General features: G+C 36.4%; 4 protein-coding genes and 2 long non-coding RNA genes across 8 annotated transcripts; 4 read left to right on the top strand and 2 right to left on the bottom strand.

Moving 5' to 3' along the window:
* Positions 1-14,252: 14,252 nt before the first annotated feature.
* Positions 14,253-16,914, top strand: LOC116196861 (putative pectinesterase/pectinesterase inhibitor 45). Its single transcript, XM_031526774.1, has 3 exons — positions 14,253-15,282; positions 15,416-15,576; positions 15,946-16,914. Exons 1-3 carry the CDS (start codon positions 14,390-14,392, stop codon positions 16,635-16,637), a joined length of 1,746 nt encoding a protein of 581 aa, XP_031382634.1. The 5' UTR covers positions 14,253-14,389; the 3' UTR covers positions 16,638-16,914.
* A 5,011-nt stretch (positions 16,915-21,925) lies between these two features.
* On the top strand, positions 21,926-23,232 carry LOC116196864. Its single transcript, XR_004154907.1, has 2 exons — positions 21,926-22,595; positions 22,832-23,232. It is a non-coding gene; the product is annotated as an uncharacterized LOC116196864 (long non-coding RNA).
* A 10,005-nt stretch (positions 23,233-33,237) lies between these two features.
* On the top strand, positions 33,238-40,715 carry LOC116196862 (pectinesterase). Its single transcript, XM_031526776.1, has 4 exons — positions 33,238-33,615; positions 37,661-37,975; positions 38,083-38,376; positions 39,781-40,715. The coding sequence occupies exons 1-4, from the start codon at positions 33,297-33,299 to the stop codon at positions 40,461-40,463; spliced, it is 1,611 nt and encodes a 536-aa protein (XP_031382636.1). The 5' UTR covers positions 33,238-33,296; the 3' UTR covers positions 40,464-40,715.
* LOC116196865 lies at positions 34,827-37,688 on the bottom strand. The gene is made up of 2 exons (XR_004154908.1): positions 37,568-37,688; positions 34,827-37,287 (listed from the first exon to the last, which is right to left on the bottom strand). It is a non-coding gene; the product is annotated as an uncharacterized LOC116196865 (long non-coding RNA).
* Positions 40,716-43,486: 2,771 nt separating the features above from the next.
* LOC116196863 (DNA repair protein RAD51 homolog) lies at positions 43,487-46,799 on the top strand. The gene is made up of 9 exons (XM_031526777.1): positions 43,487-43,734; positions 44,182-44,326; positions 44,417-44,527; positions 44,685-44,776; positions 45,065-45,159; positions 45,251-45,364; positions 45,842-45,971; positions 46,090-46,211; positions 46,431-46,799. Exons 1-9 carry the CDS (start codon positions 43,642-43,644, stop codon positions 46,552-46,554), a joined length of 1,026 nt encoding a protein of 341 aa, XP_031382637.1. The 5' UTR covers positions 43,487-43,641; the 3' UTR covers positions 46,555-46,799.
* A 1,442-nt stretch (positions 46,800-48,241) lies between these two features.
* LOC116196048 (conserved oligomeric Golgi complex subunit 3) lies at positions 48,242-60,242 on the bottom strand. 3 transcript variants are annotated; one of them, XR_004154749.1, is made up of 26 exons: positions 60,041-60,242; positions 59,489-59,572; positions 59,242-59,349; positions 59,003-59,047; positions 58,792-58,866; positions 58,579-58,674; positions 58,206-58,283; positions 57,796-57,881; positions 57,569-57,635; positions 57,361-57,423; positions 57,152-57,253; positions 56,894-56,998; positions 56,722-56,814; positions 55,487-55,575; positions 54,040-54,259; positions 53,373-53,462; positions 52,976-53,092; positions 52,854-52,886; positions 52,581-52,667; positions 52,430-52,492; positions 51,595-51,711; positions 51,004-51,096; positions 50,750-50,875; positions 49,791-49,864; positions 49,345-49,445; positions 48,242-48,815 (listed from the first exon to the last, which is right to left on the bottom strand). XR_004154749.1 is itself a non-coding variant. In XM_031525565.1 (25 exons), exons 1-25 carry the CDS (start codon positions 60,125-60,127, stop codon positions 48,683-48,685), a joined length of 2,358 nt encoding a protein of 785 aa, XP_031381425.1. In that variant the 5' UTR covers positions 60,128-60,240; the 3' UTR covers positions 48,242-48,682. The 3 variants fall into 3 exon arrangements, 2 of the variants coding, with proteins under 2 accessions (XP_031381425.1, XP_031381426.1); XM_031525565.1 differs by lacking the exon at positions 49,791-49,864 and having other exon boundaries at positions 60,041-60,240; XM_031525566.1 differs by lacking the exon at positions 48,242-48,815 and having other exon boundaries at positions 49,344-49,445.
* Positions 60,243-71,767: the final 11,525 nt, after the last annotated feature.

The following is a 71,767-nucleotide window of genomic DNA, read 5'->3' as shown; positions in this document are numbered from 1 at the left end:
TGCAGTAAACAACGTGCTATTATTCAGCTGCATTACCTTGCATTACCTCAAAAGTGTTTTCAGTTATAGAAATCGAAAATTCTTTTATATATATATATATATATATATATTTAACAAGAAGAAAAGCACACCTTTTGTGGCTATGAAAAGATAAAAGTCCCCTCACACCACTTTATATGTTAACTAATTATACTGTCCACGTGTTGCACGGTTATTATACAATAGATATTATTATTTAGAACAATTATTTTCAAGCATAGATGAAAAGAATGTGGGATGTAGTAAAGAGCAATGAACTTGTAAAGAAATAATAACAATAACAATGTATTACTAAAAATTGGTAAGCCTTCCATTATTTATTTTATCACGTTATTCATAAATTATATTTACTATGCACTTGTGTGATAATATTTTTCTTATTCTATAAGATATAACATGTGAATTCTTTTAAATCCTATGATGATTACATGAACATAAACATCATAGGATTTAAAAGAATTTATAAAAAGAAAATGTAAGTAACTCTAAAAGTGAACTTATTTTTCAAATTTACATATTTTCTACTTATAATTTATAATTATAGTAAATGTGTAGAATAATATAAACTGCAAATTTTCCATTATATTTTGGTAATATGAAAAATTCAAATAAATTAACAACCTATAATTTTTTTAGATTTAAACAAATGTACGATCACTTGTCAACTAATAATTATTAAAATAATTACTAAAATAGATTTTCATGTATATATATGTATATATATTTCCATAAAATATTTTTTTTATTTTGTTGATGTGAATTAAAATACATATCTATTTACTTATTTGATAAATATTTTTAATGCGAATTAAATGTATAAATATTTACAATTACACCACTATTTAATGCACATGCTATTCAATTATATATACATAGATATATATATATATATATATATCACTATGCTATTGAACCCGTGCGTTGCACGGATTTTATAAAGAAAATTTATTACAATATACTATATTAATTTGATATCCACACTAGATAATATTAATTAAAGAACTCATAAGCAAATAATTCATATAAAATGTTTCATAGATATTATCTTAATTATCAAATCAATTTTTTTAAAAAATAATTATACCATCCAAAAGAAGTTCCTAGCTAGTTTATTATTAAAGAAAGATTAATAATCATAGAGTTCATAAAATTTAACATTAAGTATTCGCAATTCCTTTTTCTCACTCATATTTCATATATTAGTTTTGTAAATTTGATTAATTTTAGATAAAATGACTAATCACTTCGATCAGAGATTTATTTAGTTTAACTTTTATACTGCTAATATTGATTATTAAAATTAATTAAGTAAATTTTTACAATTCTTAATGTCTTTAAAATTATGTATATTTACTTACTAATAAAATAGCAATTGCTTATAAATAACAATAAATAATTAGAATTTACTAATAAAATAGCAATTACTTATAAAATAACAATAAGTGATTAGAATTCCTCGTTATTGTTTCTTTTGGAAATATTTTCTTTAATTACAATAATAATTAATATTTTTTTAATTTCTGTATAACATACTAATCTAGTAAACATTTACGATTCTACCCCTATTTAATAGGATGGGATACAAGTTTATATATATATATATATATATATTATATCTAAACGAAAGACTTACTTATTACTAAGAAACATCTTATAGAAAGGGAAGGTACGTGTATATATGATACCACACTCTTCAGTTTATATAGTATAAATTTTATACTAGTGCTACGCACGGCATACATAATTAAAAAAAATGGGTTTTTACTTAAAATGGCTCATGATTTGTCCGTTTTGTCAAATATATCATATGTTTTTTTTGTCAAATATATTCCATCGTTTACTTTTTGCATCAAATCTATCTTGGCGTTATCTTTTCCGTCGACATCTAACGGTTGTGCTGACATGGCACGTAAAGAGATAGTGGGTCACACTTGCCACGTGGGCGCCACGTCAGCATGGCCATTAGATGTCGACGGAAAAGATAACGCCGAAATATATTTGATGCAAAAAGTAAACCATGGGATATATTTGACCAAAAAAAAGCATAGGATGGATTTGACAAAACGGACAAATCATGGGTTATTTTAGGTAAATACCCAAAAGAAAAAGAACTTCGCCTTTGAATTTTTATCATTATATTTCATCTTTAATTATACATATTGGGCTATTAAAAAATTAAAGAAATTATGATGAAAACTGAGAAAGAAAAGAAAATAACATGCTTTTTGGTGAAAGAAACGAAACTTAAGAGAAGGGGGCGATTAACGGGGAATAGGGCAAGAGATGGCCACGTGTATTTTGTAAAGAAGAGAGAGGAGAGGTGTGTTGGTAGTTTGACAGTTTTATCGCTACATTTATAATCATGTTTGACTTTTGGGTTAATTATACCAATGATCCAAAAAGTTTTATAAAGGATACACGTTAGTTCAAAATATTTTTTTTAGTAACTTGTTGATACATTAAGTTTCAAAACCGTTTCAATGCATTGCATTTCATCATCTCTTGCTTGACGCCGTTAGTTCGACGCTAACGTGATTTATTATGTATTAGTGTTTATCTAATGTGACTCAGATTTTAAAATAAAAAATTTGTTTTTAATTTAAAAATAATAATAATAATAAAATAAATCTACATCTTTTTTAAAAATAAAAATCAAAAAAAATAATTTTCCCTCTCTTCTCTCTCTTCTCTCTCTTTCTTCTCTATCTTCTCTGTCTCTTCTATATCTCTCATCTCTCCCTTCTCTCTGTCTTGCCACCCCTGTCCACTCAGATTTTAAAATAAAAAAATTTTGTTTTTAATTTAAAAATAAATAATAATAAATTTACATCATTTTTAAAAATAAAAAATCAGAAAAAGTAATTTTCCCTCTCTCTCTCTTCTCTCTCTTTCGTCTCTATCTTCTATGTGTCTTCTATCTCTCTCATCTCGCCCTTCTCTCTCTGTTCTCTTTCCTATATGTCTCTTCTCTCTGTCCTGCCACCCCTGACCACCTGACCTCGACTTAGCCAATGCCTAGGGAGTTCACCCACAAGGGGGGTGCTCAGCCCGAGAAAGGGCCTCAACTGCGTGGTGGCAATTCAGCTCGATTGGCAAGGTCAAGTTTGATCTCAGAAAGTCGACTGATGGGATGAGTTTCGACCACGTTTCTCAATCCTCTTCCTCTGCTCGACTTTCAACTTCTAGCTCGATTCGACCAAAGGGAAAGAAAATGGGAGGAAGAATCAGGGGAGACAAAAGACCCACCGGAATCTTGGGTTCTTCAAAGTAATGGGGCGACGACAAAGGGGGGGGGGGAATTAGGGGTTACGGGAAAAGTTGAAACAAGATGGATAGAGAGAGAAAAGAGAGGGTGAGAAGAGAGTGGATAGAGAGATCTGGGTGGGGAGAGGAGAGTGAGAGACGTGAGAGAGAGAGTGAGAGAAAAAGAGAGAGAGAATAAAGAGAGAAGGGAGAGATGGGAGAGATAGAAGAGAGAAGAGATAGAGAAAGTAGAGACGAAAGAGAGAGAGGAGAGAGAAGAGAGGGGAAATTACTTTTTTTGATTTTTTATTTTTAAAAAAGATGTAGATTTGTTTTTATTCTTTATTATTTTAAAATTAAAAACAATTTTTTTATTTTAAAATTTGAGCCACATTAGATAAACATTGACACGTAATAAGCCACGTCAGCTTCAAACTAACGACGTCAAGCAAGAGATGACAGAATGCATTGCATTGAAACGGTTTGAAATTTAATATACCAACAAGTTACCAAAAGAACTTTTTGGATCAACGTGTAACTTTTATGAAACTTTTTGGACCATTTGTGCAATTAACCCTTTACTTTTTTATAATAGAGTAAATGACAATGGGGACAACTTTTTAAGATTATACCAGAACTAACTGCAATAGGGCACCAAAGGTTTCCTTTATATGTAGTGTGTGTGTGTGTGTATATATATATATTTTTAATACTTATTGAATTTTTGTGGTAAATAAAAATTATCTCTTTTGTTTGTAATTTTTTAATATGAATTAACCTAAATATTATTTTGTTATTTACTATTCTAACTCCATTTAATAGGGTGAGATACAATTTTATATACATATATATTTATAAGAATTTATATATATATTTATATAAGAATTGATCTAAACATTATTTAGGTATTTATTATTCTAATCCTATTTAATAAGATGGGATATAACTTTATGTGCATACTAGCTTATTAAACTCGTGCGTTTGCACAGATTTTATAAAGAAAATTTTATTATAGAAGTTTAAATATGAAAACAATATTGTTATGAATTTATAGTTTATATTAACATGAAATAAGTATTATATTGTATAAACTTTAAGCGGCAAATTCACACTTATAAATAATATATATATATATATAATATATCAAAATTTCTTGAGTATGGAATTCATGCAATATATAAATTATTGCACTTATCTATTTAATTTCTAAGAAAATTAATTTAAAATTTGAATACTTTAATTTGTAGTTTATATTAATTTGAAAAAAATTATTTTTACATTGTACAAATTTTAACGTGGTAAATTCAGCCTTGTAATAGAAGAATATATATATATATATATATATATAATGTATATCAAAAGTTCTTGAGTAAGGAAATCTAATATATACATCATTGCAATTATCAATTTAATTTGTAAGAAATTTAATTTAGAAATTGAATATTTTTAGATAAAATCGTTAGTTTTAATTTATGAAAGAATAATACTCTTAGAGCCTATCACAACATTTAAATTTCATTACTTGCTTGTGGTTACATTAAGTTTTTTTTTATAAAAAAAATTGTACACTTTAGCTCTAATTAAAATGACCCAATCACTTGGATGATAGATATACTTCATTAAGCTCTTATAAAATTAGCTATAATTCTTAGACATTATTTTATAAACTTGTCATGTTTATATATTATAAGAATTAATCTAAAAATTATTTTGGTATTTACTATTCTAACCCTATTTAATAGGATGCGATGCAACTTTATATATACTAGTCTTGTTTAACCGTGCGCTGCATGGGTAATTTTTCTACAGAGATATTTTGGACATTTTGCTTTAAGATGTAAGATTATAGTTCTTTCTTTTTTTCCTGTGGAGAATTTTTATGTTTTTCAAAATTCATTATAGTTTCATTTTGAATAAAATGGTTTTCATAAACTAAGCAGGATCCAAAGTAAAATAATTATGTCGTCATTTTATGCACTTAAATGATTAATTTGTTATACATAATATAAATTTTATTTGCTATAATAAATTTTTCAAAATAAATTTAAAATAATTATGTGGTCATCTTATGCACTTAAATGTATTGCAATAGTATAAATTTTAATCTTAGGAGATTTGTATTGCAATAGTCTAATAATATGTTGAAACTTTGTACTTATAAGTGTTAGTTATTTCATAGATCGTTCAATTAATTTATCACTTGAAAATTCTTAATTTACGAGCAAAATTTTTCAGATTGATAGCAAAAATACCTATAAAAATTATTTCAAATAAAATTTATTTCCTTTTTTTATTTTATACGATTAATTTTTTTCCAAATTGAGTGCAAAAATACTTAGATAAATTAATTCAAGTAATTTTCTTTTCGAATTTTATTATTTTTAAATTAAATTTAATCCAAATTAGATCTAAAAGTAAATATTGTTTAGATATTGACCTCTCTAGCCCTATATAAGTAAATATTTACCTTTATAACCTATTTATTGCATAGATATTGACCTTTCTAACACTGTATCAATAAATATTTACGTTCCTAATCCATGGGATACAACTTTATATATAGGGGTTTTAACGCCATATATCTCATGATTTAACTATTTTCTCAAATCTATCTCATTGTTTAAGATTTATTCAGAAATGCCCATGGTTTACATGTTGTTCTAGTTCTATCCCGACATTAATTTTCCGTCAATTTTTAACAGTGTTGCTGATATGAAACGTAAGTGAAACCATCCTTGCTACTATGACCCTTTACCCGTGATAGATTTGAGAAAAAAATTAAAATCATGGGATAGATTTGAGAAAAAATTAAAATTAAAAGATAAGTTTGGGGACAACTTACGTTTCATTGATGGATAAATTGATGCCATGATAGATTTGGAACAAAATGAAAATCATGAGTTTTTTTGGGTAATTTTTAAAGTATAATATAGATTTGAGAAAATGATAAAATCATGGGATATATGGGGTAGAAATTCTTTATATATATATATATATATATATATATATATATATAGATGTTTCCATTGATGACTACTATTGACTGTAATTAAAGAGGAAAAACGGCCAAAAAAAAAGGAGCCAAAAAACTTTTGCATTGGCCAATGGTCTCCATTATTGCTCCAACGAAAATGGGGAAAAGAAATACATACAAAAGCTGAGAAAGGGAATAGTGCAGGTACATGCTCTTTTCGAGTATTTCTTTTTCTATCCTCTTTAGTAATTTAGAGATTCCATATCTTGTTCTTGTAATTAGGAAAGAGCCCTTGCATAGGGATCTCTAACATGCATGTACGTCTTAACGGATCTTATAACACCCTGGATTTTCTCTTGTGAGCAATAAATACATTTGGAGCAATCACTATATTTATTAGGAATTTTAAATTTTTACATTTATTAATTTTGATTTCCCTAAATCTCTCCTTTGTGATTTGATTTGCAACTAAACAGTTAATTTATTGGAAAATAAATATCTAAAATCTGATTTTAACTTCCCTAATACCTCAATTTTGATTTCCTTTTTTTCCGTTGAGATTTTTTTATAAATAATTGGAAATGCTAAGGACATGATGAAGAAAGAAAAAGATAGAATTGGGACGAAATGGAAAAGCAACTAATGGAAAGATAAAGGACGATAACGGGCCAAAAAGATATATGTTAGCTCGTGGATCAGATATACAATTTTTTTTTCTTTCTATACTGGATAACTTTGTAATTTCAAAAATACAAAATTGGACAACTCCTCTCTTGATGGTATAGATAGAATTGTGGTATTTGTTTTTCTCCCCTTTAGTTAACAACTAGCGGCCGAAACTCACGCTACGCTGCAAAATTTGTCAAATTTATTATTACCTTAAGAGGTCTGTTATTCCTTTTACAATTTTCATTACTTAGAATTTACATACATTATAGATGTACCATGCAATAATATGTCACTTATATATTTGTATCACTATGTGTGTGTGTATATATATGAATATCTGTTTTCTAACACAATATATATAAGTATACCATTTAGGTTCATTTTTATTTGTTATTATACTTGAAATTGGGCTAGTTTAATGATTTCAAGAGTTTCGTGACAAATTATATACATTTTAAGATAAATGGGTTTATTGATTTCTCGGAAGTATATTAAAAAAAACTATCGGGGAATAGTATATGTAAAACATATACACAGTATATTAAAACAATTATACTTGACTTTGTGACAACATAGCACACTTTGTTTCTAAATTAATTTTAAGGAAGACAGGCTTGAAAGGAGATTAATAAAAAAATATGAAAATTGTAATCAAATATATTAGAAAGAATTAGATGGGTATAAGTGAAAAATTATATAAGTTTATGAAAATTTTCGAAAATACAAAAAAAAACTGAGAAAATTTTTGTAAAAAAAAATTGTGAGGACGCGTGACCCTATGAGGTTCATACTCTGTTTCTAAATTTATTTTATGGAATATGGGCTTGAAAGGAGATGAGAAAAAAATATGAGAGTGGTAATCAAATATATTAAAAACGAAAAATTATATAAGTTTTTAAAAGTTTTTAATTTACAAAAAAAAAATCTGAGAATTAAAAATAATTGTAAGGACGCGTGTCCCCACGAGGTTGACTCTGACTTATTTTAGTTTCTTTAGCTTAAGCTTATAGTTTATGCTATATATATATATATATATATATATATATATATATTGTTTGAAGGCAAATTCTACAATGGAACATGATATTATGTTCTATGGTAGAACTTTAGTTTTTTTGTAGTCCTTTTAATATTAAAGATAATATTTTGGCCCATAAATCTTTTAATGGCATCACAAACCCATCGAGCCACATGTATAGTATAACAAAATTGGAATGTCGTTTACGTGTCGATGGCATGTCCGACTTATATTAGACCGATTTCTTTGAAAATCGATTTTTAAGGTCCGGTTCGGTGACGTGGCGATGATGGGTAACGTGGCGGAATGTGATTGGTACATGTGGTAGTAAAATTCGGGAACATTGGTGATGTGCTTCAGATTGCAGCCCAACATGTATTCGAATTTTTGAGTCCAGGTGCGTATTCTAGAAGATTCCGAAACAAGAATTTAACTTAATTAGATATTAAGTTTCCTATATTGCCATGATATAGTTTCCCTTAATTAGATATTATTTCCTATATTAGCTTGAATCAGTAATCTTAAGTTTTCTATTTCAGATTATTACCTTACTCTATTTTAGGAAAGTAATCTAGAGGAGATTAGATATCAGTTTCTTATTTTAGAGTTAAGGGAGGTGTATTCCCTCTATATAAATATGCACCTTATTGTAAGAAAAGAGTTTAGACTTTGATGAATATTTGAATGAAATTGCCTAGAGCGTTTCCTCTATTTTTTCTTATCTAAACAAGTCCCTTGTTTAGTGGCGAAAATCCCGATTCTTATCGTTCATCCTTGAGCGTGGCGAATCAACCCAACTTTTCTTGCCCGTGGCGAGTTATCTTATCGAGTGAGTTTTGTTGGTTCTCCCCTCCACCATTCTTTCTTATCAAGTTCTGGTTCGTGAGCTTATCATTTGGTATTAAAGCGAAGGTTCTGTTCTTGTTGGCCAATTGAAACACATGAGGGAGTGTTAACACGAGTGTTTAGTGAGGAATCATTCTGGGAAACGCAACGGATGAGGTAAACGTCCATGAGGTTTTGAGGGGACTCACACTCAACCAAGCCCAGCTCCTTGCATTCCAACAGGGGCAAGACGAACTTTTTGCACGGCTTGATAAACTGACCCAAGTTGTTGAGCGAATGGCCTTGGCGCGTTCTGCTCTATCACGTGCACATCGAGTTCCTAGACGGAATGCTCAAGTGGAAGATAAAGTTGACCGGGAGGATGAACTTCCTGAAGAAGAAGAGCAGCCGGTTCCAAGACGGGAGCAAAGGGGCGTCTGTAACAACTTCAAGTTGAAGATTCAGCAATTCAAAGGCACGAGTTCCCCTAAAGAGTACCTCGAGTGGGTCTTGCGTGTCGATAAGGTGTTCGAATACTATGAGTACTCCGAAGCCCAGAAGTGTCAGCTTGCTGCCCTCGAGTTCACCGATTATGCGAATCCTTGGTGGGAAAACATAAAAGCACAATGAAGGAGAGATGGCGAGAATGAGATTCGTAGTTGGTGGGAGATGAAGTGATAAGCTCACAAACCATAACTTGATAAGAAAGAAAGGTGGATGGTAAAACCGACTAAACTCACTCGATAAGATAATTCGCCACGAGTAAGAAAAGTCGTTTTGATTCGCCACGCTTAAGGATGAACGATAAGAATCGGGGTTTTCGTCACTAAACAATAAACTTGTTTAGATAATAAAAGAGAAGAAACGCTCTAAGCAATTTCATTCAAAAATGTTCATTCATAGTCTGTCTCTAATGTTCTCTTATAATAAGGTGCATATTTATATAGAGGGAAGACACCCTCCTTGACTCTAAAATAGGAAACTGATATCCAATCTTCTCTAGATTACTTTCCTAAAATAAAGTATGGTAATAATCTGAAATATGAAACTTAAGACTACTGAATCAAGCTAATATAGAAAATAATATCTAATAAGAGAAACTATATTAGAGCAATATAGGAAACTTAATATCTAATTAAGCTAAATTCTTGTTCCAGAATCATCTAGAATACGTGTTTGGACCTGCAAATTCGAATACGAGTTGGGCTGCAATCTGAAGCACATCATCCCCTCTCGGTTGGAAAAAGACGCATCCTCAAGTCTTCGTCAATCTTCTGCTGGTCTTCATGTGTGCGCTTCGGTGCTTTTTAGCTTGCCATTTAATGACCAACTTTTCTATTCGAACTCTCTCCAATAATTCTTCAAAGATCGACTTCTTTTTGTTTCCTCGCCAACCAACTCGTTGCATGAACTGCTGCTGCTTTCCTGGTGGAGTCGTATATGCTTTGCCAAATTTTGCCTCGATTGGATGAAACACCATCGACAAATCTTTAATAGCAATTTCTTCTTGAAGTTCCACTTGGTTTGGGTCTAAAAACAGTTCAACCTGGACTTTCTCTTCAGAGTTTGAAATTAGTTCCTCTCGAAGAATCTTGCCAATCGCTAAATCCTTCTCGACCAGAACATTATTATCTTGTGACGCTTGAGCTGCTTCATTCTTGGACTCCACTTCTTCTTCTTTAAATTTGTCACCCTTCATAGAAGCTTCTTCAAGTTGTACTTTTTCCTCAATATCAACAATCGTCATAGGAAAAACATTTGTTTTTCCATTCTTAAGAGGATAGGTAGACTTCATGCAATCGTCTTCAGATTCATAGAGGCGTTCTTCATATCCCAAAGGAAAGAATCTGACCTTTAAGAGTTGTTTCATGTGCCTCCATGTAAATACCAGATTCAGTCCATCTTGAAGACGATTATTTTTCAATTTCTCCCACCAAGTAGAAGCTTTACCCCTTAACCGATAAACAACTCTAACAACTCGACTTCCATCATCGAGGATGCCGTAGTAGTCGAAGAATCGGTCCACATCTGAAATCCACGCCAAGAATTCCTCGGTACTCATGCTTCCGTTGAAAACTGGGATTTCCTTTGGCTGACAATCTCTCTGCACCCATGGGTGTCTTCTTATTCCACTAGAACTCTCGAGGGCTTGGGTCACTCACTCGAGCCGTGCAATGAACTCCTCTCGTGTCTGCTGGAAAGTGAGAGGCAAGTCTTGGTCGAAAGTAAACCCCTCTTGGAACTCATTCAGGGTTGTTTTTTGCTATTATCTTTGCATATTTAGCAAAAATCCACTCAAACACACGTGTTTCACTCGGCCAATAAGGATAGAACCTTCGCTCTGATACCAAATGATAAGCTCACGAACCAGAACTTGATAAGAAAGAATGGTGGATGGTAGAACCAACTAAACTCACTTGATAAGATAACTCGCCACGAGTAAGAAAAGTCGTTTTGATTCGTTACGCTCAAGGATGAAGGATAAGAATCGGGGTTTCGCCACTAAAAAAGGAACTTGTTTAGATAAGAAAAGAGAAGAAATGCTTTAAGCAATTTCATCCAAAAATGTTCGTTCATAGTCTGTCTCTAATGTTCTCTTACAATAAGGTGCATATTTATATAGAGGGAAGACATCCCCCTTGACTCTAAAATAGGAAACTGATATCAAATCTTCTCTAGATTACTTTCCTAAAATAAAGTATGGTAATAATCTGAAATAGGAAACTTAAGATTACTGAATCAAGCAAATATAGGAAATAATATCTAATAAGAGAAACTATATTATAGCAATATAGGAAACTTAATATCTAATTAAGCTAAATTCTTGTTCCGGAATCATCTAGAATACGCGTCTGGACCCGAAAATTCGAATACGTGTTGGGTTGCAATTTGAAGCACATCATAGCCTCTCGAATGGAAAAAGACGCGTCCTCGAGTCTTTGTCGATCTTCTCCTGGTCTTCATGTGTGCGCTTCGGTTCTTTTTAGCTTGCCACATAATGACCAACTTTTCTGTACGAACTCTCTCTTGTAATTCCTCATAGATCAGATTCTCTGTTCTTCCTCGCCGATCAACTCTCTGGCTGGATTGCCCCTTCCTCAACAAAGTCATGTGCGCTTCAGGTAGCTTAGGTTTCACTTAATGAAACACCATCGATAGATCTTCAATAGCAAATTCTTCATGAAGTTCCTCTTAGGCTGAGCTTAAAATGGGTTCCTTCAAGACTTGCTTTGGAGAGTTTGACATCAGTACCTTCGGAATGTTCTCCAAGTACTCCCGATGTTCTTCCAACTTTGATTCCGAACTCACGACTTGTTGAGCCTTGAGTTTCTCACCCTTATCAGCATATTCCACTTTCTCCTTACTCGTAACTCCACAAACATCTTCAACGACCTCTTCAACTTCACTTTCGACAACGTGAGGGTTCTGGATGGTCACCTCTCACCAATTGGGGAATTCGGAGGTAAAGTGTCTGAATCCATGAAATTCAAGGCACTTAATGTCTCGGCAATGAACAGGGGGTTGTGGATCGACCTCCTGCTCCTTGACCTTGACCGACTCAGCTTGAGACTTGAGTGAGCCCTCAACTTCCTTACGGGGCTCGTTCCACCTTGAGGCTGACCCTTGGGGTGTGGATCCAGCAATCACCGACTTCAAGTTGAACACTTGTGGCATAGTTAGTTGGCCACGTTTCCGCTGCCTTCGGACCTTAACGGCCAATTTTATCACATCCTCTAGGGACACAAAAGGTTGTCGTTTGATCATATCCGCAATCTCCTTGTTTAGACCTCCTAAGAAACGCGCAATGGTCGTCTCTTGAGACTCACGCAGCTCACATCCCATGGTCAGTAGCTTGAATTCCTTAACATAATCTTCTACGGACATACCACACTGCCTAATATTTTGCAATTGAAGATAAAGCTGCTGCTTGTAGTACTTAGGCACAAATCTTTTATGCATAAGTCTCTTCATGATGTGCTTCAGATTGCAGCCAAACTCGTATTCGAATTTGCAGGTCCAAACGCGTATTCTAGATGATTCCGGAACAAGAATTTAGCTTAATTAGATATTAAGTTTCCTATATTGCCATGATATAGTTTCCCTTAATTAGATATTATTTCCTATATTAGCTTGAATCAGTAATATTAAATTTTCTATTTCAAATTATTACCTTACTCTATTTTAAGAAAGTAATTTAGAGGAGATTAGATATCAGTTTCATATTTAAGAGTCGAGGGAGGTCCCTCTATATAAATATGCACCTTATTGTAAGAAAAGAGTTCAGACTTTGATGAATATTTGAATGAAATTGCCTAGAGCGTTTCCTCTATTTTTTCTTATCTAAACAAGTCCCTTGTTTAGTAGCGAAAACCCGGATTCTTATCGTTCATCCTTGAGCGTGGCGAATCAACCCGACTTTTCTTGCTCATGGCGAGTCATCTTATCGAGTGAGTTTTGTTGGTTCTATCCTCCACCATTCTTTCTTATCAAGTACTGGTTCGTGAGCTTATCAATTGGTATAGTATTGTTGGCGGAAATTGTGAAATGAAAATATGAATCACTAGAAATAGTATGGGTAAAAATTGTAAATAATGGACAGATGGGATTAAAAGTTGGTAAGATCTAATAACTGAAATTAGTGTTCCATCATGGAAGACAAGTTAGGATTTCATTGTAATGTCCACCTTGTTTGAATAGTATGCCCTATTTTGAATATAAGTAAATTGTAACAAACTTTTTTTTAATTACAAAGAAAGCCCGTCGGTTTAGAAGGAATATATAGGAGAGAAGAAAAATATAAAGATATGAAGTCCATTGATGAGAACTAGACCTCTAAATCACATATCGAGGTGATGCTACTACACCAACTTTTTCTTTTTTAAATTATGAAGTGTTTAAATATGTTATCATATATTCATGTTTTACCAACATGTATTACTTCTTGAAAGTTACTTAATGAACATGCAAAAACTCGACCGAGGTCGATTATGATGGTCAAGATCCACTAGAAAACTCATTCATTGTCATTTTTGAACCTCCTGTGAGATCGATCAGTCATATAATGTTCACTTATTTACACGGAATGGTGAGTCAGGTCTCGATCAAATGGTCCTTGGAAGCAGATGAATGGATTTGCTGGGAGAATCCTAATTACTACTCCTATTTACACGAATAACAGCTGGCTAGCCAAGCCAGGCCAGGCCTAGGCGAGCCGATTGATGAATTGAACAAGTTTAAGGTGTGGTGGAAGGGTACAACGGTAAATTCACAACCAGCTGAATGGAGTTAGAGAGGATTCGCGGGAAAAACAGTTAAGGTTGGGAGGAACCTCGGTCACCAGTTCCCAATTAAGGATGATGTCTTAACTAACTTTTGAAATAGAATGCCCTGAAAACTCTCCCGTCCAAACCCTCTCGCATGGGCACCAACGAATTAATTCAAACAAATTAAGACAATAACCAAAAATAAGAGCAGCACAAGACAGGCAATTCCAATTATACAAAAAGACATCCTCTTTTCCTCTGCCCTGACCTCTCTGCCTTAGCTCTGATCTAAGGCAGGGAGACCACTAACCACATCCATAGCTTTCGAGTGTCCGACCACCACCACCACCTCACGACATGGCTTTCCAGGATTTCGATTACTTGTCCGAGCGCCGGAAGGCCGAGCGCAGCCGTAAGCTCAAGAAGCGCATCACCATCGCCGTGATCAGTAGCCTGGCCCTGGCTGCTGTGGTGGCTGCGGGAGTCATCGCTGTCGTCCGCAGCGACCACAAGGATGACAACAAGGGGAACAGCGAGGCCGCCCCTGCAGGCCCCAGCAAGCAGATCTCACACTCCGAGAAGGCGATCAAGATGGTGTGCTCGTCCACGGATTACCAGGAGACCTGCAAGAACACGCTTGCCAAGGCAGTGAAGGGTGATGAGTCCCAGGCCCAACCAAAGGACCTCATGAAGCTCGCAATCAAGGCTGTCGGCGATGAAATCACTGCCGCCCTGAACAAGACAGAAAAGTTCAAGTTTGAATCCCCGGAGGAGAAGGGTGCATTCGAGGACTGCAAGAAGCTCTTGGAGGATGCCATCGAGGAGCTCGAGCTCTCCACAACAAGCATTAACGGGGACATGAAGAAGCTCGCCTCGAAGACCGGCGACCTCAACAACTGGCTCAGCGCGGTCGTTTCGTACCAGCAAACGTGCATCGACGGATTCCCAGAAGGGAAACTCAAGTCTGACATGAAGAAGGCTCTTCAAATGGCGGATGAGCTCACGAGCAACTCCCTCGCAATCATCTCTCAGCTGTCCACTTTCCTATCAACTTTGGGGGGAAACCGCCACCTTCTGAGCGTGGACAAGGATGGATTCGCCAGTTGGATGAGCAGCGATGAACGAAGAATGCTGAAGGGAAACCAAGGCGAAAAGCCAACGCCTAACGTTACTGTGGCAAAGGATGGCAGCGGACAATTTAAAACAATCAACGAGGCATTGAATGCTATCCCGGCAAAATACACTGGGAGGTATATCCGCATTTAAGTTTTGTCCATCAGTTCATCTATTTGTCAAAACTTGTTGTGGATTGTAACCTCTAAGTCTCGGTTACACATCAACATAACTATCAGATACCTTATTGTCGAATGCCGGAAAGTGCAGGTATGTCATCTATGTGAAGGAAGGAGTATATGATGAGTCAGTTCTCCTCACGAAGAAGATGGTTAACATTACCATGTACGGTGACGGATCACAGAAGTCTATTGTCACAGGCAGCAAGAACTTTGTGGATGGAGTCAGGACCTTCCAAACTGCAACTTTTGGTAAGTTCCTTACCGATAGCATAATTAAGATTATTAGGAAAATTGAACCTAAAACGGACAAGTGCCTCTTACTAGGCGAAAACTCAGGGCTAATTAATATGATACAAAGTTGGTATCTCAAAGGATGACAATTGACAAATTCACAAGCCAGTACATGCATAGAGAAACACCTCCCGTACTTTTACGACCTCAATTTTTTCCCATATGTAATGCAGATTTTATTTTCATCTTGTCTGATCTCAATCTGTGGCCTCTTTTGCTTATGTCTCGATTAATGTACGTGCACAGCCTGTAACTCTGTGTGCACTGCTGACACAAAAAGGGATTACGGTTTATGAGTGCTCACAATTCTATGTTATGTTTTTTCAGCTGTTGAAGCTGAAGGATTCATGGGCCAGGCCATGGGGTTCAGGAACACTGCGGGTCCTGAGAAACACCAGGCAGTAGCAGTGAGAGTGAAGGGTGACCGGGCTATCTTCCTGAATTGCCGGTTCGAGGGGTACCAGGACACGCTCTATGTGCAAACGCACCGTCAGTTCTATAGGAGCTGTGTAATCGCAGGGACAGTCGACTTCATCTTCGGAGATGCAACTTCAGTGTTCCAGAACTGTCTGATCGTTGTCCGGAAGCCCCTTGACAACCAGCAGAACATCGTCACTGCACAGGGCAGGTATGAAAGGCACGAAGGCACCGGGATTGTTCTCCAGAACTGCCACATCCAGGCAGACGACAAGCTCGTGCCGGCCAAGGCGACCATCAAGAACTACTTGGGGCGACCGTGGAAGGAGTTCTCCAGGACCGTGATTATGGAGTCAGAGATTGACGACCTAATCCATCCCGACGGGTGGATGCCTTGGGACAAGGACTTTGCCCTCAAGACCCTGTACTACGCAGAGTACAACAACAAAGGGCCCGGGGCGAAGCTCGATGCTCGGGTTAACTGGCCAGGTTACAAGAAGAACTTCAAGAAGGCAGATGCTGAGAAGTTCACCATCGGGACATTCTTGGAGGGTGACTGGATCAGGGCCGCTAATGTTCCTGTTCATTTTGGCCTCTTTTAGCTGGTGACGAGGATTTAATTATCTAAATCTGTGTGCTGGGCGTATTTTCGGGCTAAAAGGATAGGGTCGTGCCCTCCCTTATAACGGAGAAAAGAAAATGGAAAGGTCGGATATTCAATTGAATTTGCATTTTGTGCATAGAAAAGAGAGGAGGGTCCTTTAAATTATTTTGGTAGGGTTTCTCAGGAAAAATGAAAATTGGTTAAAAAAGCACAAATGAGGTTCGACGTACCATGCTTTATCGTAGAAATTTATCGGAAATGCTTCAGCTAACTAATAATTTATTAATATATAATATAATAGTCAATGGACATATATTCGTAATTCAATGGTTAAACGGTTATTCCTCTTATATTCCCAAATCTTTTTCTCTATTTTTCTCTAAGAAGGACAACCAATTCTTAACATTAATAACTTGGTGTAGTAGACAGAATGCGCTAAATTACTTTTCAGTTATCTCTATACGCGTACCTATAGCTAGCAGAAAGCTCAAACATGGACACGCATGCATGTATTATATTCCATTGCTAATTTGCTATCAGTCTCTCTTTTTCTTTTCTAATTTATTTGGACCTCCGGGTTAGGTTAATTTGCTTTGAAACTAAGTCCCACGGGAGCATGATCCGCATTTTACATGGCATTAAATATAATTTCATTTTGTAAAACTTTACGGACACAGAATGATTTTCTGTAAATTATTTTTATCTTTTGAGTTATAATTTGAATATATAAATCTCTTATTTAATACGATATATGTTAAATTTGTGTAAACTATAAAACATGAATGCTGCGTTACTTGTGAAAAATATTTTTTATTTTATATTAGAAATTTACAAAAAAAATTTACTTGTAACTAATCAAATAAATGAAATTTGAAATTAAAAAATTAGAGAGATGAACGTGGGAGAGAGGAAGAGAAAGAATATAAGAGAAACATTGTGGGAGAAAAAGGTGACGTGAGAATGGACATATGAAATTACAAAATTATTCTCTACTCTAATGGCTCTTCTGTTCAAAAAGAGAATCTAATGACTATAATTTTTTACTTCAAAGTAATGAATATTTTATCGCTACTTAGAAAGGATACAAATGCTTAACGAAAATTATAAGATCCAGAAACATTGGAGGGAATTCTCCAAGGCATACCACTTCGGAAAGAATTGAGTAGTAAATGCTTAAACTAAAACCTCATATTAGTAAGGCCCGTCTCAATCCAAGCCTTCTGACAACTACAAAAGTCCTTCAACTTAATACTCTGTTTGATTTCGCAGTTAAAATCACAAAAATTTTAACTTTAACTTTAACTCAAAACACTACACAATCATTTGTTATTTTTCACAATCAAAACAAAGTTACTTTAACTCTGAAATCAAACGCACCATAAGTATCTCGTTTTGGCCGAGGCTCAGTCAAGGATAGGGAGAAAAACTCATGACTAGACAAAGATGATATGTCCAATCTGCAATGAATTTTGAAGGGACGCCACGAACTCATATGATAACCAATCGATACACCATTAATTTCTAAGAATTCTTCCACAAGTCAACTCCATCTCGATACTGGTTTGACCGCATCTGACCATAGCAAGGGCAAAATTTCTGTGAAGACGGCTCAGATTTGTCATGTTTTCCCTGTATCGAGCAGTTTTGATAGAAATTTGCTACGAGGTCCACGAGTCATATTTTTCCATGAAATCAGTGTCTTTTCACTCCTGACTAACTAAAATCTGAACCCATTGAACAAAACAGTTTCCTCGAATAGTGGTCTGAAGTGATGAGTTTACTACTCTTTTGCACTAAAAAAAATTAATTCTCTGCGCAATTTAAAAAAATAATTATTTCTTGATCATCGGAACATTCTTTTTATCTGACTTTCTTCATGGAAAACGCGCAAAACTCATTGAAAAGGACGTTACTGAAGTTTTCAAGAAAGTTCGGGGTAGGAGCGCTAAAAAATCCCAATCGAATTCGGCTCAAGCAGAGTTCGCACTGAGCTCAACAAGGTTTCTTTGTTGCAGGATGCCTGGCACGACTACTAGTTAAGCGCCCAAAGCTGCAGCCACATGCAGCATAACCCCTGGTTGTTTTGCCGATTTCAAAATCTTTCCGTTTTTTTTCTCGTTTTCGCATATGCACCCCTTTTCCTATAAATACCCCTCTCTTCATTCAATTCTCACAGGGAATCCCGTCCATCTCGGGACCACTCGCCATCATTCAAAGTGCTCTCAGGTGCTACGTAAATTCTCAAACTTGGGTGGGGTGAGATTGTCTTAATTATTAAAGCCGGGTGCTCTAATCACTTGATTAACATTGAGCTACGTTAGTAGAGGGTAGTTAGGCCTCCCTGGAAGGTGGTGTTTGATTGACTTAACACACACATGGTTGTTTGCATGGTTATATCCACCCATGTGTAGGTGTATGACATAGGTTTCAACTTGATTTCATGATGAATGTGCATGTATGTGATCTTTTCATGGAATGAACAAATGTGTTTTCATCATTTTCATTGAATAAAAACTTGGGGAATGATTGGAATATGAGTCAATAAGATCATGATTACGACATGGATCATTTAAAACCGGTCTTATGAAGTTCTCACATCGTTAAAGTTCAGTCCCTAAAACTTTTTTACAATTTTTAGAGCAGCCCAGAACTTTCTGATGTATTTCAGTTTGGTCCTATGATGGTTTTTGCATTTTCAGCCCAGCCACTGAGCTTTTCGGGCTGTTTCGATCAGTCCTGGAAGCTTTTTGCAGGTACTTAAATCAGTCCAAAACTTTCTGATTTGTTATCTAGTTTCGTCTCTGAGCGAGTTTTGACATTTTCCAATCAGCAACCAAACTTTTCAGAATGTTCTACATCAATCCATGGATTTCTTACCGAAATTTCAAACCACTCCTTGACTTCTCAAACTATTCCAGATCAGTCCCTGGGCATTTCTTAAGGTTTTTCAAAGCTGGAAAAAACTTGCCAGACCTCTTCAGTGAAGTCCCTAAATGATATAGCTCATTTCTAAATTAGTCCCTAGACGTTTTTTAGATTCAGTCCCAGAACTTTTAGAATTGTTTCAAATAAGTCCCTGATGGTTTAAATGATAAAATTATTTGAATTGAGACCCGTTTAACACTCGGCTTCAATACTTTTTTTTAGATAAGTTAAAACCTGTATTAATAGATTGGTTAATTCGGAAATTGCGTGAAATTGTTCAACATAAGCATGAATTAATAGATTGTTTGATCGATTGAAATTGATGTGGCTAATTGAAAGTGCAGTCGGTCCATGATTCACAATTGAGCTATAATGTGAGAGATTGACCACGATTCAACTGGCAATCAAACTATAGAATTAATAAAATCAATGGGTTTTAACACCATATATCCCTTGGTTTGATGTGTTTCGCAAATCTATCACATGGTGTAAAAAATACGTAATAAGGCCCATGGTTTGCATTTTGTTCCAAATATGTCTCGACGTTAAATTTTCCATCAATCATTGACGGAGTTGCTAACATTGCACATCAACAATATTTCCACGTAAGCGCTGTTATCCATAAAGCCTAACCACATCGGCAACTCCGTCTATGATTGATGAAAAGTTTAATATCGTGATAGATTTGGAACAGAATGCAAACCATAGGCTTTTTATGTATTTTTTTAAACCATAGTATAAATTTTTAAAAATGTCAAGCCATGCGATCTATGGCGTTAAAACCCTAAAATGATTAGTAAGCAACTCCAACCAGTCGGAACCATCGAACAAAAGCCACCGATGTCAATGAATAGGTATTTAAAGTCACATGTGAATGGATAGTGGAGGCCACACACCACTATTAAAAATCTCACAGTTATCGAGAAAATATCAATCGGTAATTTCCAATGACTTTTTCGACGGAAAATTCCTTGGTACATTGAAAAAAATATAAAATATAAAAATAAATTAACAAGGGATTATCAAGGGATCTTTTCCATTGGTAATTTTAATAATTTTAAAAAATAAATATAATAAATAAATAAATAATGTAAAAATATATTACCGATGCCTCGGTAAATCATAGGTATTGCTTAAAAATCTTTACCCCGATCATTTAAAAATAAATAAAATTAATAAATTAATATAATAATAAAATAATTTAAAAAATTACCAGCGGAATTTTGGTGGATTTTCCCCAGTAGGGGCGCGTTTTTTAGTAGTGCACCAGGATAAAAAAAAAAAAAAAAAAAAAAAAAAAAAAAAAAAAAAAGATAGACACGCTTAGCAAGGTCGAACAGATTGGTGAGGGAAAGACATATAGAAAAACCACTGTTTTTCTTTCCTTTTTTAAGTTTTTAATATATTCTTTTTTTGTTATTTTATATTATTTTGATGGCATGGGGTGCCGCCATTTGCCTCCAAAATGTCTTTTGCTTGCACATTAGCAAATTGGACAAAAAATAGGACGGATGACAAACTTGGGAAGAAAAATGAAGTCCTTGATTTTATTTGTTAAAAAAAATCATGACAAAAGTTAAAAAGGGAAAAAGTTTATAATTTTTTGAATCATTAATCTTAAGAATTTTATTATTATTCATGCATAGAGGCGAGCATCCATCTAGTCCATGCTGTCACAACTATAATTTCATTTCATTTTATGTTTTGTGAAATATTTATAGGATTCGCATGTCAAAAGGTTGCATGCACTAAACTAATTAATTTAACTTTGACAAATCATTTTAACGTGACAAATCGAAAAGTTTTCCTAACAAGCTAGTTTTTATAAAATGTTTAATGTAGAAAGAGAGTAAATTGAAAATTCTTTTATTGTGAGCTGTAAGTGCTTTAAACTTGTTTTAGTAAAATGTTTAAGCGAGAAACGGGTGAAATAGAATTTGTCAAATTGCCTTAATAAGTAGGTAATGACTTGGCAAAACGATAAAATCGATGCCAAAAGGGTATTTGAGAATATATTTTCCTCGAATAACAGAACTTTTGAGTTTGGACTTTGAGTTGAGAGATCAACTCAAATAATCCCTTACTCTCCATTTGAGTTGAGAAAAAACGGAGGGAAAGGAAAGAGAGAGAATGGAAAGTTGTATGGAAGTTTTTCAAAATTCCATATAGTTTTCCCTCCCCTCCCCTCCATTTCCCTCCTTCCCAAACAAGCTAAATATTGTCTTGATCCCGTACGTGGTGTTTTGTTGGCCAGATTAGAATTGGGATTCTAGCCCAATTCTGTCAGAATGGCTAAACCCATGTTTGGTTTCTTATTTGGGCTCGGAATGGCAATTCTAATTGCAGCCCAGATCCGCCTCAACCCACCTTAACAATTCCAAGATTCGCATCAGTTTTGCAATTCGGAAGGCCCAAAGTAGAATTTTTATTCGAAAAGTCTAAAACGCCCTTCAGTATTCATCTCATTTTCGATCTTCACCATGAACAGTTTGCAGCAACTGCTGCCACACCGCCGCCGCTGCCACCGTTCTCCTCGCCATCACTGCCCCTTTACCTTCAAGTTGAGAGCTCCGGCTGACCTCATTGGACCGGCCTCGCACGGCGAGATATGGGCCTAGGGAAATGCGCGACAACCTCTAGTCGCAGCGGTCCTCCCCAAATCGAGCCTCCTCGAGGGCCAGGGGGCTCGCCTGGGCTCGTGAGCTCAAGGCGACCTCGCCGAGTCTCGACGATCGCACGGAGGTTCCGTGAAGTCATCGAGCCTCCGTGAGGTCGTCGACCCTCGGCGACCCTCGCCGTCAGCCCAGACTACCTTGAGGCGAGGTCGCCCTGAGCTCACGAACCCAAGTCGAGCTCCCTGGCCGTCGGAGAGGCTCGGCCAGGGGAGGACTGCCATGATTAGGGTTTGTCGCACGCCTCTCCAAGGCCATATCTCGCCGTGCCGAGACTGTCCCAATGAGGTAGGTTGGAGGTTATCCAATCGAAGTCGATGGCGGCGGCGGCAGCACCAGCAGCGACAGCGCCGATTGAGGTTGGTTCAGACTAAAAAAGATGATAGTTATTATTATTATTATTTTATTTTATAAAATTAAGGGCATTATTGTCTTTTTAAATTATTATCATTCCATTCCTTGTTAATTCAGTGCAACCAAGCAAACATTTGAATCAAAATCTCAATTCTAATCTCCTTCAATTCCCTTTTTTTGTCAGTTCTGATTTTCCTCAATTTTATTCCAACAAACCAAACACTTTTCCAATTTACCTTAGGTCCAGGCCCTGAATGTTCCACGGGAATTCCCAAATTCGTACACGGAATCAATCTTTGAGATCGAAATCTGGGAAATCATCTGACACCGCACTCTACTTGTTCACCTCGGCTACTCTCAAATCCAGTTGTCATTTAGTTCTACGGACTTTCGGGACCACGGTGCAATGGACCAATTTGATCTGATTGGTGTTACCTGGACTATCATCTCCTTGGGACTGCACATTGATTCTCCTCACATTCTGGATGTGAAATTTATAAATATTTACATCCGATAACCCACCGTGTGGGCCAAGAAGAGTCTTATGTAATCGCAACGAAACATGAGCTCTCTTTTTTTTTTCCTTTTTATTCTAATTACAATTGGATTTACTTCAAATGAAAGAAACAATTTGAAAGGCCATCAATACTCTCTATCTATCTGTAAGATTAATTCTATTCGCGTGACCATGTGATTCCTATACCAAACATAAAACTGAAATTTATGGTTTAGGAAACCAAGAGAAGTGAGAGATCTTTATGGGGCTGCAGTGGACAGACTATGTTTTGGTAGGCTTTGCATCTGAGCCATCTTCCACAATGCTTATGGCATGGTAACTATTGTAATTTTGCATAGAAAAGATGATATCTCTTCCACCCAAAAAAAAAATTTGATATCTCCTTAATTAAATATATTAGTCCTAGTTAGATATTCGCCATCCTATCACAATATTACAGATAAAAATATATAACCTTTTTTCCTAAAATATATTATGCCCAATAAACTTTTCCATTACAACTATAACTTTTCACATTGGAGGAAAAAAAGGCGAGATTGATATCTTTTTCATGTAAAATATTATTTCTTCATGGTACTTAACGCTAGAAAATGTGATAAAAGTGCCTCAATCATGTATAGAGAGCACGTACTCTGCTCTCCTCTGATGTTCAGTTTACTTTATATTGTGGAAAGTTGGTCTAGCATTTTCATCAATTTTTTTCTCTTTCCACTGTGATGGTGAGTTCGAGCAACTTTCATGAGTTTTGAGGTTTGAAAAGTTTCGTGTGTGTGTGTGTGTGTCTTGATGGCCGATAAAGAATCTCATTTGCCTGTTCCTTCACTTTTATCTAATCCATTGCACTGCGATTGGTCGACTTGGATATAGGTGAGGATAAGGATTCCTCAAATGTTGTCGTGTATCTGGTGATGGCGATGTTGGAATTACAAGCTAGATTGGACAGCATAACTAATTAAGTGATTATGTTGATTAGATGGGTATGATCGAGTTAGGATCATGATTATTTTCTGTGAGGATATAAATACTTACGATTCTTTTTGAAATTTATATATTGCACCACCCATGGAAAAGTTACAAACAAGGGTGATGGAGAGGAGATGGTGTGGCTCGGTGGTGATCACCACCACCCTCGCGGGTCATCGATCATGTGGGCAATGGTCATTCACGTCTAATCACCTCACCTTGCTCGGAACCTATTCTTCAAAAAGAGAGAGAGAGATGGAGTGAGAGGGATGGTGCAGCTTGACCCTAGGCACATCACTGCTCTGATGAGGTCGTCGATCACAAGTACGCATGGATCACCATTGACCTTAATTAAAGCAGTGGTGACCGATGTCGAGTCAACCTTGCCCTTCTTGTGATTCCTCTCTCTCTCCTAGTTCGATTGGGATGCTTTTGAGAGGTGGCCATCAACACTAGCCGCCTCCATCTCAATCGAGGTTACCAGTGACCTGTAGCTACTGGCAACCTCATTGCGTGATGGCAACCACATTTACCCCACTGCCCCCATCTCCATCTTCATTAATCAAATTTTAATTTTTAAAAATATTACGGTGCGTTTGGTTTTAGAGTTAAAGTAATTTTGATTTTGATTTTGATTTTAATTGTGGAAAATGACAAATGAGATGAGATTATAAATTTGACTTGGAAAACGTGTGTTTTTGTTGTATAGTGTGTTGAGTTAAAGTTAAAATTAAAATTTTTGACTTGAAAAATATGTGCTTTTATTGTATAGTGTGCTGAATTAAAGTTAAAATTTTTTAACCCGGAATCCAAACAAGGCCTTGAGATTCAAAAGCATTAATATTAAAGGCGTATTGGTCATTTCACTAAAATATATCCTAATACAAGTAAAACCCTGCTACCCTGCTCCAAACATGTGCTTCGTAGATTGAATATGGATGAGATTATGAAATTTTTTCAATGGCCATAATAATTCTTGTCCTTGTGAAACACCAAGTGACGGACCATCTATTTTCCCCCACTTAGTTCATTAACCGATGACCTAATCATCTATTTGATTCAAGCCCCCTTGATATTTCTTTAACAAATCTATTTGCATAATGATACTTGATATTCGGATGTGATTCAAGAACAAAACGTACATTTTTTTTTTGGTGAATTAGGGGGCGAAACCTAAGTTTATTGCAAACGTACATTTGATTTTTTTAGAAAAATCACAAATTCAACCTATATAGTATGATTGGAAATGTTAGGAAGCTACCCCACATAGTTGTGGCTCAAAAACTATTGTTTGGGAATGGAGTGGAGTTTAACTTCACTCTATTCCTACTATCAATAATTATATTTATCTGGGGTTGTAATGATTGTGTTGAATTATGGAAAAAATTGAAAAAAGTAATGAATAGTTGAGAGAAAATAATGATTGTGTTGTTGAATTGTAAAAAAAAAATGAATAGTTGAGAGAATTTAGCATTAAAAATTGAATTGAATGATTAAAAAATTGAAGAAAAATGAAAAAGTAATAATTGTAGTGTTGAATTAAAGATAAGCGGAGTAGAGTTAAAAAAAACTCTAACACCAAACATAGGTTAATTGGTTATATAAATAGAATTGTCAACTCTTTCTTTTTCATCATGTCTTGTTTTCTTTATAGTTGCTAGATAGGGAAGCTAATGATGAGTTAGAAGTATCTCTATCTCATAGTAAACCAGGAAATTAACCAACAATAAATTGGGGGAAGGGATCAAAATATTATCGGAATTTTTTCCTTAATAATTTGTTTGATTCAGAGGATAGGTTGAATCTCTTCATGATATGACATGTGATTTGATGAAATATCTTGGATCTATTTCGAATTGGTATGTAATATCAATCAAATGAATTTCGTTTGAATAGGAGTCAATTAAGGGCATCCTTGAAACAATTCATTGCATTGATATTGATCAAATCCAATTTTTACCCTATATTCCTTAGGTAAATAAATAATAATAATAATAATAAGCAAGATAAAAGTGATATATAAAATTTTACTGACAAGAATTAAATTTGAAAATTCTTGATTTCAATCGATGACATATAATGGTGTATTACATAATTTTCCTCGTCTTTTTCCAATATGCATGCCCATCTCTCATAGGGAGATGACACAAAAGGTGCTATGGACTTAGTAGTATTTATTTATGAAGTTCCTAAGTTATCCTAAATTAACATACATAATTTATATATATAATGATTCATCAGTAATTTGTAAAAGTAAAGCAGAATGTTTTAAATAATCTTATCTCATGATAATATGGTAAGGAAAATTTAATAGGATTATTATTCTAATTAGCAACAATTATGACAATTATCCAAGTAATTAGCACCTCATTTTTTAGTTTGGTTCATAATAAATGATTTTTTTCCTGTCACGTAACGAGATAGGATCACAAAAAAAATTCAAAATGGATTTTTCCATTTATAATAGTAACATATGATAAATACTAGACTAGATATAGATAATTCTTGGTCCTTGTTACATGATTTCACTCTGTTTGGTTTCGCAATTAGATTTTAAAATTTTAACTCTAAGTTTAACTCTACTCACTACACAACAAAAATCAAATCTTCAAAGTCAAAAAAGGTGGGCTCCATACATATACAACTCTATTATACTCAATTCAATTTTAATACTAAATTCTCTAAATTATTCATTACTTTTTCACACTTTTTCTCATAATTCAATAATACAATCATTACAACCCAATTAAAATAAAAAATCAACTCAACTTAACTCTAAAACCAAACACATTATCAATCTTTCTTCTTTTGGTGGATACATGACTTCTCACTCCTAAAGAAGGAAAATTTCAGTAACAAAAATGAAATATTGCTTATGAATATATATATATATATATATCATTTTTATGAAATAAGCTGAATTAGAAGTCGCAGCGGGTCCTAAAAGAAATTTATTGCCGCGGGTACGAATATTGTACAAAAACCACATGACCCCGCCCTTTGATCAAGTGGATTTAGAAATCCAATAGAAGCTTAGCTGGTGCTGTTCAGCATCAATGTCATTTATTAATGTGGACAACTTCTAGGGACTTCATTTCTTTGTCATTTTGGCTAAAGGGAAAAGATTCCTATCGGACTTTTTCTTTATTGTTATCGTCCTACCATGTATACTATATAGTCTCAATAATAGCATATGCTTTCACACAGAATTTTACGTGGTCCTATCTCGCAATAATTTAATAGAAAGAAAATAAGAGCGTGCCACAAATTAAGAATTACTCAATTATTCAAAGTGTCTAACACTCAATAATATCATTAGTGTTTTCTTGTGCTAACTGATGAGGCAAAAATCATTGAATAAATTTCTCGTATTTTGTTGCCAAAAAAAATCCATAATTTAGTCACTTTCCTAAAATGTATAAGAATTTTTCTTATGTTCCTATGATACAAATGACCGAATTAGTTCGAAACCCAGTTGTGGAAGATTATGCACATTTATAAGCGAATTATTATATTTGGGAAAGTAGCAAAGCTCAGCAACATTTACACAAAAAAAAGAGTAGAAAATGATGTGATAAAATGATACAAGAATCCACGATTCAATAACAAATTCATGCTCTAAAATGATTACAACAAGAAAAGAAGGCTTTTCTGACTAAATTCTTTTAGGATGATATTATGAAATAATAGGTTACATCGAAAATCTATATGAATTAACTCCTTCTAGAACTTTACACAATGTGACTGATTATTTTCATATATATTGTGTGTCGAGTCTAATAATAAGGTGAATGGGTGAATTTTACTTAAGCGCTAGTTTTTGATCCTATGCGATGCATAAATTATTCTACATAAACAATTAGATTAAATTTTTAAAATAAAATTAAATAGATAGTTCATTTAAATTATATATATTTTAAATTAAATAAATCATTAGAAATAATAAAGAAGACACTCCATTTATTGGGAAAGCATAGTTGTAAATAAAACAATGCTAATGTTGTTAAGAGGTTATTCCAATATTTTCTGAATTACGAAATTATTTTACGAAAGCATGATTTGAGATTTTTAGTACTTTTCTGTGGGAAGGAACAAATAGAAGTTAATATTAAAAAATATTAAGCGAATGAAAGTAAACTATTGAGAGTATATTTTTGTAATTCGAAATCCTTATAATATAAACCACTTCGCTTTCATGACATTTAACAAAGACAATAACACTTTTATCCTGTCAGCAACAATTTTAGGCACTTTTTTTCTTGGATAATCGCTCGAATTTATTGGCCTAAATTCGGGGCTGGCATAAGATGATAGAGCTCAATAAAGAAGGTTTGGACGGCCTTAGTTGACGGTAGGGCCTATGTCATCCCAACTTGTAATTTGTTGAATAAGCAAACTAGCAATGTGGTCCTGGGGACATTTTAAAACACTATATTGGAACCTCAGCCACTTCTTTCGTCGTTCCTCCTATCAAATCTTCATTCATATCCTCAGTCCCTTTTATAATTTCAGCCTTATTAATAGCAGCATAGGTGTATTATTAGCACCTATCAAATTATGTTATCCCTATGTACAGTCCTCTATTTAGAAAAGTAGACCAAACCGAATAATCGAAGCCTTAAAAGAGTCAAAATTCCCATACTAATTTCTCCTCTCTTTTCCTCCATTTCTCTCGATGAAACAAGAAATTAGACCTCAATTTTAAGCTACTTTTTTTTACCTATTCTAAACATTTTTTTCTTTTGAACCTTAGCCTTAATGTTACACGTTTTGTTCATGTTCTACTATCCACTTTCCATTCTATAAATTACTTTTTGGTCCAATAGAATTTTTTGAAATTATTTTTAATTTTGAACACTGGAAAAAGAAAAAGAAGAGGGAGAAATCGGAAAAGGAAAGTCACAGGGGGGCAATTCAGAGGGGATCACCGCCCCGACGAGGCCATCAGTGGTCTCTGAGGCTGCTGGCAATTTCAGAGGGGGAGGGGGACATTGGCATGACCACCTTCTCCTCGAACCGAGAGATCCTAGTTTTGGATTGGCTAGGATCCTGAAGTTCGTCCAAAGTTATTTTTGGACAAAAAGTGAACCATAAGTCTAAAGTGAATAAAAAGTGTAACGCTAATAAGGACAAGATTGACCAAAAAAAAATCTCTCAATCCCAAAGAGAGGAGGCCTCGGAAACATACAAGGTCGGCTCTAATACCTTATGTAACAGTCGCAGTTCTTTCACTCAAAAGTGCAAGCTGTTGTCAAGGTTATTGGGCATTACATATTGATAACCCTAGAGTTTAGAGTTATTTAGCATGTCATTTAGCAGTAAATTATGTTTGGTTGTCAAGTTAGTTGCGGTGTTAATCCGTTTATAAGTGGATTTTCATCTTTAGTTAGGCTTTAGAAATAATTTAGGTTTTTGGTTAATTTTAGTGGATTTGGCACTTATTTGTTTTCTTTTCATAAGAAGTGGAGGAGGTACAAGGAAAATTTGGATTTAGATCAGCTGATAGCATAACATTGTAAAGGATGTTGCAGCATAGACACAGAGCAAGTTGAGCAAATCGGACGATGCCGTAGCATTGGATGTCGAAGTTGCAGCACTGACAGAGAAGAGCACAAAATATAATGCACAAATTTTGTAATTCCAATTTATTTCGGGAAGCTCGGAGATTCTCTTCGAAAGAAATATCATGCAAAATATCTTGAAAACCAAGTCTAGAAGAGATATATTAGATTTCCTTTGTGCATAATTTTAGGAAGTTAAATATTTTATAGATTATGAATTTAGATTAGGGAAATTTCTTGGATTATATTTGCTAGTTTTTAGATCTTCTCCCTACATAAGAGAGCTAGGGCATGACTTCTTGGGTGTACGGCAGAGGAGAGGAAGACACCATAGGAAAAAAGTCGACTTGGGTTTTAGGGAGTTCACGTCAAAATCCTTCCATTATTCTTAATACTTTTGTTAATCTCTTTTGATTTCAATGCTATGTTGAATTCGTCTATATGTTTTCTAATTCTTATGGGCTAAATTCTATATGCTATGATGCAATTAAACTCACATGTATTTAATTTGTTTATTTTCTTTTAATATAATGAAGTTTGATTTTAAATCTATTTATTCTATCCCATGCTTAATGTTTGTAATTGTCTGGTCAATAGTTGTTATGATATGTTAATTTAGATGAACTTGGAAAATGGGTTTTAGGTTTAGAACAATGATAGAATAGCCTAAGTTCAACCTTGATAAATAGAGTTGATTAGTGGGTGAGATATGAATATACTTACACACCGTAATTAGCCAAATTAAAGTTTGGACTTAATGAATCTAGCTCAATTTCAATTCCCATAGGAATATAGGGGTTCAGTTGAGATAAGTACTTTTTCTAAGCAACTCAAAAGATACTTAGGAAATACGTGTGAACTTTAGGTTAGTAGATTGGGTCTTAACTGAATTGGGGATAGAGAAGATAAATCAAATCAGCAAAATATGGAGAAATTGTTATGCTAAGTCATCTCACCAATTGATTTTCGGTTGTTTTCTATTTGCTTTATATTTTTAAATGACTTTTAAATTGCTTGACTTCAATTAGATTATGATAATTTCGAATGCTAGTAGGATTTTAGATCAAGTGCTTGTGGAAATGATACTCTACTCATTATTATAAACCGTCAAACACATATAAATCTCAAATCTCCCCCTTACACAAATGAAATGGGATTCGATGTGAGACAATGAATTTGTTAAGGTGGGTCAACATCCATTCCCCCACAAATAAGGTTTAGGACATGGATGAACCGAGGGGAGCTAAGGGGGCAGTCGCCCCCCTAAAATTTCGATGTTTTAAGGAAATTTGTATATCGTTTTTCATATTTTCATGAAATTACTGATATTAGCTCTCTAAATAGAAAAGTTTATGTTCCTATTGCCCCTCCAAGGATGTCACCCGCCCTCCCCCCTCCCCCCATCTAAATCGTGCGTCCATCCTTGGTTTAGGATTCGAGTCTTGTGAATGAAGAAAATTCATGATTTGAGAGTTTTATCATTATCGAATCTACTCGATTCAATTTTATGTTAATCCGTGCATATTGAGTTTTTGAATACCACCTATAAAAGAATAGTTTTACACAAAATTATGTTTAGACAGAAAGATAACTTTTGAATGAAATAGTAGACAGCTTATTGAATTGAAAATCAAGATTATGGGAAAAACAATTCAAGGATGGCCCCGGAGAGAGATCTAGGTGGCTTGATTTACAACGTCACCTTAATGGAGGCCGTCGGTGCCATCCAAAGTCACCTACTCGATTGGAACAATGGTGATCGATAGTGAGCCATCATGCATCAACTCGGATCCCACTTCATGTCAGGAGTACAAACTTGAGGCAGTGGGGCTCAAGCCGTCCACCACCACCTACCAATCGAGGTCTCTCGCAGCTTCAATGGGGTAATCGTGGTCGGACAGTTGGGCCCCACCTCCCCTTTCTCCTTGGTAGTTTCTTTTTATGTTTTCGTCTTTTTAAGTAGTCAATTATCTAAGGACAATCAAGGACATTTCAAATATTGGATATTCCAAATCCCTACCAATACTAGACGGGATAACAAAATACACAAGATTTAAAATCCTTTCCATATTTTCAAATTTTATCCTATCTTCTTTCGGTGAGAAAACTAGTATGAGATATTTCTCTCGCAATTCCAGAATTCGAGTATTAATAGTTATTTTTCTTTCTAATAAGTTCACTTTCCGAGAATTCGAACTTGTATTCTCGTACTCAAGGGGATTAAAATTGTTCACACTCAACCGACACTCTGTTGGTAATATAATCCTATCTTTACCACCAAATGTTCTAGGCTTAGGCCGTTGTCAATGTGTAAGCCCAATTTTCTTACGTTAACGGTAGGATTATGCATTAAAGCTAATGGCCCCTCCCATCAAAGCTCAAAAAGATAAAAAGCTTACCTTGCCACTCCAGAGCAATTACTAGTTCAGTGTTCAACATATCACTTAGAAATAATGGATTATACTGGACTTTTAATAAACCGAATCTCAGTAGTGAAATTGAATCCACATATCATGGAATTCTGACTAAGATTTTGATGCCATTGCATAGTAATCCCAAAATATTATAAAGACGTAAAGCCAATTTCCCTGCACATGGGCATGTGGAACCCGGGGTGACATGTATACATGAACCCACCACCATGATAGTCATTGAATTATCCAATCAATCAATTTAATCATAAAATATAAAAGCGGGGACACATACAGATGAGAAAATGCCACATAAGTAAAATTACAAACCTCAATTCTATTTTGCATTGACCTTTTTATTCTAGCTCAATGAATTATGCTTGTACCATATTCTGCCTCTATTAGTTATGTATTTGTATCATTTGTATATAATAACATATAATTAAATTTCTTATAAGATTAAAAGTTCTCGCGATAATTAGAAATAATTCCTCAATATATGTGAAAATGTTCAAGTTCAATGGGTGAAATGCCTATAAATGCAAAATACATAATTCGAATCTTCAGCGATGAAGTTGTTTCCTTTAACTGTTGGACCAACCCTATTGAATTTATGCTACAAGATTATTGTTATTCGCATTTCTACTAGGTTAGATTACGTACTTATTCGCACTCATGATTTCTATTATTTTTAGGTCTACTTGGTAAAATATGTAACTTTTAACATACTTTTTCTTAGTATATATATTTATTTGTATTTCATTTACCTACTTTTGATCCTGTAAAAATTGACTAAAAGTTACCACGTAACGTGTGAATATCAACTAATTTCGTTATATTAGAGGTGTCTAGCAAGATAATGATAGGTAACGAGGAGCAAATCGGTACAAAAAATTCTATTGATCACATTTAGAAGTCGTTGGCTGCAAGTCAAGAAATGGTACCATGCATTACATGTACTAGGCCTCCTTATTCATTTTCGTGAGATATCGAATATCCTCAACCACGATTACGAGATACTTTTAATAGATTTCCAACCTTTTATACTACAAATACAATTCGCTTGATGAAAACTCAATTTGTCATTGAATCATATCTTTGGATCTCCTCGTGATATAATCATTTAAAATGGATTGACTAAGTCTTCTGTTACCACTATAAGTCCAAGAGCCATTACATCTTTCCCTTGCAGCAAATAACCTAAACCCTCTCTCTCTCTCTCTCTCTCTCTCTCTCTCTCTCTCTCTCTCTGTGATGGGTCTAAGTACATATTTCATATTGGCAGCCTTAATTTTTAAGGCCGTCGTGGTGGGTGCTGCATCTGCATCCACGGACGGCTTCGAAAATCGTGTCCGCCATGAATGTGGGTATACGATGTACCCTGCCCTCTGTGTGGACACTCTATTGGAGTCCTCAGGACATAGGGATGTCGTCGACAACAATTTCATCATTTCCGCTCTTGTGAACAAGACCATTCTCGAGACAAGACTCCCCAGCTCCTACTTCTCGGGATTCATTAGTCGCTCATTAGCTCGAAATGATGCTTCCCTCCAACGTGTTAAGTCTGTCTCAGGTACACCTTGCATCTGTACGAGATGTACGTAATAGAATAGATATCCATACGTCATAGACATGTCGAGTTTGGCATCCTTCATTATATAACTTGAGAGTTGTTAAACACATAGAAAAATTGATCAGCTCAAGTTTTTGAAATTGAATCGGGTCCAATCATTTAAATATATCCAATGAAAATTTTACAAAGTATTTGATTGTACATGCATCTATGAAAAGGTACGGTTCCCTGATTCATCTCTTCTTAAAAGCCCCCGTTTTAGATATATAGCCACATCAAGTTATATATAATATGCCTGCAGAGACAATAGAACATAGATTGCCATGAAAGTTGACATGCGTGTATTTATATATATATATATATATATATATCTTTGTGCGTGTGTACTCCTCTTAGAAGATGTTAATTGATGCTACGTATCTCATAATAATAAGGTGAAAAGATTTAATAAAATTATTATATAAACTAAACTTATGCCTGAATTAGATTTTACATTAGAATTTAATTAATAATTTACTCACGAAGTGATGAGATAGGATCACGAATAATTTTTCGTTACTGTATTCTACCGACACCAACTTACCTCTGGATTCCAGTGGTGCAGTTTTCTTTTCCACGAAAAGGGAACAGCTAATCAAAAGTTCACGAGATGTTGCCTTTTATATTTGTTTGTCAGTGGCTTTCATAGATTATTCGTCCAAATATTTCATTAATTATTATTAATATATGGATCGGGATACTTTTTCTTTTGCAGTAATTATAATTATGAGAAGTTCTAACATAGAAAAAAATTATGATGACATATTGGATAATCTCAATTCAAATGTATAATATTTCGACTTAAATATTTAGTAGTTATATTATTTTGACAAACAGTACAAAATATTAAATATTTAAATTGAAATATAAAATACTTAAATTGAAAATATCTAAATATATTACCGTGATTCCCTGTCATGTTAATGATATTATATGAAATTCTAATTTGTCTTATTTCAATGTTCTTTTTGGTTGAAAGTCCTTTTCTTGTAGTTATATATATATATATAACTATGACATATATATACTTTTCTTATCACGTCTCTTCCCAGCTGCGTCCGCCCCAATTTGCCCTTGAACAACAAATTTCCCCATTAACTTTGTCACCCGACTAATCGAAGCAGACTCAAATTTTTACTTTTAATTTATTTTTATCGTTTTTCGCCCCGTGACTATTCCTAAAATGTCCTAAAGTTGCCTGTTAAAATCAAGAGTTTGAGATCAACATAAGTTGATTCAAGTGGTTCGACACTTGTTCCGATTAAACAATGTCTTAGATTCGAGTTCTTATGAATGCAGAAAATTCATGTTGAAAAACCTTTACATTTTAGTGGGCTGACCCGACTCGACTGGATTAGGCGGGATCCAATTAAATTTATGGATACTAGAGTTCATGTCGGAAAAAAAAAATCAAGAGTTTGAGAGTTCAGAGTGACTTTCCTTCTTCTTCTTCTTTTTTTCCCGGTGAGCAAAGTGACTTTCCTCTTGATTTTAGAAAAGATTATCATTTTTCTAATAAAAGAAAAAAGAAAAAATAAAAAAGTACGGGTTCATGGACAAAACCAAAGGAGTATGGACATAACTCGAGTTCTCTAAATAAATAGCAGCTAGGTTTTTCGAAGTTTCAATGTTAAGAAAGCATTTTTTTTAATATTGTACCACTTCAATGTATCATTATTACTCTTCTTTTATCGTTGAGATATATATAAGGGGGGCTCAAATAATATTATTAAGTGAAAAAAAATTTCAAGTAAATTGCGTAAAAATATATGAACTTTTAATTTGTCTCACAATTCTATCATAAATTATTCTTTTATTTTTAACGTAAAATCACGATTTTTTATTCCAGTTTCACATCTATCATGTTGACTTATTTTGTTGAACTTTCGATTTATTTGCAGACATAGCAATATACCATCAACAAAAAGTTAAAATTTTAAACTAATAAGTTTAAAAATTAAGAAGATAAAAAAAATTCAAAAACCATCCACAGTTTTAATATTTTTTAAAATTTTAAGTTTAAAATTTAATATGATAAAAAAACTCAAAACCATCCACAATTGCCGAGGGTAGGGACCTTGTCGAGTTCACCAACCCCCCAGTTGAGGTAGGGGTCTCATTGGAGGCTGATGGCATGGTTGGCTATTACCAACCCCAAGATGAGGTCATGGGTGCCTCATATAGTAGCCAACGACCTCATACAGGGAGGTGGAGCCTCGCCCATAGCCACCACCCTCGGAATGAGGTTGGGGCCTCATCGGGATCATGACCTCATTGGCAAGTACTAATCCCCAAGATGAGGTGATAGGCATCTCCTATATATGGTCGCTGGCGACCACACTCAAGGTGGTGGCAGCCAATGAGGTCATTACCCCCGATAATCAAGATCCTAAATGGGGACCTTGATTATAGTTGATAGTGACATCATTAGTGGACACCACCCTCCTAGATGAGGTGGTCAATAGCTATTGGAGACAGCAGCAACCTCATTATGGGGATTAGTGGTCGTCGAAGAGAGAACCAGTTCGGGCTAGCCGTCGACCCCAATTTATTTTTTTAATTATTATTCTCTTAACTTTAAACCTTGGTGCCCCTTGCTAATGCAGCAATGCCAAACAAATATAATGGCACTAGGGCTGTACAAGGGTAAAAGGTAGATTCAAAACTGGTTGGAATCTACCATAATAGGCAGGTTCTAGGTATATTTCGTTATATAATAGGATTGGGTCCATATAAAATAATAAGGAACCGATAAAATCTGATTCTGACTCCTAACTAGCACAAAAAATAATCAGAACCAGAACAAAATTATTTTTCATTATTATTTTTAGTACAAAAGAAGCTCATGGCTTAAAGCAATGATTTTATTATTTTTTAAGTATTATTCTATTTTTTTTCTTGAAAATGTATTATTATATGTTATCTTATCTTAAAGTTACTAAAATTAATAGGGGTTTTCACGCCATATATCTCATGATATTACAATTTTCTCAAATCTATCACATACTTTAAAAATTATCCAAAATGACCTATGATTTACATCTTGTTTTAAATCTATTACGGTTTTAATTTGTTCATCAATGAAACGTAAGTGAATCCCAAACCTATCCCATGATTTTAATTTTTTTTTTCTCAAATCTATCATGGACAAAGGGCCACATGGTAAGTATAGGTTCACTTACGTTCCATATCAGCAGTACCGTTAAAAACTGATGGACCAATTAATATTGGGATATATCTGAAACAATATGAAAATCATAAACTTTTTAGATAATTTTTAAATTATGAAATAGATTTGATAAAATAATCAAATCATGACATATATTTCGTAAAAATCTCAAATTAATGAAACAAAATAAAGGAAACCCTTCTTTCCTTTCTTTTACCGTTATTATTCCTGATCTCCCATTGCTCTGCCTCTCGTCTCTTTCATCTCTCACCTCTGCCACTCCCCGACTTTGAGTCGAACCATCATTGCTTTTGCTTCCCTGCTCTAATCGGCGTGCTCTACTTGTCCTCCACCCCGCTACGCCTCTGCGAGCTCCGCTATTGGCCATAGTTCGTTAACCACCCAGATTATTCAGGGTGAAAGAGGAAAAAGAAATCTTCAGGGGAAAAAAAAGCAACACATCTCTGCCCAAAAAAAAAGAAATGCAAGAATAAGGATCTTTTTCAAGTTCCTAGTCCTAATAACCTCTCAATTAATTTGTAACAGAAAAAAAAATTCAATTAATTAACTGTACAAGGTAAGAAAGAGGATGGATCAGAGCAAGTCCTCACTTTTGAATTAAGAAGTTTTATAAATTTTCGCCAATTGAATCACTCGTTGTTCTTTATTTCTGATTTTTATTTTACTTATCAAGTTCATGGGTCTCTTTTATAGTGGGAAAGGAAAAACCGAAAGTGGCGGTACATTTTCCTACTCCTTTGCCTGGTAACTGCGCTCGAGCATCATCATGGTCAATGAAATTTCTAATTTGAACTAGCAAATACTTCTTTCTCACAGACCACTGTGTGGAACTCCTGAGTATGGCTGTCATGCGGCTCGAGCAGTCGTCGCAAGCTCTCACGAGCTTCCCTACCAGAAATAAGCAAGACATACAAACATGGATCAGCGCTGCTCTGACTCTCCAGCAGACCTGCAAGGACTTTTCCATCCCGGCTTCCGCAGCAGATGGCCGCCTTGGCCCCGGCAGCTTCGGGTCCCAGCTGGCTCAGAAGATGGATTACTTGTCTCAGCTGTCAAGCAATGCGCTTGCTCTTATCAATAGACAAAGTAGTGCGACATCACACGGTTTTGGTGGGAGTAAAAGCCGTGGCGGTATATATGCTAATGCTATGCCTTTTTTTTATTGTCTCTATCTTCTATATTTTTTTTTTCTATCATAATCTATCCGGTCGGCAATTCACGTTAATGTGACTAAACAGGTTTACCCGGCTGGGTGTTCAGAAGGGAAAGGAAGTTGCTCCAGAGCACGGTCGTAAAGGCAAATGCCGTAGTCGCAAAGGATGGTTCAGGCAATTACAAGACAGTTTCAGAGGCTATAGCGGCAGCATCCGGGGGCCGGTTCGTGATCTACGTTAAGTCGGGGGTTTACAAGGAAAAGATTCGAATTACCAAGGATGGGATTACACTGATAGGAGATGGGAAGTACTCTACCATCATCGAGGGCGATGACAGTGTTGCTGAGGGCAATTCTCTCAGCGGCTCTGCTACCATAGGTGAGCTCTCTCCCCACCCCCCCCCCCCCCCCCCCAATTCTCTCAAATTTTTTATCGGCTTTCTGGTAGACAGACTTTATTTGATTTAATATCTTGTGATCATGACCAAATCCCTAACATAATTAATCTCATTCAATTGGTTAAAAATATACATGATCTCAGTAGAAAAAGTTTACCAGCTTTCATTTTCAGTCAACTTCTTTTTTTTTCTATTTTTTAAAGACTCATGATCTATTATAATGAAATAAAAATTTTAATAATTAATAAAATGACACACGTAATCTCACAATAAATTTTGAATCTGAAATCTATATTGATTACCAAATAAAGGTATATGTCACCGCACTAGACACCGTTCTTAATATTTTTTTCCTTTCTAAAAATATTATTACTTTGCTTTCGCTCCCTTAATTTTGGTAAAAAACTAGCACATGGGACCTTCAATTATACATGACTACATACAGAATGCATAGTCTATACTTATAACTGCAATGATGACGTGTGGAATCGACGTAAGGACACAAACAGCTCTGATCTACATAATATTATATGGCATGTTTGTTTTGGAAGTTAAAATCACTTTAATTTTAACTTTAACTTTTACTCAACACACTACACAATTATTTATCCTTTTTCACAATCAAAATTAAAGTTACTTTAATTTTGAAATCAAAAGTATAAGGGACAGTTTAGATTCAGAGTTAAAGTTACTTTAATTTTGATTTTGATTTTGATTTTGATTGTGGAAAAGGACAAATGAGATGTGATTATAAATTTGATTTGAGAAACGTGTGTTTTTATTGTGTAGAGTGTTGAGTTAAAGTTAAAATTAAAATTTTTGAATTGAAAAATATGTATTTTTATTGTGTAGTGTATTGAGTTAAAATTAAAATTAAAATTAATGCACTGTGAATCCAAACGGAACCTAAATAATATCTGTGTAATAGAATTTCTTCCCGCGTGGACTTTTGCTGTGGTTAGAGAGAATTTCCTCTCTTTACCAAGCTAGAGAGAACAAATATTAGATGTCAGCTTCAACATAATTGAAGCTAACCTACGACTAGGAATAAGACAAAGTTCAGCCCGTCTTTTCAAATTGGCCGTGGGTATCACGGCGCATGAAGTGGTCATTTGGAAGTACGATGTCATTTCTAATCAGTCTATTGTATTTCATGACGTCCGCAATAGAGGTGGGATACTTTCTGATATACTAGACTAATTGACAAACTACCAATCCAATTGGACCAAGTAAAAAAGAGACGAATTGACTTTACTTCAAGATGGTAAAAATCAAAATACTAGATATTATATATTAAAGGGGTTCTTCCTCACCCAAAAAAGGGTTCTTTGCCTTTAAAGAAAGTTTGGTTTATGGTGACAAATGTACCCTCCTGATTCATGTAGCAATCAACGGAGATGGGTTCATTGCAAAGGATATTGGGTTCCACAACAATGCGGGCCCCGATAGGGGACGGGCTGTTGCCCTAACCTTGGCCTCGGATCGGTCCGTGCTATACCGGTGTAGCATTGCGGGCTATCAAGACACTCTGTATGCACTCATCCTCCGCCAATTTTATCGGGAGTGCGACATCTCCGGTACAGTAGACTTCATATTCGGTAATGCAGCGGCCGTGTTCCAAAACTGTGACCTGATCCTCCGCCAGCCTGGGAGCAAGAGCTCTTACAATGTTATCCTGGCCAATGGGCGAACTAACCCCGATCAGAACTCTGGGTTCTCGATCCAAAGCTGCAGGATCCGGGGCTCCTCGGGATCTGTCCGATCGTACCTAGGGAGACCTTGGAAGCCGTACTCGCGAGCAGTGGTGATGCAGTCCACAATCGATGCGTCGGTGGAACCGAGGGGTTGGATTGAGTGGCCAGGGTATGGGAGCTCGGTGCTGAGGACCCTTTACTTTGCGGAGTATGCCAACGAAGGGCCTGGAGCTGGGACTGCTGGGAGGGTCAAATGGGGCGGGTTCCATGTTATTGGGGCTGAGGAGGCTGTTAAGTTCACCGTCGGGAGCTTCATTGCCGGCACTTCTTGGTTGCCGTCAACCGGGGTAACCTTTATCTCCGGCCTCCACTAGCTACCAATTAATTAGTATTCTCATCATGTGATAAATCAAATTAATTAGGAGTAATTTGCTTTATTTGCATGTGATAAATCCAGGAGTTGATCGCTGTATTATAATTTGCGTGGTCTCTCGTCACAAAAATATAGAAATATAATTTCTTATGCTATAACTTGAATTTGTGACAATATATAGAAGGCTCCAACTCTACTCAGAAATTTTTCGGGGCTACCGAAATGAATGAAGTGGATTGCGCAACGTCACTCATGAAGGCCTTGTTTTCATTTTTTATTCAAAATACTATATATGACCCCTTTGGAAGTATCAAGGGAATCGAATCTTCCTAAGATGTAGGAATAAGATGTAGGAAAAATAAGACCTAGTCTTTCTTTTCTTGTGCTTAATCTTAATTAAGATTTAAGGGCTAAAAATATCGAATCAAGATAGATCAATCATTATCTATCACATACCTTTATTTCCGATTTGATCTAATATTTCCCATTTGATCGAATCCTTACTGTCTAAAGGTTGTTTCTGTGAAAGAATCGGAGGACCGCCTATTCCATTCTTGACTAGGGTTTATTGAAAATAAAGAATTGATTTTTGCATTTGATATAGAAAAACCAATTTTCCATCGAATTAAATAGTTATTGAATGCCTCAATACTTAGAGACTGCCGTGAGTCTGTATAGAAAGCATCTTCAGCCCTTTCCACAACCACTAATTAAATTTTTCGTCGGACTATCCAATTTAATTCAAAACCTAGTAATTAAAACACTCCATTACATTAGTAGTGGAAGGGAATTGGTAAATCTTTATATAAAAGTCCTTCGACTACTATATCCTTGAATCCTAGAGGCAAGGATTTACAGCACTTTAGCTCTAGAGAACCGAACTTCCAGATGTTTAGAATCGAGCAAGTATCAAGAGTCCCCTTCCTCCGTTTGCTTCTGCTCAGGAAAAATTCAGCGAGTTATATCAGTAAAATCAAAAAAATTCAAAAAAGCGCGTACACTACTTTTGTGTTTCCGAACCAAGGTTTTAACACAAGAAAGCCGAAGTATATACTTTATTCGGCTCCTAAGTGATAAAAGAAAGAAGAACTCATTTTCTTTCTTTTTTGATTACCTTCCTCGCGTATGTATAAGACCGAATCCATTCGATTTCTAAAAAGGATTACTAATCCTTAACTTTTCGAGGAATCCTTCATCAGTGGTTGTGAATTCTTTATTTCAAATAAGTCCTCCATTCGAACCGACATAATAATTTTTTAATATATTTTTAAAGCAACTTCTCATTCAGAACCCCAACCTTTATTTTGTTTCAAATTTATCCCCATTGGATGTGATCCTCCCAAGGGACCATCCCCTTTCCAACAAGGGAAAAGAACCATCCCTCTCAAAATTTCCAGCGGCGAGAGACTCAATGGCCGGCGACCATCACTCCACTGAGGTCACTGTGACCTACCTTTGGGTTTTATGCCGGCCCCCGAGCCCACCATTATAGTGGGTATTTTACCCCTCTCTCTAAGGGAAAACTCTCAATTGAGGGAGTGAGGGAATTGAAAGTTTGTTATTTTACCTTTACATGTAATTCATCCAAATTTTTATGAAATTTAAGAAACTCTTCCTGCTTCCTTTTGTTAATTTTCTTCCACTTCCTCTTCAGTTTGGGAAACTATGCCGAACGAAAAGGAAGGTCTAGTGGTACAAGTTCGATTGCAGACACTTAATGTGGAAAAAACCGAATTAATTTTGGCCGGTCAAGTTAGTAACTAAACTTAAAAAAAAAATCTAGATAAAATAAATGGGTTTGGCTTAGTTAGACACAATTCTTAGACCATGTATAATGGTGGTCTCTCAATGGGTTGAATGAGAGCCAATTGTCTATCATATAAGTGCCACATCAAAGAGAGATTCCAAAAAAAAAAAAAAGGAGAGAGACCGTCACTCCAATGCAAGTCTCTCTATTCGGATCTTTCATGGGGCCCATATATTTTTTATATTATTAATTAAATGAATATATCTAATATTATATAATATAAATAATATCTTTTAAAATATTAAAACTTAATTAAACTTAATAAAAGTTAAATAATAAGAAATATAAAAAAAATTTAAATTAATAAATAAAATTTAATTTAATTAATAAAGATCATAACAAAAATATTATTTTAAATAAATTTTAAAAATATTTTTTTACTAATATTAATATTAGTTAAATTTTTTTAAAAATATTTTTCGAATTTGTCAATTGGCAAAGCCAACGGCCAAATTTCCTTTTTATAATTAAAGGGGAAAAGCAACTATCGCGCGGGGCCTACAGCAGCCATGTGACAACTGCTGATTGGGTCTCTCTGTAGAGGGAGATGTTCCTCTATAGAGAGATGCATCACCCGCTCGGCGACGCATGTAGCGAGGCTGGTCTCTCGGTCCATCACTCTGTAGGCCATGTGGCATATCTAACGAGGTTGAGAGACCCCACTGAACATGGTCTTACGAGTTGTACCATAAACTATAGTCGGTTTTAGCGGGTCTTAGTATTTTGTTGTTTTATTTCTCAATTTTTTCAATTATTTCTATTATTTTACTGGATATGATTATAGTTACTCTGTTACTTTTAATTTCAGAAAAATATTTTTAGTTAAAGTTGTTCGGTTCTTTGAACAGTGATTAATCGAATTGAACATCGTATTATTAGTTGGACAGCTTTTTAGCTACAGAATCGCATATAATTAAACCTGGCTCGAGAGGTTCGATTCTTTTAAGTTCTATTCAATTCGGTTTGAAAGTTCGATTCGAGCAGAACGTTACAGAAGAATGAAAATACTGTCAGTCCCCAGCCAAAAAAAAAAAAATATATATATATATATATATATGTATATACACACATGCAATTCAGGCCCATGGACCTATCGATCTACAAGGCCAGCCCATCTAGATCCATTGGGCCTAACAATATCGAGCTTAAAGCCCAAGCCCACGACTAATCCCGAAAGCCAAATCTTCCTCGACACGCCACGCACACCCCTCCTGCCACTTGCTGGGTTTCGCCTTCCCGCTCTCCCATTTGATTCTTGAAAACCCGCCATTTCCTTCAGTCTCCTGACATCTCTCTCTCTCTCTCTGTGCGGTCTTTGCCTTTAGTTCTCTTCTTTCTCAGCCAACTTCCCAGGCAAGAACCAGTCGGAGCAATGGAGCAACAGAGGAGCAACAGAGTTGCCCAGACGGACGAGCAACAGGTTGAAGAGATTCAGCAGGGTCCCTTCCCCGTCGAGCAGCTTCAGGTATAAAGCAAGACCCCAGCTTCCGATACAACCCCCGCAACGATTGACCATGGGGGAATACCCTGAAAATGGGATCTTTTTCCGGTTCAGAGTGAAGGGTTTCCATTGAACTAGCCTCATTGCAAAATTTCAACCGTCGCTATGTGGGTCAGAATTGGTTTCGTCTTTACGCAAAGACCCTGATGGGATTTCCCGTTTGAGCTCTATGAAAGCCCTAATTATGACTGTTGATTTCCTGCAGTTCTTATAGTCAGTGAAGGGGCATCTGACTTGTACTGTTTGCCTGCTTTTTCCTCTCGTTTTCGCTTATCTATGTTCTTAGAAATGAAACTTTTTGACTCAATTTTACTTGAATTAACCAATTTGTCGTGAATTCTGGACATTTTAACAGAATTATGGAAAATGTTTGCTTCTTTGATCTTATGGCTTCGATTAAATTGATTCCAGGCATCAGGGATTGCATCCATTGACATTAAAAAGCTGAAAGATGCGGGTATATGCACTGTAGAATCGGTTGTTTACTCACCGAGGAAGGAGCTCCTTCAAATCAAAGGGATAAGTGAAGCTAAGGTCGATAAAATCATAGAAGCAGGCATGTTATCATTATGTTCCTTCGCACACATCCTTTGGTCTTTTTCTCGGGAAATCCTCTTTTTACATATCACTGTTCGGTCTTCTGCAGCTTCCAAATTGGTGCCTTTGGGTTTTACTAGTGCCAGTCAGCTACATGCACAGAGGCTTGAGATAATTCAGATCACTTCTGGATCAAGAGAGCTTGACAAGATCTTGGAAGGTCCTTCACATTTACACGAACAAATTTTGTTTTTGTTTTTGTTTTTTTGTTTTTTTGTTTTTAATTCTTTTTGTTTATAGAAGTTGTTTGAGAGTTTGTGTAAATTTCCCACTAGCCTAGCTTCTACTTAGCAATTGTTCTACTATTGTCTGGGCAGGAGGTATTGAGACGGGCTCGATAACAGAGATTTATGGAGAGTTTCGATCTGGGAAGACTCAACTTTGCCATACACTCTGTGTCACTTGCCAAGTATGTAATTCTTTGCTTTTCGAATGCATAATAAGCCATTGCTATTGGGCTTTACATTTAGGACTGCTTGATCCCTTCCATCAAACCATAGCAAAATATTGTTTTTCTTTTTATCTCTGGTACTACCGATGTTTTAACTTTATGTGCATAAGTTCATTTGGATTGCACAATCATCTTAAACCTGTAAGGAATTATTATTGACTAAGTTTGGCTTTGCCATGAGTTACACACATTTTGAAATATGTTGATCCATTGAGAGCACAGCTCTAAGACTCTATAAAATTTCAGCTTCCGTTGGACCAAGGAGGTGGTGAGGGAAAAGCATTGTATATTGATGCTGAGGGCGCATTTAGGCCACAGAGGCTTTTGCAAATAGCGGACAGGTACAGTCAGCAGCTCAGAAAGGTTGCTTTTAGAAGTTAAATCAAGATTTTATTGCTGTGATTTTTATCCTGTTTCATTGTATTTCTCTAGATATGGACTTAATGGACCTGACGTATTGGAGAATGTTGCTTATGCAAGAGCTTATAACACCGATCATCAATCACGGCTTTTGCTTGAAGCAGCCTCGATGATGGTGGAGACAAGGTAATTCCTCATTACTCTCTCATTTTTCTTCTTAATCACGTTATTTCCTATTGCAAGAGTTATTAAGTGGAGTTCTTTGGTTATAAAAAGTTGACTATATGAGCTGTGGATGAATTTTTTTGAACAAGTACAAATTACTGCTTTTCAAGCAGTAATATTGTCAAAATTAGAATCGACATTGGGTGAATCTAGGTTTCTTTGTTCAGTAAAGTGAAGCCTCTTCACTTTGTAAATGAAATGCTCGATGAATTTTGCTTTTGTCAGGGCTTTGTTGCAGATTTTGGCCCTTCTGAGATAAATGGGTTGATTTAAAATGAGACTGCTGGTAGAGCTATGGTGATGGCTTTCAGTCTGCAAAGGATTATGAACTTATAGTTTCCTTTGGACGTCACATTCAACTGCATAATTGATTGCAATAATCGGGTAAAAAATATAAATAAGTCTCCATGTTTGAGCCAATAATGATGCGAATCGCAGGTTCGCCCTCATGGTAGTGGACAGTGCTACAGCTCTTTACCGAACTGATTTTAGCGGGAGGGGAGAACTTTCAGCAAGGCAGATGCATCTTGCCAAGTTTCTTAGAAGTCTTCAGAAATTGGCTGATGAGGTAACCTATGAAAGTTCTTTTTTTTTTTTTTATACTTTCAGTCAGCTCTTTGAGGATGTTTAGGTACGACATTTTCATGTGCAACAATCACCATCAGCTGCTTCATGTGCTGTTGCAGTTTGGAGTAGCTGTGGTGATAACGAATCAAGTAGTCGCGCAAGTGGACGGTTCGGCCCTCTTTGGTGGACCTCAGATCAAGCCCATTGGTGGCAATATTATGGCACATGCGTCAACGACGAGGTTTTTTCTCATCTTTTATGTTTTCTTATTATTCTTTTATTTTAGTTATGCTGCAATTTTTATAACATGTCGAGTTTACCCACTGCTAGTCCCATGGCTTTCAGAATCTGAGTAGACCGAGTATGTCTTCACTTGCATAAATGGTTTTCCAGGGAATCAATATGGCTAGAGATTCGACTTCTAGAATTATGTGTGACCATATCATTATGTCTGTGGCAGGCTTGCACTCCGGAAGGGAAGGGCAGAGGAGCGGATTTGTAAAGTGATCAGCTCTCCTTGTCTGCCCGAAGCCGAAGCTCGGTTCCAGATATCTGCAGAAGGGGTCACTGACGTCAAGGACTGATGATTCACCTTGCAGGGGTTTTGTCATCGTTGCGTTATTATGGTGTGAACGAACTCATTGAGGGGTGAAATCTCTTCACTTTGTAAATGAAATGCTCGATGAATTTTGTTTTTTGTCTGGGCTGTATAGTCCAATCGAGCCGATTTCTTTACTTTCCATTTCCTCTAATGATCTCTCTGAATGATCAATGAAAGCATTGGATGAATCTAACTTTCACTTGGCCGTCTACGAACTGGCGTACTCTTTGGTCTAGTCTCTTTGTTTTTTATGTTATAAAAGAATTTCAGCCTTCCAAAATTCCATTTTCATCTTCAACTTCGAGGAAAATAGATCACTCATACAACTTACACATTTTAAGATAATGAAAAAACTGAGTTTTTTCAGAAATATATACAAATGGAGTTTCTGAACCGAGCTGAACGAGGATTTAAATGAACGATTTCGTTCTTGAAAGGCACACCTCTTGAGGAACTAATTCTTGAAAGACATTCACTAGATGAAATGATTTCGCTGTCTGAAAGTTTTCGACAAGTTAGTCCCATCATCCCATTTTTCTTCTCATCCTTGAAGGAAAAAAGCTGGTTTGGCGTGTTATCATTAAATTTGGTCCATTCATTCCATATTGGACTCAAATTACGTCGAACTAGTTCCTTTTCTTTCCTTTTTATATATTTTATTTTAATAAGTAATTTTTATTTAAAGGAATGTTAAAATTACAATAAAAATTCACATCAGTGGTCGTAAATGGAAAAAATGATGGTAAAACTGATATGACAAAAATGTGAAAGATTGAGGACACGAACGATTTAAAAAAAAAAAGGACGAAAGTGGCAAAAGCATTAAAAATTATGGACCAAAAGTGTACCAATTATAGGAAATCAAACCAGAATTGGAAGAAAAAAGAAACTCATATGGGGGCCATTTGGTTCGAGGATTATTAGATTGCTAGAAATATTAGAAATGATTTGAATATTGACCTGCTAACAAAAATTCCTTGAAAAATATGTCGAAAAACGAAATTTATTTCGTTTCGAAAGTACATTGAATTTATGAGAATATAAATACTAAACTAATATAGTAATTTTATTCTTTAAGTGTCGTAGTGTTTAGTGGGAGAAGGAATTTCGAGTGGATTCTGAGACAACCGGAGAGTGAATCTCAACCGACGGGACATTTCCACCTGACAGCCCATTAATCCACGTTGATAGGAATAAAAATCCATTAAAAGAGAGAGAATATACGACGGAAATTTAAAATCTACAAAATTTCCTAACATTCCCACGAACCAAACTACCCTTGTAATATATGAAAAATATATAAATTGACATTTTCATTTCCTTTTTCTTAACCGAAAAATTATAAGCTTTTTATTTTGATTTCAGATAAGATCTTATATTATCCTACTCAATTTTTTCGTCTTACCTAAAATGACGGTCATTTTTCCACCTTCTAACGAGATAGCATTGTTACTTAATCAAAGCATTCAAATATATTGAAAAATAAAAAGGCGGAGATCAGAAACCCCGTAACTTGGTGTATAAATGGATCGAGTCTAAAGTGTATTTTGTCCTAGGCTAACCCATTTAATTTGGTGTATATAAATGTGTATTACAATTAAACACCTACAAGATGTTGCAGGACTAAGCAATAAACATAATTATACACCATAGCAAACATAATTAAGACATTTAATAAACTGATATTATACTACTAATCTATAAGCATAAAATTTATATTCCCGTTCGCTCAAACAACAATGTCGGAGACATCGATTCTTATGTTGAAACTAACCCTCAGCTGTTGTAATCATGCCCACAAAAGAAATCAGGAATAGCAATCAAACTGATCATTGAAGATCATCCTTTACTCCATATCTTCTATTAAGATGGCATTGACACTGACGGATGAAGCATTTCACGTCTTCTTAGTAAGATCTTCACTAGAATAAATGTGCATATACGTTACTTGTGTCTCTACGCTATAAAAATTTTGATAGTATACCGCACATAATCCTACTACCCCACAGTGAGGAATTATGTGCCCCTATAACAAAGACTGACATCGATTGAGGAAAGATAACAAGGACTGTAAGGACAAGATGAATAAGTGACGTCTTTCTCGAAGCAACTTACAAGAAGCTATCCAATTTTGCTTGTAGATCCGATATGGAAATCATGTTAATGATGTTCTGTCTCTCCTCGGGAGAGTATTCTGCATTTAGCAAGGTCTGAACTTGTACATGGGCTTCTATAATATTTGTCCTGCATTAAACATGTCAAAAGGAATTTTCATATCAAATCAAAAAGATAATAATAACAAAAGAATAAGCTCAATAGAAAGTTATGAGTCTAAATGGGAATGTAGATGCCAATCTGGATGATAAATTATATTGAGAAAACATCTTAGTGAGATCTTTCGGAGAACTGAGGCTAAACATTAAAGAGGATATTAGCATGGTAACCAAACTTGGGGATCTTGTGCTTTCTCCCTTCTGTAATTCTGTTTAATAGTCATTGTGAAATAGATTTTCTAAACTATAAATACATTAAACCTGTTTTGTTCAGGTTCCCTTGTGCAAGGCTGCTTGGTTCAGACCTATCCAGTGGATGAACTAGATGGTTGTGTCGACTTTGTACCGACACTATATGCATTTATGCCACGCCCAAGCTCCAGACAGGTGGTATAGCTAGTTAATATTCAATACAGACAATCTAGTCTGCTTCTGATAAGTGGGGAATCGGACAAAGACTACTACAATATGTCATGTAGTAATCTGACAGCATTCCTTACTTGATCGGTTTGAAGAGTATCGTTCGTGTTGATGGGTTCTGAAGATAGAGTTTCATCTTGGCCATCACCGGGGGCAACTCTTGTTCAATAGCATTGGCTACCTGTTTCAGGAAATGCAGACTTTAGTTTCCTATTATCTTGACAAAGTTCACTTCACAGCCCAACAAGACCAAGTGTTGTAATAGACCCTGCTGGTATTCCTTTGCAAAATAATGTTAACCCAGAACACGTAATATTCAGAAACCACAAAATTGTGCAGCATCAATCTAAAATACTACTGGCATATCGTGGGCAAGTAAATCTGCAGGTTTAGATTTTTAAACATAATTTCAAGATGTTCACTTTACCCAAAGCCTGAAATGTCGCAACTTCTTAAGAGATATTCTCAGGACCAATTCAAAGGACTAATTTCTTATTAGAATGTTAAACTGAACTAGTTTCGGCACCTGAAACTCCTGCCTTGCTTTTGGTTATTGGCAATTATAGCCCCTTCGGTAAAAAATGAAGACTTGAGTCCGGACTGTACTAGATCAAAAAGCTAAAAAATATTAAGAACCACAAATTTTGCTGACAATTTAAAATAGTATTAATCCAAGATACAGCCACAAATATGCATACTAAGGTACACGGAAAAATTACACAACTGCCCCCAGATCTCCTGGAGTGAGGACAATTTACCATCTAACCTTTCTTCAGGGAGAACTTACCCATCTCACATCCATGGACTACTAATATAACCCCATCATTAATTTGATTCCATGGTCCTTTCAGGGGGAAAAAAAAAAGAGGTAAAAAAAGCAAAAAAAAAGAAAGAAAAATGAGCAATAGCCATCCACAAAACAGACTGGGAACTCACCATGATGCGTCTAGAACTAGAGCGAGATTCTGATGGTTTGTGTCTTTCAGCAAATGCTTGAGGCCACGGGTGTTTCTGTAATTTAAATGTTTTGGTCTTCGTATTTTATGGTCAACAGACGGGAACTCACCATGGTGTGTCTAGAACTAAAGCGAGATTCTGATGGTTTGTGTGTTTCAGCAAATGCTTAAGATCACGGGAGTGTCTGTATTTTAAATGTTTTGGTCCTTGTGTTTTATGGTTAATCAATAACTAGGGCTATTTGGTCTCTCAGCCAAATTTTAAGCAATTTTCTAGAAAATTGTATTTTGTGAATGTGGCAATCGTAATTAACATCAAATGGTTCATTGCACTTCACATGCCTCCTCGACTATGAATTTGCCCGGGACTTCAACAATGACTTAAACATCAAACCAATTGCTAATTGAAAACTTTCACAATGTTTATAATGACACACCCTACTACTTTACAGATTTTAATTCATAGAATCAAGTAATTTGCCGAAATGCCAAACAAATAGAAAATCAATTAACTGATTTGCACACATACCTTTTCAACAAGTTCTGCCACCTTGTCCGGAGTAGCAAAAGCTTGTTCCTTGAGTGGTCTTGCCATGACAGACTGCAGCTGTTGACTCTGACCACCTGAAGACACAGAAACCTTCACAGCAGTCACCTATGAAACCAAATTTAACAAGTCAATACCATTTGTTATCGGGTACTACTACAAGGCAAGGGAATTTGGAGTTCATTAAGCAATTAAAGAAAATTTAATTCCTTAATGAAAAAGTGAAGGATGATAACCTTGGTGACAAATAAAAGCATGGGATCAACAACTAGTTTAGTGACAGCCATAATGAACTCCTCACAAGTGGCCTTTAGACTTTTTTCTAGTTCCTGCAAATAAATCCTTATTATTAATCATTTACAGAACAAAGCAGCAGCGGAGTTGATTAAGATTTAATATTAACCAGAACTACATTAGCTATCTGATACAAAACTGTTTATGTCATTAAACGATTTTCTCAAATGTATGTGCTTAAGAGGGTTAGGCTCTTAATCAACACAGCAGACTCCTTTGAATTATAGAGCCCCCACTACTACAGATCTGCTTAAGATGAAGCACTATGACTGAAAAGTACAGAATCTAAAGTTCAAATTCGATGTTCTTAGCGTCACAAACGCAGTAACTCCTAGGCATTGCCAACATTAAAAATAAAGAAAAAAATAACCAAGTACGAAGAATGCAAGTAATGAACAGTTTTACCTCTAGAGCTCAAAGGTTCATTTTTAAATATACAGAATTTAGCATGTGAACAAGCCCCTCATGGCCCTATCTACACTCCATTCTGGAGACACTTACTAACCCAGTGTAAATTTGAAGGGAGAACAAACCTTCTTGGCATCTATTTGACTTTCCAAAACTCTGGGAGATAAGGTCCTTGCCAATGATGTGGAGCGTGACCAGTCAAAAAGTGAGGCTTGACCTCTAAGAATTCGTCTTAGATGTTCCTATATATAAAAAGCTTAATGAGGATTGAGGAAACCTATAATCATGGGACAATAGAAAGTAGAATTTTCTTCAAAACATTCAAGCATCACACTCTTCTGTAACCAACATGAAAGAGGCAAATTGAGTCAGGGAAACTGGAAAGCGCCATGATGAGCTTCTCTTCATAACCAAGTCACATCAACTACAATCCCAGATAAAGAAGCTATGCAGCTAATGACAAACAATAAGCAATTTTTCTCGACTAACGTAAAGCTGCGCCGAAGCATCCAATCCATGCATCTGTTGTTCATATTGAGGTTTCATTTTCATTTCATCAGTAATGCAGCAAATGATAAAGAAATAAGCTTCAGTACTGACAGATATAATGATTTCTTTCAGGAGGAAGTGTCTTCGACCGAAAAATTATAAGGAAATGGCACAAAAATTTGTGGAATTTATCAGGCAAATAAATATAATCTCTATCCCTCCACACCCCCCTGCCCAACCCCCTCTTCTCCCCCTTTCCGCTGCAAGATGTTGAAGCTCAGATGAGTTGTCTTTCCTCCAATCCATAAAACAAAATATAAACAACTAAATAAATAAAGAACCAACTATTGGTATCATTTCATATCATAATAAGCAAATGGAATTATTAGTAGCTTTAATTTGTGAGACATAGCAGCCATAAGAATGTGACAAAACAAACTGGAAAAGAGCATCACTCTGGATGTTACTCACCAACAAATGTGAAAAATCAAGCTCCTTATGAGTCACTGAAAATTCTATATCAAATGGCGCAATCTGAAAAAAGAATTTTCAAAGTTTATTTCTCAATGAAGTCACTCAATAATGAAATACCATGTAATTAAAAAGTGAAAAGGAATAGAACCTGCTCTCTCAAAATCAACAAATGCTTTATAAGGAAGAGCTGCCCATCCATAGGTGATGATCTTTTTGCAATCTGTTTGCTTGCTTTCTATAGCACAGAGGAAACAACTACCTCAGAAAAAACAACTTATGATGCATACCGGATACACTTTCAATTAAGACTCTGATAGACAAAATCATAATCAGAAATGCAAACAGAAGATTCTTATAGTATCAACAGCTTTTTTACTACTTCGAAAGTCATGCTCCCATATGAAAGTGTAATTTAGCTTACCTGGATAGATCCTGAGCAAAATTCTACTGCTTCCTGTATAGAACAATATGGTACTCAAGAAAATGTCCAAGATTATATCTACAAAGGGAAATTTCTTGAAAAAAGGATTGAAGGTCCAGTACCTGTGCTAAACCAGTGAAAACGGCAGGTTCTAAGCATTGGTATAACTTTGAAAGGCATGATATAGTTTTCTCCAGCGGAGGGTACCAAGCTTTGTATACATCTGTGTTTTCCTCAGCCTAAAGATTGAACAGCAAAAACCAAATGCATTTACAGCCAGCAATCTTACATAAAGAATATAATATTCAAATGCATATGACATAGATCGGAACTAGGATCGTAGAAATTTCAGAAATGGAAAATTAAGGTTAGTGACATTCTGTATTAAAGAAGACCTCGCTTTCCGTTCACTTTTGAGTTATCTAAACATTCATATTAATCACATAAATATTAGCTATGACAAAACACATCAATTAAAAATAAGCAGTCCAATGTTATAATTGAGAGATGGATCCATACAGAAGTAGCCGTAGATTCAATTGCAGCAGCAGATTGCTCTAGCTTTGCAGGATAATCCAAGTCCTCGTTGAGAGGAATGTAGTTTGCTATCTAGAAATGAGAAAAGTAAAACTCTTCAGAAGATGGATGAGCATCTATATATATACATTGGATAAAAAATCAACTGAACCAAATTGTCAATGACGGAAAGAAAAACATTCATCTTTCTTTTTTTGGCTAACCCGGGGTGTCCGGGCTTCGCCCGACTAATCCCCGAGGCTCCGTGAACCCCCAGCGGCGTATGGAACGGGTAATCACGCCAAAGGCGCTCCGGTGACTCCAAGAGGTTTCGAACCCGGGATTGGGTGGATACTTAAGCTCCTCCTTACCACTAGGCCAAACTCCTTGGAGTTGAAAAAAAAAAAAAAAACATGTCGAGCAAATTCAATATGCATCATTTTCTGATCTCTGTATCTAATATAAGCCGTATCCATAAGATCGCTGACCTAAACCAATTGAAAAGGAGAAACTCAGAAAAGGATCACAAGCCCATTGAAGGCAAACCAATTTTAGATGACGAAAGGAACTGTTTCTCTAACCCTAGCCACAAAATACAAAATATAGGTTAAAACTTTGGGAATGCCCATTATTAGAAACATTAGAAGTCCTTAGCCATAAATTGCAATACCTCGTCACGGATATGTGTTCGAGCACGGAACGTCAACCGCTCATGAACATCTGCTAAAATTCTCTCTAGCGTAGGACGCAACCCGGCCAATGTTTCACCCCGTCTACTGACCTGCTCCCCCAAAACTTCAACTTTAAGAATATCAACCAGTTCACATAGAAGATCAATATTTGTTTCATGGATAAGCTTCGGGCGCAGTGTATCGTAAAGATAAGTTGACCTGCAGAAGCCGGCATTATTTTTAAATATACGAAGATTCAGTCTATAACAAGAATCATTTGCAAAATGCATAGTGTATAAGCATCACGTAAAGCAAAGCAGAGATTGTTAGATAATGAATGAGCTACAAAACAGTTTTATAAGAAAAATGTCAAATAAGAATTTTGTTTCTGGGCAGCAAAAAGAGAGATTGTTTTAGCTGCAGAGGAAAAATACTAGGGGGGCAGTGATACTTCTGGTTATAAAACAGAAAGTACAAAAGTTACATATTGATCTTCAATGCCTGTTAACCTCTGTCAGAAATAAAGTTCTCACAAACTTTCCATAAACAAGCTCATTTCTTCCATATTATTCTCCATACTCTTTATATATTTTCCAACCTATTTGGCACGTCCCTCTACTGGATGCAATTTTGGAAAGCTCAATCAGTAGGACCCACGTAAAATGATTATTAATTCAATGATTTTCTATTGTTGAGTTCTATACGTTCCATTTCAGTCCTATCTAAATTGCCTTCAGATCCGCCAGAGCATTTGCTTCTCAGCAAAAAGACGGAAACAATAAGCTGTAGGACATGATTCTTATAGCACAACAGCATTTTTTTTTACCAACACGTTAGAGAAACAAATGAATGGAAAATTTCTTCGACTTTGAGATTAATGATTTTTTTTCCCCAATATTCCCATTTCATCCCATTCCCACCCTACCCAAAAAGTATCATAATGAAGTTGTCATTGCTGTATGGAAGTACCACATATGGGTCTAGGCCTAAGAGCCAGCAAGAGAAGCACATGGTACATTTATTAGAAATAACTGCCTGGTAAGCTTTCATGGCACAAGAGTGATTGCAGAAAGCAGGTGGTTCTTGTTTAAGATCTTCTATTCCCTCAAATAGTCTCATAGGGGGGGGGGGGGGGGGGGGGGGGGGGGGGGGGGTGGGGGTGGAGCCCTCATTAAAAGGGAGATACAAGTGTTCTATTCATCAGAAATTACAGCCTCATAACCTTTCCTGGCATGAGAGTGCACGAAGCATGTATTGCTACTTAACATCCACTCCTTCAAATAGCCTTATACTAATTTAATTATTAAAAAAAATTCATAAAAAAGGGATATTTTCTTGTAATGGCAGAGAATTTAGCTGAAAAGAGAATGCCTCGTTTAATTATAATTTAGATATAGAATGGAAATATGAAAAGATAAAGGAGATCGGAAAGTATGAAAGACTCACAGTGGATCTATCAATGGTGCCAAACTAGAAACATCCTCCACAGAAGACGGGAAAAAGTGATCAAAGAGCTGATGCTCCAGTTGGCAGACCTGCATTTGGCAATGAGTTGGTAAAATCTGTTTAGTCAGGTATTTAGTTTTATTTCTCATTAAGAAATGTCCACAATCCATTGCAAGCAGGAAGATGCTGGTACGACATAGTCTTCATTTTCATATACAAGGAAATGGGAAAAATAATTTCTTAGTTGCACCATATAGTTATCAGAATCCACATTAAATAAAAAATATAAAAATCTTATAACAATCAAGCACATGATGGTTCATTCAAATTGCCAGGTGGAACGAGACACAGCATGGTCATTATGCCTGTGCAAAAAGTATCTTAAAGGACAGCGTGGATGAGAAGTACATTATAACTAGTATGTAAACCTGATCATGACAGCAGGAGGACCATTCCTGAATTTCCAAAGAATACAAAAGTACCAAATTGAGGAAGCTATCTTGCTCCTATAAGAGATTGCTCTCAATACATATTATTGAACAATTCAATTGTACTAGCAGCGTGAAGTCAAAGTTACATATTCAAAAAAATTAAAACAATATTGTGAACCCAATAGGGTTGGCACGGCAGTTGAATGGCATGGCTCCCTTTGTAAAGACCAAAATACCCCTCGCTATAATTAAAAATAAAAAATTGTCTTCAAAATTATATATCACATTAAAGAAATGAGATTCTTCAATAACACAGTCCAACTCATGCAGATAGTGTGAGCAAAAACCCAAACCACAACAAAATAAATAGAATCGTCCAAACTAGTTCTCTAATAGTGCGATTCTTTTGCCCAAAAGAGGTTCGGTTAGTTACTTATTATGTTTGGTTCGGCAATCATGGTTAACCAAACTGAACCAATTTTTAAATAATTTTTATAAAAATAAAATAAATAAAAGAAAAAATTCCAAAGAAGTAGATAACTCATAATCTTAATGAATGACATTGCCAAAAGTTTTGTATTACATTCTCTTGAGGATCTCAACAATGATTTTTCTTTATCGTTGGCAAAAATCCAACAGAACCAAACCGCACCCAATCCTACATGCAGGGATACTAGTACAATAAAACATGGTCCAAAGAGTCGTAAGATATCAACAGTATCAAACACTACATTTTCCAATTGCCAACAAGTTCAAGGAAAATAACCAACTATTATTGACAGAGCACTGGAACAATGGATTTACCTGCACGAGATAGGCACATCCAGATCTAGTTAATGACGGGAGGGCCTCCTTTTTTGCAAACTCAGATATGCGTTGGTGTACAATGCCTCTTATCTATATAAGAAGACAACACTCCTGTGAGACAGCCAGTAAATAAACTGTGAAAAAAAAAAATTTTAAATCATCATCGCACCAAGGAAAGCCGCTGCTCGCAATACAATCTGTGGCATTCAGCAAGGATTTGAGCATATTCTTTCCTTGACGATCTACTTTCAATTTCCTCAAGCACAGGCTTTAGCTGCAAAATACTTTTAATTGTTAGCTAAAAAGAACAAAATACGAGCAAATTTTCTATGCCTGTTTTCATTACTGTGAAACCTCAGAAGACTTTAAAGGTGTTAATCTCAGTCTTCACGCCCTACATAATTGTTGGTACTATGGCTGCTGTTACCTCTGTTGCAGCTGCCTTGAAACGGACATATATGACAGATGCCTCTACACCCTCTGTTACAGTGGCTTTCCCACTAGCATTGGCTCGGATAGCAGCCAATACCTGGTGAAAGGAAAGAAAGTAAAGAGGAGTGCATAAAGGATTCAATTTAATAAGGAGATCAATGATTGTGGTACCCATCTACAAGTTAAGCATATACTGCAACTTACCTGAGCAGAAGCACCTTTAAGAACGGTCAGGACGTGTGAGCGGATCATGCCAAGAGCTCTAGACTGTTAATTCATGTAATCAATTATCAAATGATTAAAAATTGTCAATGGGAAAAAAGTAAGTAGAGTAGCAGATGAAACTGCAATTGTAAGTTTTGACCCAAGAAACCCATCAACTTAAATTTCCTAAAGAAGTGCCTTCCCATACCTGTAGTTGGCGAAATTTAACCAAATAGATACCAGATTCAGCATATTGTGGATTACTTTCAACATACCTGGAAAAAGGCAGACAACAAACATAAACATAGGGGAAAAAGGAAAATTGTAATTTCAGGCAGTATTATGCTCTAAATTCACCCAATATTTATGCATACACAGTACAATTATAAACTGGGAAATCAACTGTATAGACAAATGGAGAGATCATTGACTCACGATATGCACTCATCAAGCCTTTTAAGAAGCAGCAGGAAGTTTTCATTTCCAACAGCCATGCTTGGAGAATGAAAATTGCTAGCAATCTGCAAGTGAAATACAAAAATAATTACTGGAATTCCTATATAGCAAAATTTGAAGGGAAGCACCACTGGCAGAATAGCTGGAAATCACTTCATGCACTGTAAAATATGTGACATCTGAACTACTTAGCATACAGAATAATTTGGTTACTCTATATAATACAAATGTATTGCATTACAAGTTGCAAATACAAAAGCTGGGGTCTCAGACAGCGTCAAGCACATGTCACAGAGTTGTGTAAATAGTGGACATACATAGAGATACTGCAAAAATAAAGTAATTGTGCCATGTTTAGCCATATCAGAAAGATAGTAATCAAACCTTACATTCTCCAATTCATCAAAGTAGTTGAGCCTGCTTCGAAGCGCTTCAGCAAACTCAATCAATCTTTGCTTCTCTATTAACTGCAACAGCAACAAGAAGATTTTTAGGACCAACTAATCCTGAGGTTTCATTTTCATGTGAATGTGAATGTTATGATGCCATATTAAGCATATGTCGATACTTGATAAACTGTAGTTTGCAAATCAAAATGATCAGAAACGATATTTTGAACCTCAAATCCATGAAAGTGAAGTTAAGAGGGCAATGATTACCGCCCAGAATAAAAACTTGAGTGTTTTTAACATGTTAAAGGTAATTTAGACTTTTGACTCGTTGACAATTCTCTAAACCATTCAAACGTCATTACAACTATACCATGCGGTCACAAGCATCATGAAGTGTCTTAGTTTTCGTTGCCACTGCTTGATGCTGCAACTGCAGTTCATTGAATAAGTCTAGGGTATCATCCACCTGCAAAGAATCGCAATTGACATACTGGCAATATGAGAAATCTGCGGGTAATTAACACGCTGGGAAAGTGCAAGTGGAAAGAGCGTCGACTTTGTGGATAGCCAAAAAATGAATAACCTGACGAAGAATGTCATCACATGTTTGTATACGCTCTGTCAACGTATTGACATACTGTTGATATTTCTCCTCCGTCTGAGAAAAACAGAGAAGTAAGATTTTATTACTAAGTACTTGAATATTACACAAAGTTTGTTGGCACCACCTTATTGCCTTTTCATCTTAAACATAGATATACATATGTACTGGGCAGCAGAGTATGAGAGCTAACCTCAGATTTCATAGCTGATTCAAGATCTGTAAACCATTTGTAAAACTGCACAACAGGAAATGGACAGATAAATATGATCAGTTCCGTCATGTCAACATTCAAAACTAGCATCAGTATATAACCACATTGCAGAACACATTAGAAAGCAATCCAATTGCAAATTAGAGAAAACGCAGTATGCCGCTAGATCCAACCCAATAACCAGACAGAGAACCTGAAATCACATGCCAGAGACTCACTTGATTTGTATTGACCAATACTGCATCAACAGCTTCAGCTTCTCCAAAGTTGCCATCTTTTGCTGATGCGGACAAACCATTTTCCAAGCCAGTACCATTTTCCTGCGTCTATGTGCTCATTCAAGTTAAACTGAGGTTGAACCATCAAATGCAAGGGACCACCATTTGATCGAAAAACAAAACCTTCCTCATATGATGTTTCAAGGTGACACTAGCGGGGCATGCAAGCGTACTGAAAAGTACTTACCAAGTTGGCGGGAAATGGCCGCTCAGAAACAGCACGGGACAGGGACACAATTGCCGCTTGCTGTTGCTCAGTCAATGGTGCATGCTACACATGAAAGGGAAAATTAGAATTAGGAACCACACAAGCAACTAATTGAGCGAATCTTCATCAAAAACGGTGAACATTGTCTGAGATCCGGTCTCAAAAACCGTACACTCTCCAGGCAATCGCAATCGCAATCGCCATCGCTATCGACACAATAACAAAAAGGCAATAACAAATTTCACGATTGGCCGCAACGCTACACCAGATCAGGAGCTTCCTATCAACAGAGTATCATGGGAACTAAAGCACAGAGTCAAACATGAAGTTCAATATGGTATGGCAGAGAGCAGATCGAGAATTTCGCGTTATTAGTCGAGGAATGGCCCATCCATGAATAGACATAGCACATCAGAAGTCAGGCGGCGGAGGAGGAGAACCAGGGAGGAGATGAAGAATCGCAGATCGAGAATCAAAGACAAGACGAGATGAACTCGAGCTCCCTGTGCAGAGGCGAAAATGAGGAAGTACCTGTTCCCAGGTCGAGGCGAAGTTGTAGCCCTTGGAAATGGCGCCGGATTTGGGGAGAGGCGGCGGCGGACTCGCTTTCGCGGCCATGGAATAGGCTGTGAAGATAAAGCTCAGTCAGTTTAGCTGCATAAGCTCCGTTTGGCGGGGCGGATGAATGGAAGACGGAGGAGGAGGGGACGGAGGAGAAGAACCAACCAGACGGATGATCCGATCTTGGATTGATTAGTAGTCTCGGGCCTGGCCTGGCCCGACCCGAGATTTCGAAAGGAAGTCCGGTTGATTCGGCTTGTTTCTAACGTAAAAATTAAAAAAAGAAAAGAAAAGAAAAGAAAAAGACTTTACTGAATAGCCTTACTTAAAAAAAAACCCTTAATAGTCTATCCATCTATATATCTATATATCTACCTATCCTTTTTTACTTTCTGGAAAGATACACTATATATCTACCTATCTATCTATAATCTAAATCTGTCTATCTTCTATATATTATCTATTATGTACTATATTATTATTATTATTATTATTATTACTACTACTACTATTATCATTGTTATCAGAACCGGACCGGACCGGCCGGTTCGACCGGTCGGACCGGGAATCGGCACCAAGTCCGGTCCGGTTCGCCTAAAAATCGAAATGGCAGCTTTGAACCACCGGACCCATTGAACCGGCCGGTTTTAAGTAAAATTTCATTAAACCGGCCGGTTCTATGGGTTTTTATGGGTTTCCTATTTAATGTAAAAATTGGTTGGTTGTGTAAGGATTTGAACTCATGACCTCTTGCTTTTCATATTAGCATACTACCAACCAAGCCACCACCACTTTTTTGTTCTTTTAACTCTACTTTTAAGTACTTATTAAAATAAAATATTTATTTTGAAGTAATAAATATTAAATATAGATACTTTCTTATACTATTGTTATATTTCTTTAAAATCATCATACTTTTATCTTAATTATCATAATTTTTTTAATAATATGAATATTTATTTTATTTTAAATAAACGAGCGGTCCGACCCATCGAACCCCCGGTTGAACCCATAAACCCATGACCCCGTACCCCTTCCGGTTCATCATCCGGTCCGGTTCTGATAACACTGACTATTATTATTACTACTACTACATACATAAGTAAAGTGGAAGCATTACGAGAGTCGAGAAATGAGATCGAGAATCCTAAGTGGAAGCATGTCGAGAATCCTCACAGAGAGTACAATATTTTTCATATTTTCGCGACTTTCTTTTGTTTTTATAATATAAAATTATAATATTTTAATTTGTGAAAAATAATTTAAATCTATACATTACTTAACTATAAAGTAAGTAGTAATAATAATAAAATAAAATATATATTATAATAATATAATAAACTCCTATATATAATATATTGTATTATAATATATATTGTAATAATATATACGCCTACTTAACTATGAAGTAACTAATAATAGTTTATCTATGTTCCTTCTTTACTAAATTTTGCCATGTAAAATAATAAATTTGAATTAATTTTGTCATATTTACTTAATTATAAGGTAAGTTTTACTTTAACTATGAAAAAATAAAAGATGAGTCCTATTTGAATCCTTAATTCAATTTTATACTACATTTTGTAAAGTATCTAAATAAAAATTCTTATTTATGGATCTTTAATTAGCCAACAATACTTAGAGAGAGAAGATTATATGTAGTCGCCTAGGATAGAAACCAATAAAATGAATTAATCTTTGAATGTTCTTTTATTATAGATAAGATGTACTGATATGACGGCACTATAAATGCCGTTCAAAGAGTATATCATATATTTTTCCAAGAGAAAAGTCGACAAGTTCAATGTAATATGTTACATTAAATTCAACTAGCATAAATTATTAGGGTAATTGCATCAGTGGTTCAAATTTTTTTACAAATATTACAATATGATACAAACAGTTATTTTGCTACTTAATGGTACACAATCTTTCAAAGTTGTTTCAGTATAGTACATACCGTCATCTCGCGATTAACGCCGTCAAGCTGACACTGGCGTGGCTCACTACGTGTTAGTACCTTTCTGACGTGGCCGAGCTCAATCTTTCAAACTGTTATATGTTTTTGGTGGAACGTTACATGATAGTCAAACTCTTTTGAAGTTATAACTTAGTAGTACAAAATATTTTACAGAATATACTTAATAGTGTAAAATGTTTCTTTAAGTAACTTAAGAGTTCACATTGTGACGGCTGAGGACATAAAGGAGCGAGAGGGAAGAGAATAGGCAGAAGAGCGAGACTGAGCTCGTGAGCTCGGGATGTAGAGGAGGTGGGGCTACTCTTCGACTTCCCTCCCTGATCTCATTCTCCAACCACTCTTTCCAAACTTCGATTCCAAGAGATCCCCCACCCCCGATTAACCTAACAAAAAAAATCACAGAAGGAACAGGGAGAGAGCAAAGAAGGAAAAGGGAGCATTGACACTAATGAGCTGCCACCAGCGACCCCACCTTCTTCCTTTCACCAAATCTAATTGTCTGTCCGACAACCCGCCAATTTGAAATGGGGTTGGTTATTCAACAGAGTTGGGGAGACCGAGATAGTCAAAACCTGGCAAGTTGTAAATTTCTCTTGAATGCATAGTAATATAACTCTCAAGCTTGGCTGTCAAGCTCAATCAGAATAGGCATCATCATGTATATCCATATAAAACCAACCTTTCTATAAGGATCTGGAATAGACAACAAAATTAAGCTTAATCCCGAGAATCTATAAAGGAATATATGGCTTCATCGGGTCAAAAAGACAACTTTCAGCAACCTTCTACTTGTTGCATGCTAATAGAACACACAATATAAGCATTCTGTCTCTAGAAACTTACACGAGAATTACCAAAGCATCCTTCTATCATCCTCATTTACACGAGAATTTCTTCTTCCTCCTAGCTTGTCATCAGTTTGTCCACACCACACTGATCTTCTGCTCGTTATTGACGGCTTCGGCTTCTTCATCCTCCCCCTTTCCTCTAACTATAATGGGGCCTTCAACCCGAGCATTTGGGCATCAAAATCGAAGTACAAAAGCTTCGATTGAAGCCCTAGTTTTTCGATTTCAAGGCATAGTGGGTTTGATTTGAAGCCCGAAGGTTTCAATCGAAGCCCCATGTGCTTTCGATTGAAGCACCACTAAAGCAGAATCAGGGTTCCGTGAATGAAGAAGAAAGAAAAAGATGATGGTCCGATGGTGGTAGTCGGGACGAAGGCAACGCTGCTGCCTCTCTTCTTTTTCCTCAATCTTCCTTCCTCAACTCACGGGCTATAGGTAGGGAGAGAAAAGAGAGAGTGAGGAGAGAGTGGATAGAGAGATCTGGGTAGGGAGAGGAGAGTGAGAGACGTGAAAGAGAGAGAGAGAGAGAGGATAGAGAAGAGAGAGAATGGACAGATAACGGTTTGAAAGATTGAGCTTGGCCAAGTCATAAAGGTGCTGACACGTAGTGAGTCATGTTAGTGTTGGCTTGACAGCGTCAATCGCGAAATGTCGGTATGTACTACACTGAAACAACTTTGAAAGATTGTGTACCATTAAGTAACAAAAAAAACCGTTTGTTCCATATTGTAACATTTGTAAAACTTTTTGGACCACTAGTGCAATTACCCATAAATTATATGCATGTAATTAGAAATACGATTATCAAGCAAAAAAAAAATACGGTTCCTCACGAACAACTCTAATGTAAAGTGATATCATGCATTTTCTATTCTTGAACATGAATATTAAATTGTCAAAATTTTTAAATGTTTTACAATAATTGTATCAAATTGAAATAAGTTTTACTTAACTATAAATTGCAAGTGTTAAACCTAATGAGATAACCGAAATTTGCTCCGATAAAATTCAAACTTTTATGCCAACGAAAAGGTATTTAAATAGAGATCATTATTGATAGATCATAAATGAGCCAACTGTTGGGAATTGGTGTATGCCCTAGAGGCAATCTATAATCAGTTCTGTAATATGATATTTATTTCATTATAAAACGAGGCATTTCTGTTATTGTGTAGATTGCACTAAATATGATTTTACACAATAATGTCCTTGGAATAGTATGTTCAATAGGCATCAAGTGTGACTTGATTGTGAGATCCTATAATTACCGAACATTATTCCTAAATGTCCATAGTCAAAGTATTATCGTTAATTAGGACAATGATAATACGGTTAGACTAGTGTGGGTGTTGATTGATGACCAAGTCTCACAGGTCATGGATATGGAGATATCAAATCACACCACATGGGTTGTTACGTGACTGTCATTAGCATATCTCAAAGTGACTATAGTGTAATGGTTCTTTGACTTGAAGTCACCATGGATTCCTACATGTAATGTCGTATATTTTGATACTGTCAAACGCCACCGTAACAGGCTGGTTATAAAGATAGTTATTGGGTATACCACAAAGCATGGAAAAGAATGTGAGTGACCAAGATAGGATTTGTCCCTCCTACGAAACGGGAGCGATATCTCACGGCCACTTGGTGGTTAAGTCTAAAAGTGTATGCATACCCAAATGAGTCGATATAATGATATCGAGCTCATTTGTTCTGATAGACTTACCCGGTAAACCAAGAAAAAGAGATATTGAGTCATACAAGGATGCAAGGTTTTCAGAATCGCGATTCTAGGTAGAATCGATCGAGGGTCGTAGAATCGTGAATCGCGATTCGAATCGTGAATCGTAAGATTCTACCTGTAATTAAAAAATAGCACACATATATATATGTAGCATACTTTCTGCGTAAAAAAAAGTCAATCCTTGTTCAATACTTTCTGCGTAAAAAATGCTGAACACTGGGCAATAATTCACAAATTCAACCCTCAGTAACTCACAGATTCAATTTCAATTTCAGCAATTTCAATTTTATCGATTCACGAATTGATTAAAGCTTCAACCATGAATTAAGTTCAAATTCGAGAACGCATAGACAAACAATCCACCAACTCGTTTCGGCAAGCAGAGCCACACATACACATAAATACAGATAATTATATGCCGAATCTGCATACACACCCGGTCCAAAAACTGGAAAATAGAGGACCGACTTGTCCCAGAAAAATGAAAACGGAGTAGCATATGCATCCTTCCGCAGGAAGCGAAGCTTAAGCAGAGAAAACTAACCGAATGCAGAATCGAAGAGGACAGACAGCAGAGCAGAAGACGAGAGGGAAGACGGTTATGGGAAGACCCAATTCCAAATCAGGCGAAACAGTAGAATTAGGATTTCGGGTGTTGCAGAAAACCGATGCGGTGAAGCTCGGACTGAAACTCGGAAGTCGGAAGTCGAAACTTCGGAAGTGAAAGTCAGACTGAAACTTGGAACTGGAGATGGCTCGGAAGTCGGAGAGAAACTCGGAACCGGAGATGTGAGCTTGGGCTGAATCGTCACAGAGGACCACCGGAGAGAAACTTGGAATCGGAGATGTGTTAGGGTTGGGGCACTCAATTTCGCGACTCGGGGAGAAAGGGGATCCAGAGAAGAAAGGGGGAGGGGGGGTTGGGGGAAGAAACTGCTAGGCTCAGGGCAAATGGGCTGGGCTTCGACCCGACTCCCACCGACGACCCGAATGAGGCCTGGGCTTTCCCCGTGTCTGGGCTGGATCCGGAATCGCAGAATCGGCCCGATTCCGCGATTCAAAGCGCGATTCAGTTCCGATTATGCATTTTCCGACTCACCTACCCGAATCGGAATCGGATGACTCCCCTTGAATCGTAGAATCGTACGATTCTACGATTCAAATCATGATTCTGAAAACCATGCAAGGATGTCATCGACCATGCCTTGGGCTCAATAGAGATATAGAGGACAAAGAGATTATATTACATGGTAATATAGGTCACGAGGTTCATCGAGAAATTGACTTTTCGATTACTTGAGTAACAGTGATGCATTGCTAGATGCCGCTCACTGTTTGTAATATTGAAATAGATATTTCGATATTACTATCAACGTAATTGGGAACCTACAGGGTCACACACTACGACTAAATTGACGAGATATTTTGAAACAATAAAATCGTCTAATAGAGATTAGATGATTTATGGTACGACTAATTAATCGGATATTTAATGAGATTAAATTTGTCGATTAATTAGACTCGATTTATTAGATTAAATGGACCAAATTGATGCACGATTAATACGGTGACACATGGCAATTTGGGATCCTTAAATCCCTTTGTCCCACATCGGTAAGGAGACTTGAAAGTCTCCCCACTGATGCTTATATATATGTGTGCATGTAAATGTACATAGATATATACGTGTGCTATATATATACATATATGCATAAGCATATACATACATATGTGTGTGCGTGCATTAATGTGGGGAAATTCAAGTTGAATTGTTCAATTTGAATTAACCTCATTAGTCTGAAAATTTCGGGTGTCGCATCGGTGTTTCTTTCGAGTGTTGGCCGCTAGCACCGCCGATCTCGAAGACTCGTCGACAAATTCGGTGTGGATACCAGTAGAGGCGTCACGCGTGGGACGCTCGGTCGACAATATTAAATATTCCAGGTACGCTTTTATTTACTCTTATTCTTCTAGTAGGTCTTGAAATTAGTTTCACGGGTATGAAATTTTGAATTTCTGTTTCTTTTCGCTTCCGTTGGCCCCGTGAAACTAGCAATCAACTAGAAAGGAGGATAATGTATAATAGTTCTCAATGGCAACAATGGGCAGGATTAACGTAACTCCATTGTAAAAGCTGACGAAGGAGAACCAATGCGAGTTGCTTCGAACGGTTCATGACTTATTCCGCTTAAATAAGATCTCGAGTTTAAGTCTTTGTGAATGCAGAAAATCCACGCTGTAAGAGTTTTTCCTCTTAGTGGACCAACCCAATTAAGCTAGATTAGTCATGGACCAATTGGACTTTCGAATATCAGAATTCACAGAAAAAAAATAACTGGCGAAGGGATACATTATATCCTAGTTTATCAGTGATGAACTGCCGCTGCAAGTTTTACATGCCGGATGATTGGTCTGGGATATGAGAGTAAGTCCAGGTCGTAAGGAAAGAGCTCGGTACTTTCTGCCAGCAGTTTGACCCTTCTTTCTAGGTCAACAAAACCAAAACTTGCAGCGGTAGCTTCAACAAAACCACAAAACAAGGGTTCAAACCTTTCCGCCACAAAATCCTTTTTCCTCCAAAAAGCCCTGATAAAAGTGAGAAAGTGACCAAATTTCCAGATAAATCTTCTTACAAATATTTGAAGTGTGGAAAAATGGGTCACACCAGGAGGTATTGTTACCTCCACAAAAAGATTCATCAATTGGAAATTGATGAAGAAGCAAAAAATCAGGTCTATAACTTGTTGGTAGAGTCTTCTAACTCTGATATAGAATTTTCACTTGACAGTGAGGAAGGCCTGCAAATGGATGAACTTGGTTGGTCATCTGATGAAAAGGAGGTAAATATCTTAACCAAAGATAAGGAATTCCTGCTAGAAATAGCATACCAAATCCCTAATCCCCTGTTAAGAAAACAATACCTTGAAGAATTGAAACAAGGAAATCTCGAACAAGAGATAAAAACCCAAAATTACAATCTTTCTGAAATCCTTAAAAGACATGACAAAAGACGAGCTTATAAAACCTTGTTTGATGTCCAAAAGGAACTCGAAAACTTAAGGAACGAAGTTGATTGCATCAAATTGGAGCAGCAACAAAGTTCCTTAATGATCGGTCGATTAGAAGAGCTAATCATTGAGGCTACAAAATCCTCAGTGACCTCTGGTCAAAATTTAATGGACCAAATTGAAAACCCAAAAGAAGTTCTGGATCAAAAGCAAAAACAGATTGATCGGCAAGAAGCCCTAACCATGGTTGGTGAAATCACTGCCCAGAGATGGTTAACCAAAATTACGCTGATCATAAACCATGATTGGAAAGTTGATGCAACTGCTCTGTTTGACACAGGAGCAGATGAAAACTGCATTAACGAACAAATCATCCCTACCAGATTCTATGAGAAAAAAATTGAATCACTATTCTCGGTTAGTGGTACCAAGCTTGACATCAGATACAAGTTGAGCCAGGTAGAAGTTGAACAAAATAGAGTCAGGTACAAAACATCATTCTTGCTAGTAAGGAACCTTCACCATAAGGTCATATTAGGCACCCCATTCATTCAGTTGCTGAAACCATTTCTAGTCACTAACACAGGAATAAAGACGACTAAGCTGAACAATAAAATAAATTTTCATTTCATTTCTGATAAATGTATTTACAAAACAGACTAGCAAATTTTGCGTAGGAAATGGACGTAGAATCTGCTTTCGAGTGGTTACACCATTGGCTGTACCAGCTGTTGCAAGATGACAGTCTTGAGAAAATACAAAATAATATACAGGATGGAGAAATAGACTGCATGGATCCACAACATCTGTGCTCTCATCGATCATCCTGTATTCCCAGTGTTGTGTGCTTACTTTGACAGGCACTGCAAGGACCAACCTCCTTATGGCAAAAATCCATGTCATGAGCACATTAACAACACACTAAAAACCAAAGTTGACTATGAGTTGGTCATTGGTCATCTGATCTTACAGGAGCCTGTAAGGGTAAATTTAAACCTAAATTTGGGATAACATTTTGTTGCATATGTCTTGCAGGAAAATGGCTACTCCCTAGTTTAACTAGAAAAATGAAGAGCCCTCTCTTGAGGAACAAAATAAATGGAATTTGCCTCTGAACCCAAAGAAGCAATTCCAAATAAACTCCAACCTGACAGCTTGGAGGCCTGACCCTAGGCAACAACTCATCCTGGATAATTTATGGTCATCCATGAAGAATCTTAAAACGGGTGAGAAAACCATGAATGCATTGGTCCTCCACCTCGAGGATCTATGCAACAACAGGGCATCCTTGCAGTAGGAACTCTGTTTCAAAGATCAACAGCTGCAGCATGAGCTATCCCTCCAAAAGGCTCATACTCGAGAATTCTTTCAAAATAGGTTAGTCGAGTTTGAAAAAATTACAGAGTACTTTGTGAAAACGCAAAGAAAAAACAATACTTTGAATGAAAAAATAAAAGAGAGTGAAAAAAGGAGAGCTCATCTAAAAAAAAAAATGAGTGTTTCAAAAAAGAAATTGAAAAACTCAAAATTGAAAGAATAAAAGTCTTAGAGCTTCATGAGTCTTGTCTCATTGAAAGAGACACTCTTGAAAAAGAAAAAAGAAAAATCCAGTAGGATTTGGAGTCATCTTCTCTAGCCAGAAAATCGTCACATGATCCCTCAAAAAGTGTGACAGGAGATCTCTTTTACAAAAAACCCACTGAGGTCAGCCTCAGCAGAATCTTCCCACAAGTGGGAGAAACCTTATTTTTATCAAAACTCCCTAGTGACTTAGTCTCAAAAATTTCTGAGATTAGCAACTAGGATTTTTCAGCAAAAATGATTTCTTTTTTCAAAAAGTCCTTCAGCTCTGTGACTCTTCTAAAAAAGGAACTGACGGATGGTTTTGGAATTGGGAAAGAAAAAATCGTTTTCAAAGTGATTTTTCAAAACCTTGCAACTTGCATGATCAGGATGATACTTTTGAAAGAGCTAATATCTTGACAATGGATGGTTGCAGGCATATTTTGGATTTCTCCATACCCAGAATAAGCTTTTATGTTTTCCCCCTAAAAATTTGTTTTAATAAACACCATTTTGATCTTTGTGAACTTTTGCAATACGAGATTCTCAAATCAATGATCCTAAAAACAGAAGATGTACACAGAACTGAGCTCCAATCCCTTTTCGGAACAAATGCTTGGAGTTTAGTCACAAAAACACTGAGGCGATCCGCTTGCCTCTCCATCAAAATTGAGTCCACTCTACCGGAGTGGATCTTTCCAATGCAGGTTCAACCTGCAATTCATTACATTTTTATCTCTCCAGTAGATTCCAAAGGCATACTCCCTCTGGAAGCAAAATACTGGCCAGGTGAAGATCACATAATTCTACAAATCAACAAATGGCGAGCTTGGGTCCAGACAAAAGAATGGCATTGGCATGATTATCCAGAGCATGTTCTCCAGTTCTCAGGCAAAAATCAGAAGGTATTCCTGCATATTTCTCTGATAGACAAACCTATGCAACCAGAGTTCAGAACATCTCATGGACGATGGTTGGATGTGTTCGAGAAAGAGAATGTTGCTGCCACTGTAAAGGGCAGTGGTTGGACGCCTTCGGATTTATCGCGGAGTGGGGCCAGCACTCTGAATTCTGCAAGTCATAATGTAAAGCATGTAAGAAATATTATGTATTTACATAATTAAGGAGATAATATCTCAATTAGGTGGCCCTCATGTCATACAATATATTCTGTGATTTGAGTGAAATATTCCATATCTTGTGGATTACAGTTAATATCTTTTTGATAGGAGGATATATAAGACAATAATATTCTGAGGGGTCCCTAGCTCCTCCTAATTAAAAGGGCCCGTGTCTCCATCTAGACGTCCCATACAGAGAGGTTAGGAGTTAGAAGACACTTTCAGTTTTATCTGTTTTACAGGTTCATCGTGTAACACGTGGAAAATCATCAACGTCATTAAAGCAATGGCTGGAGGTCAGTTTACTCTGCTGCGTAATTTATTGCTATTAGATTAAATATTAATCTTACAGTTGGCATCAGAGCCAACCTCCATGCCATGCTTTGATGCTATAATTGTGCTTGATGGTTTTATAGTATCATGCAATTAGGGTTTGCGATTTACCTGTCGATTAAGGTTGATTAAATTTGATTCATGCAATTAGGGTTTTCAATTATTGCAATTGTTGTTTGTATTATGTGAATGATGTGAATTTAGCCTTAATCGGGCCGGATTAGGGTTAATTAAAGTTAATTGGGTCGGATTAGGGTTTCAATGGGCGTCTGTGGTCGCGGTCAGCCCTTGGGCTGCCGAAGGCAGCGGCCGCAGAGCACTTCAGCCTTGCCAATGGCAAGAGAAGGTCGCTCCAGTGGGACCACGAATGCTGGCCTGCGGTCGCAAGCCCAATATCGGGCGCCAGCAACTCAGATCAGACCGATCGTGGTCCTGGAACCTCGATTATTTGGTCTGCCATCGAGTCCCAGCCATGGCGGCGCGATTGTGGATAGCCGAGGGTCGTGGGCTGTATAAGCGGTCATGGGTCGTCGAAACCGTGGCCTCTAGCTTTCGGTTCCAGTCCGTCCGAGTCGGGATCATGATTTTGGGATACGGCTTCCCCAGTTCGTGGTTACCGTTCTCGGCTCCAGCTCAATCCCGAGCCATCCCGGTGCTCCTCGATCCCGTCCCTCTTTTCGATCACTGTCGCTCTCCCGAGCCCAAGCCTAGCCGACGAAAGTTGCGGCCAGTGGCGCGCGTGCGTCGTCGTTGTCAAGCTGGCCGTGATCGGCGAGCATGGTGGCTCTCAGGTTCTATGGGAGGTGGCAGCGCTAGGGTTTTTTTGGCTTGGCGTGAGGAGTCGGGTGGAGAAGGTGAAGTTGACTCAGCCCAGGTCGATTTCGGTTTCGCCCGATCCAATCTTGGCCCGTTCCAGTTTTAGTCCGGCCCGAGTTAGTGTTTGGGTTTCGGCCCAACTGAGCGTCCGACCCACTTCAGTCCTTCTGGGCTGGGCTTGGGCTCAAGCCCATTAAGTCAAACTCAGCCCAGTTGACTCAGTTTGACCGGCCTTATGACCAGTTTGACAGGTTCAGATCCTGGTTTGACCGGTTCGAGT

This window comes from Punica granatum, chromosome 2 (assembly GCF_007655135.1).
Source record: "Punica granatum isolate Tunisia-2019 chromosome 2, ASM765513v2, whole genome shotgun sequence".
Classification (NCBI taxonomy): Eukaryota; Viridiplantae; Streptophyta; class Magnoliopsida; order Myrtales; family Lythraceae; genus Punica; species Punica granatum.
The sequence above is the reverse complement of the archived record's forward strand: the minus strand, read 5'-3'. Positions and strand labels throughout refer to the sequence as shown.

What these genes read in the sequence shown, in the direction of transcription:
- LOC116196861 (XM_031526774.1), top strand. Translation starts at nt 14,390, where the DNA reads ATGGCTTTCCAGGATTTCGATTACTTGTCCGAGCGCCGGAAGGCCGAG. An exon ending in CCGGCAAAATACACTGGGAG is followed by an intron (nt 15,283 to 15,415) that starts GTATATCCGCAT and finishes CGGAAAGTGCAG; the next exon opens with GTATGTCATCTATGTGAAGG. An exon ending in CTTCCAAACTGCAACTTTTG is followed by an intron (nt 15,577 to 15,945) that starts GTAAGTTCCTTA and finishes ATGTTTTTTCAG; the next exon opens with CTGTTGAAGCTGAAGGATTC.
- LOC116196862 (XM_031526776.1), top strand. Translation starts at nt 33,297, where the DNA reads ATGGGTCTAAGTACATATTTCATATTGGCAGCCTTAATTTTTAAGGCC. An exon ending in ACGTGTTAAGTCTGTCTCAG is followed by an intron (nt 33,616 to 37,660) that starts GTACACCTTGCA and finishes TCTTTCTCACAG; the next exon opens with ACCACTGTGTGGAACTCCTG. An exon ending in CAGCGGCTCTGCTACCATAG is followed by an intron (nt 38,377 to 39,780) that starts GTGAGCTCTCTC and finishes TGATTCATGTAG; the next exon opens with CAATCAACGGAGATGGGTTC.
- LOC116196863 (XM_031526777.1), top strand. Translation starts at nt 43,642, where the DNA reads ATGGAGCAACAGAGGAGCAACAGAGTTGCCCAGACGGACGAGCAACAG. An exon ending in TCCCCGTCGAGCAGCTTCAG is followed by an intron (nt 43,735 to 44,181) that starts GTATAAAGCAAG and finishes AATTGATTCCAG; the next exon opens with GCATCAGGGATTGCATCCAT. An exon ending in CACTCTGTGTCACTTGCCAA is followed by an intron (nt 44,777 to 45,064) that starts GTATGTAATTCT and finishes ATAAAATTTCAG; the next exon opens with CTTCCGTTGGACCAAGGAGG.
- LOC116196048 (XM_031525565.1), bottom strand. Translation starts at nt 60,127, where the DNA reads ATGGCCGCGAAAGCGAGTCCGCCGCCGCCTCTCCCCAAATCCGGCGCC. An exon ending in GGCCATTTCCCGCCAACTTG is followed by an intron (nt 59,350 to 59,488) that starts GTAAGTACTTTT and finishes ATGAGCACATAG; the next exon opens with ACGCAGGAAAATGGTACTGG. An exon ending in GTGATGACATTCTTCGTCAG is followed by an intron (nt 58,675 to 58,791) that starts GTTATTCATTTT and finishes GATTCTTTGCAG; the next exon opens with GTGGATGATACCCTAGACTT.